This window comes from Somniosus microcephalus, chromosome 8 (assembly GCF_052327205.1).
Source record: "Somniosus microcephalus isolate GS21.2 chromosome 8, FLI_Smic_1.0, whole genome shotgun sequence".
Lineage (NCBI taxonomy): Eukaryota > Metazoa > Chordata > Chondrichthyes > Squaliformes > Somniosidae > Somniosus > Somniosus microcephalus.
In genome coordinates, this window is record NC_140994.1 from 247033079 (window position 1) to 247105167 (window position 72089).

At 46.3% G+C, this 72089-nt stretch overlaps 1 protein-coding gene across 1 annotated transcript; it reads right to left on the minus strand.

The window, feature by feature from the left end:
• Window positions 1-10462: 10462 nt before the first annotated feature.
• On the minus strand, window positions 10463-55351 carry LOC147114258 (palmitoyltransferase ZDHHC12-B-like). The gene is made up of 6 exons (XM_085994067.1): window positions 55212-55351; window positions 51817-51913; window positions 37278-37430; window positions 33756-33925; window positions 26108-26273; window positions 10463-10701 (listed from the first exon to the last, which is right to left on the minus strand). The coding sequence occupies exons 1-6, from the start codon at window positions 55337-55339 to the stop codon at window positions 10504-10506; spliced, it is 912 nt and encodes a 303-aa protein (XP_085850193.1). The 5' UTR covers window positions 55340-55351; the 3' UTR covers window positions 10463-10503.
• Window positions 55352-72089: the final 16738 nt, after the last annotated feature.

Consider the following 72089-nt stretch of genomic DNA (forward strand, 5'->3'; position numbering starts at 1 on the left):
TTTTTTATTATCTTTATCGCTGCCTGGCTCTTGAGCACTGGCCGCGCCCTGTGCGCTCCACCCTCTCTCTCTCTTTTTTTTTTCTTCCCGACGACGCTGCTCGGCCCCCTTGCAGAGCCGCTCGATCGAGCTCTAGCCCGCCGCAGTCCGGGAAGGGTCAGCGCACTACCTGTTACCAGCCCGATTTGCTGGAACACCTTGACTGGAGAACCAAGCCCAGCTCTCCACAGCTTCCCCTGTGATTCTCTGAACTCCGATGGATCACTGGGCGGTTGCCCACGGTCGATGCCCGTTTCTCTGGCTTCGACCTCCAAGAAGCTTCTTTTCAGGGATGGATCCCCGTGAGGTGATGCAGTACTGCAGGTGAGTTTGAACCTGCTCGTCGCCACTGTAGTGTCCGCGTATCAATAACACACGGACTGCAGGAGAACGGTAATAACAGGTGTTTACTGAACAGAGGGTATGCTGGAACTAACTGTACAAATTGCTACACGGTGTTATATACAGGTGTGGTCACTACTGGTACTGCAGTATACAGGGGCTGTAAAAGATAGTTCCTCTCTTAAAGGTACATACATTACAGTGTGTGTAGATGATGTGTGTGTGTGTAGATGATGGCCCAGAAATTTGGGTCTCCACGGGTGAGTACGCGCTGGGTACTCATCCGTAGGCCCAATGAAAGTGCTGGTTTCGTGCATACACTGCGCAGGTGCGGGAAACCGGAACTTCCATTCCCTTGAAAGAAGGGGTTGACAGGTTGAACGCGTGCGCCAGAGAGGCAGCGCGTGCGCATCGAACTTACATTTTTTTTGCAGTTTTCTCCAGGATTGTAAGTCTCCAGCAGTTACACTTTAAAAAAGCAGGTGCAAGGCCTGCTTTTAACAAGGTAAGTGGTGAATTAATTCAAATTAAAACATTTTTTCCACAGGTTTATTATTTTTAAATACTTTAAAGAAAGGTAAGTTTATTTTTAGCCCCGTTAGAAAATGTAATTAATTTTTTCAAAAATTTAAATTATTGTTTAAAATAGTTATTTCATATAATGTATAGTTATTTTAAAAATGTGATTTAAAAAAAAAAATATTTGAAGTTTTAGTTATGTTTTGGGGGTTATAGTATTTATAGGTTTGACAGCTCTTCCTGTCAAATTTATGAATGAAGTATTCCCTGCTACGATTAGCTCTCCATGGCCCACGTGATCCCAGAGGACGCATCGAACTAACTGCGTCCCTGGGATACGCGAGCACTGCGCGCCGGCCGTTGGAGCAGGCCCATGATCGGAATCCCACGCGGGCCCACTGCACAACGGCTGGGGCGCTAGGTAAGTGCAGGTCGGAAGCTTGCACCTGCGGGAAGCCTCCGACCCGAATTTCCGGGCCGAAGTATGTGTGTGTAGATGATATGTGTGTGCGTACAGATGATGTGAGTGTGTGTGTATATAGATGTGTGTGTGTGTATAGATGTGTGTGTGTGTGTGTGTGTGTGTAGATGTGAGTTTTTGTGTGTATAGATGTGTGTGTGTGTGTATAGATGTGTGTGTGTGTGTATAGATGATGTGTGTGTGTACAGATGATGTGAGTGTGTGTGTGTAGATGATGTGTGTGTGTATAGATGTGTGTGTGTGTGTGTGTGTGTAGATGTGAGTTTTTGTGTGTATAGACGTGTGTGTGTGTGTATAGATGATGTGTGTGTGTATAGATGATGTGTGTGTGTGTGTAGATGATGTGTGTGTGTACAGATGTGTGTATGTGTGCGTGTGTGTGTATAGATCGTGTGTGTGTGTATAGATGTGTGTGTGTGTGTATAGATGTGTGTGTATAGATGTGTGTGTGTGTGTGCGTGTGTGTGTTGATAGATGATGTGAGTGTGTGTGTGTATAGATGTGTGTGTGTGTAGATGTGAGTTTGTGTGTGTATAGATGTGTGTGTGTGTGTGTACAGATGATGAGTGTGTGTACAGATGATGAGTGTGTGTATAGATGATGTGTGTGTGTATAGATGATGTGTGTGTGTATAGATGTGTGTGTGCATGTATGTGTATAGATCATGCGTGTGTGTGTATAGATGTGTGTGTGTATAGATGTGTGTGTGTGTGTATAGATGAGTGTGTGTGTATAGATGTGTGTGTATGTGTGTGTGTGTATAGATGTGTGTGTGTGTGTATAGATGTGTGTGTATGTGTGTGTGTGTATAGATGATGTGTGTGTGTATAGATGTGTGTGTGTGCGTGTATAGGTGTGTGTGTGTGTGTATAGATGATGTGTGTGTGTACAGATGTGTGTTTGTGTGTGTGTGTATAGATGATGTGTGTGTGTATAGATGATGTGTGTGTATCGATGATGTGTGTGTATAGATGTGTGTGTGTGTGTGTGTGTAGATGTGAGTTTGTGTGTGTATAGATGTGTGTGTGCGTGTGTATAGATGTGAGTGTGTGTGTGTATAGATGTGTGTGTGTGTGTGTAGATGATATGTGTGTGTATAGATGTGTGTGTGTGTGTGCGTGTGTGTGTATAGATCATGCGTGTGTGTGTATAGATGTGTGTGTGTGTGTATAGATGAGTGTGTGTGTGTATAGATGTGTGTGTATGTGTGTGTGTGTATAGATGTGTGTGTGTGTATAGATGTGTGTGTGTGTATAGATGTGTGTGTATGTGTGTGTGTGTATAGATGATGTGTGTGTGTATAGATGTGTGTGTGTGTGTATATAGATGTGTGTGTGTGTGTATAGATGATGTATGTGTGTACAGATGTGTGTTTATGTGTGTGTGTGTATAGATGATGTGTGTGTGTACAGATGTGTGTGTATGTGTGTGTGTGTATAGATGATGTGTGTGTGTATAGATGTGTGTGTGTGTGTGTGTATAGATGATGTATGTGTGTACAGATGTGTGTTTATGTGTGTGTGTGTATAGATGATGTGTGTGTGTATAGATGATGTGTGTGTGTCTGTGTGTGTCTATGTCTTTGGATCCTAGAAGCACTTTGTAAAACTTAATTAAGCCACCTGACTGGTTTAAATTACAGTGTTTGATTTGGTTGCTTATCAGCGGGAATATTCCCTCATTTATGTTTTAGCAAATCTATATCGTTATGGTACTTATTTGAGCCAATCAGAAAAGCATGATACCTCATTCCTGTTCCCGTTGCAGACAGAGTGAAATCACCAGCCCATATGTTTAATGTGTGTTGCACCTCTCTAAACTGTCCTTACTGTGACAGGCGATGACAGTGGGGCTCACTTTCTATCTTCAGCACCTGGGCGGTAGTTTGGCGGAGCAGAATGCATGGCCTTTGTAGAAGCCTCCTGATTTAAAATCGGGCCCGTTCCACAATGGGCGGGTAGTCCGCTCCACCAGCTTACCACCAGGTGCTGAAGGTGAATATTACTCCCAGTCCGTCTGTAATTCAGTAGGCCAACCCTTGAATTAATGAAATCAGGAAATTTCTGCGGCACCCAAAGCCCCTTCGGCCTTATCCTGAGGATTGCCAATACTCCAGAGTGTCCAGGAAAGATTGCTTTCCAGGGCACTGCTGTGAACATCACCCAGGAGAAACATCATGAGGCAATTATAAAAAAGGGTGTTTTTTTTCAATTTATTTGAACACTTTTGTTTATTAGTTTTAGAAATATTGGAGATTGTGGGGAAAAAAAGGCTGTTTGACTGACAGTAGAGAACGATCCAATCAGGTAATGAAGAGTCTATTCACTTCCAGTGTGGGATGCTGGTGAGTTGCAAAGATGGACCTATCGGGCGACCAATGACGGGAAGGCGGGCGGTTGGAGGCGCGCGGTCATGTGATGAAAGCTCCAGGGATACGGCCAGAGTTGGCAACCCTAACTGTCCTTCACTTGCTAGCAGGCAATTCGGATTGTAACAATCAGCCTCTCCGTGTCCTGAGTTCATCACTTCCTTCCTGGTGCACAGATAGCGATGTATGTAAGATCAGAGAGGGATGTTCCTCTGTGGACACTTTAAGGAGTCCTTAGGACCATATAAGAAAGAACAAGTTCTTAAATCTGCTAGGTTTCCGGCCAATACATAGAAACATAGAAGATAGGAGCAGGAGTAGGCCATTAGGCCCCTCGAAACTGCTCCGCCATTCAATGAGGTCATGGCTGATCATTCAAATTCAGTACCCTGTCCCTGCCTTCTCCCCATATCCCTTGATCCCTTTAGCCTTAAGAAATATATCCAACTCCTTCTTGAATATATTTAATGAACTGGCCTCCACCACCCTCTGCGGCAGAGAATTCCACAGGTTCACCACTCTCTGGGTGAAGAAATTCCTCCTCATTTCAGTCCTAAATGGTTTACCCCTTATCCTTAGACTATGACCTCTGGTTCTGGACTCCCCGGCCATCGGGAACATCCTTCCTGCATCTGGTCTGTCCAGGCCTGACAGAATTTTATAGGTTTCAATGAGATCCCCTCTCAATCTTCTAAACTCCAGTGAGTATAAGCCCAATCGACACAATCTCTCCTCATACGTCATTCCTGCCATCCCAGGTATCAGCCTGGTGAATCTTCGCTGCACTCCCTCCATGGCAAGAACGTCCTTCCTCAGATAAGGCGACCAAAACTGCACACAATACTCAAGGTGCGGTCTCACCAAGGCCCTGTACAACTGCAGCAAGACATCCTTGTTCCTGAACTCGAACCCTCTTGCTACGAAGGCCAACATATCATTTGCCTTCTTAACCGCCTGCTGCACCTGCATGCTTACCTTCAGCGACTGGTGCACAAGAACACCCAGGTCTCTTTGCACTTCCCCTTCTCCCAATCCATTGCCATTCAAATAATAATCTGCCTTCCTGTTTTTGCCAGCAAAGTGGATAACCTCACATTTATCCACATTATAGTGCATTTGCCATGTTTCTGCCCAATCACCCAACCTGTCCAAATCATACTGGAGTTTCACGATATCCTCCTCACAGCATACCCTCCCACCCAGCTTTGTGTCGTCTGCAAATTTGGAGATACTACATCCAATTCCCTCCAGATCATTAATATATATTGTGAACAGCTGGGGTCCTAGGACCAATCCTTGCGGTACCCCACTAGTCACTGCCTGCCACTCGGAAAACGACCCATTTATTCCAACTCTTTGCTTTCTATCTGCCAACCAGTTCTCTATCCAAGTCAATACCTTGCCCCCAATCCCATGTGCCTTAATTTTGCACGCTAATCTCTTATGCGGGACCTTATCGAAAGCCTTCTGAAAGTCCAAATACACCACATCCACTGGTTCTCCCTTATCTATTTTACCAGTTACATCCTCAAAAAATTCCAGTAGATTAGTCAAGCACGATTTACCTTTTGTAAATCCATGCTGACTTTGTCCGATCCTGTCACTGCTTTCTAAGTGCTCTGCTATTACATCTTTTACAATGGACTCTAGCATTTTCCCCACTACCGATGTCAGGCTTACCGGTCTATAATTCCCCACTTTTTCTCTACCACCTTTTTTGAATAGTAGGTTAACATTAGCTACCCTCCAATCCATAGGTACTGTTCCAGAGTCTATCGAGTTCTGGAAGATGACCAGCAATACATCTACTATCTCCAGGGCCACTTCCTTAAGTACCCTAGGATGTAGATTATCAGGCCCATGGGATTTATTGGCCTTCAATCCCGTCAACTCCCCCAACACCATTTCCCTACAATACTGATTTCTTTCAGTTCCTCCCTCTCATTAGTCCCTATGTTCCCCGACATCTCTGGGAGGTTATTTGTGTCCTTCTTTGTGAAGACAGAACCAAAATATGTATTTAATTGGTCTGCCATTTCTTTGTTCCCCATTATAAATTCCCCTGATTCTGACTGTAAGGGACCTACGTTTGACTTCACCAATCTTTTTCTCTTCACATATCTATAAAAGCTTTTACAGTCAGTTTTTATGTTCCCTGCAAACTTACTTTCATAATCTATTTTCCCCTCTTAATTAATCCCTTTGTCCTCCTTTGCTGAATCCTAAACTGCTCCCAAACCTCAGGATTGCTGCTTTTTTTGGCCAATTTATATGTCTTCTCTTTGGATCTTATGTTATCCCTAATTTCCCTTGTTAGCCATGGTTGAGTCACCTTTTTTGATTTATTTTTATGCCAAACTGGGATAAACACAATCTGTAGTTCATCCATGCGATCTTTGAATGTTTGCCATTGCCTATCCACCGTCAACCCTTTGAGTGACATTACCCAATCAATCCTACCCAACAGACCCCTGGTTCTGGACTCCCCAGCCATCGGGAACATCCTTCCTGCATCTAGTCTGTCTAGTCCTGTTAGAATTTTATAAGTTTCAATGAGATCCCCTCTCATTCTTCTAAACTCCAGCGAGTATAAGCCCAATCGACCCAATCTCTCCTCATACGTCATTCCTGCCATCCCAGGTATCGGTCTGGTGAATCTTCGCTGCACTCCCTCCATGGCAAGAACATCCTTCCTCATAAAAGACTAAGGCATTGCAATGCTAGGGGTTCGGTTCTCCCTCTGCACGTCTTAGTTACGTTGCACAGCTGCCTGGGATGTGTCTGGTAGGAGCTTCCAGACTGGACCAAGAACCCCACCTGATGTGCCCCAGATAGGTCGAGCAGACGTAGGTCATGTTCTGGACCTTGTGAAAGTCCCGGCAGCCAATTATCCAACAAGATCCCAGATGGGGCAGTTTACTGTCACCCTTCTGCCTATTTTAATAGCAGACAACAGGTTTGGTTCATAAATAAAAACATAAAATGCTGGAAACACTCAGCAGACCAGGCAGCATCTGTGGAGAGAGAAACAGAGTTAACATTTCAGGTCGATGACTCTTCGTCAGAACTGGAAAACATTACAGGTCTTAAGCAAATACAGTGGCTGGGAAAGAGGAGGGGGCGGCAGCAAAGAACAAAAAGGAAGGTCTGTGATAGGATGGAAGGTAGGAGAGATTAAATGACAAAAGGGATGATGGTGCAAGGCAAAAGGAGATGGTAATGGAACATGTAAAGAAACAAAAGATGGGTCTAGAGGAGGTGTAAATGGAATGGCAGAATCATCAACAGCTGCTGTCCAAAAAAATAGGGGCCGAGGTTATGGTCTGAAATTGTTGAACGCAATGTTGAGTCCGGAAGGCTGTTTTGTGCTTAAGCGAAAGATGAGGTGCTGTTCCTCGAGCTTACATTGAGCCTCATTGGGGCAGTGTAAGAGGCTGAGGACGGAGAGATCAGAGTGGGAGTGGAGCGGAGAATTAAAGTGACAGGCGACCGGAAGCTCGGGATCAAGCTGCAGATGAATGGAGGTGTTCTGCAAGGCGCTCACCAGTGTACAGGAGACCGCATCGTGAGCAGTGAATACAGTATACTAAATTGCAAGAAGTACAAGTAAATCGCTGTTTCAACTAGAAGGAGTGTTTGGCGCCCTGGACAGTGGGAATGGAGGAGGTAAAAGGTCAGGTGTTGCATCTCCTGCACTTGCACGGGAAGGTGCCGCGGGAAGGGGAAGGGGTGTTGGGGGTGTTAGACAAGTGGACCAGGTTGTCGCAGAGGTAGCGGTCCCCTCGGAATGCTGAAAGGGAAGGGAGGGGACGGTGTGTTTGGTGGTGGGAACACGCTGGAGGTGGTGGAAATGGCGGAGGATGATCCGTTGAATGTGGAGGCTGGTGGGGTGAAAGTTGAGGACAAGGGGAACCCTATTGTGGTTCTGGGAGGGAGGGGAAGGGGTGAGAGCAGAAGTGCGGGAAATGGAACTGACATGGTCAAGGGCCGTGTCAACCACAGTAGAGGGGAATCCTCGGTTGTGGAAAAAGGAAGACATATCGGAAGCACTGGTGCGGAAGGTGGCATCGTCAGAACAAGTGTGAGGGAGACGGAGAAACTAGGAGAATGGAATAGAGTCCTTACAGGAAACGGGGAGAAAGGAAGTGTAGTCCAGGTAGCTGTGAGAGTCAGTGGACTTATAGTGGATACTGGTCGATAAAGTATCCCCTGAAATGGAGACAGAGAAGTTGAGGAAGGGAAGGGAAGAGTTGGAGGTGGATTAGGTGAAGGCGAGGGAAGGGTGGAAATTGGAAGCAAAGTTGACAAAATTTTCCAGTTTGTGGTGAGAGCAGGAAATGACACCGATACAGTCATCACAAGGGAGGGGACCTGAGTAGGACTGGAATAAAGAATAAAGAATGTTCCACATATCCCATGAAAAGGCAGGTATAGCTAGGACCCTTACAGGTTCCCATAGCAACTACTTTTATTTGGAGGAAGTGAGTGGAGCCAAAGGAGAAGTTGTTCAATATGAGAACAAGTTCAGCCAGGCGGAGGAGGGTGGTGGTGGATGGGGACTGGTTGAACCTCTGTTCAAGGAAGAAGCGGAGAGCCCACAGGCTATCCTGGTGGGGGATGGAGGTGTAGAGGGATTGAACGTCCATAGTGAAAAGGAGATGGTTAGGACCAGGAAACTGGAAACTGTTAAATTGGCGGAGGGCGTCAGAAGAGTTGCAGATGCAGGTAGGAAGAGACTGGACAAGGGGAGAGAAAGTTTTGGCTCTCTATCTTCATTCTGATCCGGCCTCTGGCTTCCCCCTCTCGGAGCAGCTGGCTGCCCCTCCAAGATCACACTGGCTCCAATGATCGGGCACCCACTGACACCGCTACAGACATGGGTGCTCAACTCTTAAATGATCCTGTCCTCAGGAGTGGGAGAAGATCAGCGCTTGATCAAAGTGGACAGAAGTTCTGCTCCATTGCACTTCTAATCGTGTGGAAAGACTTGTATTTATACAGCACCTGTCATGATCTCAGGCTGTCCCAAAGTGTTTTGCAGCCAATGGAGTGCTTTTCTTAAGTGTAATCACTATTGTAAGAAATCGTGGATTGAAAGAAATAATAGTCTGTTACGGGTTCCCTAGATCAGCAATTTGTCTAATTTGATGAAACAGAAGGATTCCAGTCACATCAGAAAAGGAGTTGTATAGAGAGCTGAATTACGAGGTCAGAACACAAAAGCAGGCCTTCAAGTGGGCCTGATAAGGGATGCAACAAGGAGCTGTAGGATGAACAAGCTGTCTACGAGAGGGCAACAAGACCTTTAGAACAGAGATAAGAAGGAAAATGACCTCATGAGGCTGGGAGGGGCTGTCAGAGGTAGTCTCTCCCTGGTAATTGGACAATGGGATGGGTAAAAATGATTGACACCAGGTATCCACCAGCCCATCAAAATAAGATATAAATACAGACGACCGTGAGCGGGAAACAGGCAGTTAGGGGCGAGGGCTTCCCCGACGTGGCTATGGTCTAACACCTTGGTCAAGTTTAGCCTCTGAGGTGGATCAAAGCTGGCTGACGGCCTAACACCTCCAAAAGTTCGAGGGATGACCCAACGGAAGTGACTGCAGGTCACAGACTGCAGGAATCCACCCAATCTGAGAGCACCGTACTGCCTCACCGTCCGTCTGTCTGTCCGGTCATTTCATTCCGTGCCAGGGCCGTAGATCGCCCTCATCTGTCATGGGTTGTACGTCTACTGTATTTATTTCAATCACTTGTAGTAGTATCTGATTATGCTTAAACTGTAGCTCGCTAATAAAAAGTCTTACAACTCCTAAGACCCTTTGGGTAATCTGTGTGTGACCTGTGATCCAAATCTTACACTATGGTAATGAAGGAAATGTGGCAGCCAATTTGCACACAGCAAGCTCTCATAAACAGCAATGTGATGATGACCAGATAATCTGTTTTTTTAGGTGTGGGATAACGAATAAATATTGATCAGGACAGCAGGGAGAACTCCCCTGCTCTTCTTTGAAATAGTGCCCTGAGATCTTTTGTGTCCACCTCAGAGGGCAGATGGAGCTTCGGTTTAACGTCTTATTGGAAAGACGGCACCTCAGACAGTGCAGCGCTCCCTCAGTACTGCACTGATTCTGTGCTCAAGGCTATGGAGTTGGGACTTGAACCGCACAACCTTCTGACTCAGAGGAGAGAGTGCTACCCACTGAGCCACAGCTGAGACTATACACGCAAAAGTATTTTTCTCCACTTAATTCTGCGCTGCACGCTTCAGGAGACAACCATAATGGAGGATATAAAGGATGTTAAGCCTTTTGATGATCATCATGAGTAGCAACACGAATCTCAGAAGCTAAGTCATAATGCCAAGTCTTGCTGTGCCTCTATCCCCACCCCATCTGGTTTAGGACTTGCCAACAAATAGACTAACCTATCCCTGTGCACAGTTCAACAGCTCCTCTCATAGAAGGAAGTGTAGTTTCCCGTGCAATCTTCATGAAAGAACTGAGGGAAAACATTATCCCACTCAAATGGTTCCATCTGTCATTCCTTTGACTGGACATTTTGTTTCTTCTGCAAGTTGTGTATACTACAAAACCACGGCTTGATTACCCAGATTGTTTCTTTGTATGTTGACCCACTTGTTACGATAAAGACGAAATGATTGAATCTTTCAAACCCCAGAGAATTGAGACTTAATGTGACAAAACAGCTAATTTTATTGAGGCAACGATCGGAATTTCAGCAGTTACACCAGGTCCTGTTGAAGGTGTTTCTGGGCCTCCTCGATGGGTAGGGGCTCGATGAAGTGGAAGTACTCCAGCAAACTGAGCTTCGTCTCTTGGTGGAAAGGGTTATAAATACGGCCGCATCTTCTCTGCAGATAGTCAAGTTCTCGGCAGTGTCGCACCTCATAGGCCGTCAGGTTCATCATTGCCAGGGTCAACTAGAGCAAAGAATCGACAGTAAGCACCTACTCTCTGAATCACCCGTTCATCACCAATCAAAGTCAACCAACATGGGCAAAAATGTTATTTGTGCCATCGATATGACAGACCGCAAACTCATTGGAATATATGAAGCCCAGCTTATTTTTAAGATTGGTGTGCGTGGAACAGGCTCGAAGAGCTGAATGATCTACTCCTGCTCTTCGGCAAAATAGATTGAGGTAGAGTTTCCGCTTTGGGCGCAATCGGCAATTCCGGTGCAAATTGCGTCCGTTTTTGAAAAGTGCTTGTTTCGCCCCCCCGCCCGCTTCCCGCGTTTCCGCTCAAACTCATTTGCATATCGCCGAGCGCAAAATCTGCCTTGAATCAGTGCAATCGGGCAGCGTTTTAAAATGTCATTTTTTGTTTTTTTTAAGTTTTGCTTTCAAAAATATTCCGTGATATGTTTAAGAGTAGCAACTTGGTGAAGTTTAATTAATGGAGAGGCAAATGGGTTTATCAGAAAAAATAAGTATTTTAAATCACAGTGTCAATCCACCACCCGTGTGCAATCCGATTTTAAATGACTGAAAATGATTTTTTTTAAATATACAAAACTATTATCTAGTTAGATTTGGGATACAGTAGTCAGTTCCTTAGTAAATTAAAAAAAATTGTTGAAAACCTGTCGAAATGTGCCTATTAGTTTCCTTACGTCCAAAAGATCCAGTTAAATTTTTTGGAGCCTCCTCAAAGGCCCAAATTAGCGGAAACACCCAATGGTGATTAATTCAGCCTGTGGGTATGGACAGTTTTGTGGGAGGGGCCGGCTTCCAGTGCGATGTTTTAAAAACGAGTGCAAAAAAGATGGCGGAAACTCGAGTTGCACTGAATGCAATTTGCGCCAAAAAAATCAGCGATCTTGTGCAACCGTTACGGCGATATCGGGGGAATTGTGCTGAAAAAACCAACACAAATTGAGCAGTGGCAGTGAGTTAGGGGAACATCATTTGCAAAATTGTTTCAAATAGGTCCTTCACAAGCAAAAGCAAAAAGCGGACATTAAACCCATTCCTCTGGATCGGGTCATAGCCCAAGTCTGACAGGGGGGTGAAAAAACTGTTTTATAAACACTCTGCATCAATCAATCCCTATATTTGAAATCTAAAATGGCACCATCCACTTCACAGCGTCTATTACACACTGCAGCCAAGGGCCGAAACGCTTTAGTGAGATAATCTAGGGTGAGGTATACACAGGGTGAGTTAACCAATGAGTCATCATGTGATACTCCATTTAACCAAACTCCTTCAAATGACATTAGTAGGCTGGAGCACAGCAAGTTCCCACTATCAGCAATGTGATAATGACCAGATAATCTTGTTTTTTTTTTAATGATGTTGGTTGAGGGATAACACTGGCCAGGACACCAGGGAGAACTACCCCGCTCATCTTCAAATAGTGCCATGGGATATTTTACATCCACCTGAGAGGGCAGACGGGGCATCCATCAGTACTGCACTGGCGTGACAGCCTAGATAAGCAGGCTGGAGCACTGCACAACCTTGGCAAACTAGCCGTTGTCACCTTCAAACCAGAAAGAAAGAAAGTCTTGCATTGATAAAGCATCTTTCCTGACCTCAGAATCTCCCAAGGTGCTTTACAGCCAATGAAGTACTATTTGCAAGTGTAGTCACTGTTGTAATGTAGGAAACATAGTAGCCAATTGGTGCACAGCAAGCTCCCACAAACAGCAATGAGATAATGACCAGATAATCTGTTTCGAGTGTTGTTTGGGGTGTGATAGAGCCACTGAGAGACTCTGAACAAGTGTACATAATTCCTTTTAACGATGTGTTAGCTACAGACTAAATCTGTACCATTGTATATACTGTTTGCATGTACAGGGCGCGAGCCCTTTAAGAGTGCGGGCAAACGCGATGACGTCATGCCGCCGATCACGTGATCACCCTAAACGCAGGAAGAACGTGATGACGTCATGACGCCATCCACGGGACCGCCCAGGCAGTCCTCGTGGAGCTTCCAGCCTGTTAAGACCTGTATACATAGTTCTCTTGCATCAATCTGTTTAAATTCGTTAGTTTGACATTAAAAACCTTTTTGATTGATTACCTGCGTCGAACTCAATCTCTGGATGGGAATTTGAACATTCCTACATTGGTGACCCTGACTTTTGTGAACAGTATTCGCAAAAGGAACACAGCATGGAGAACAACGCTGTCTCGTTGAAGCTGCTGCAGTTCTGGGAGCAACAGGCGACCTCCTGGTTTATCCAAGTTGAAGCCGAGTTCGCCCTGAGAGGCATCGTTGAGGATCAGACCAGATACTTCTACGTGGTCTCCACTCTCGATAGCTCCACCGCCTCGCAGATCGTCAGTCTTCTGGAAAACCCCCTGATGGACCGCAAGTATGAGACCCTCAAAGCGCGGTTGCTGCAGGTCTTCGGGCTCACGAAATCAGAGCGCGCCCGTCGACTGCTCGCTATGCCCGGGATCAGGGACTCCAAGCCTTCCGAGCTGATGAGCCACATGCTCACTCTCCTCGGCTCCGAACCACAATGCTTTCTCTTCAGAGAGTTATTCCTCAGCCAATTGCCGGAGCAGGTGCAAGCAGCCTTGGCCAGGTCCGAGGTCGAAGACTGTGCAGCGCTCGCTGCCGAGGCAGATAAAATATTCGCAGTTATGCAGCAGTACTGCGCTGCCACGAGGCACCCATCCCCCACAGATTCCGCCCCAGCTACTCGGCCTGCGGGGCTGTGCTTCTACCACGCCCGGTTTGGCGCGAAGGCGAGATGTTGCCGCCCTCCCTGCAGCTTCTCTCAAAAAAAAACAACAACTCCGTCCAATGAAGAGCGGGTCTTGTTAAGTCTGTGTGTTATATTGCGAATTACTACACAGACCACAAGAGTAAACTTTAACAGGACTTTACTAGTTGAAGGTCAGGGCGGATCTGCCCAATAAATCATTACACAGCACTTATATACCGGTGTGGTCACCGCCGGTATTACAGTATACAGCAGCCAAGATAAAGTAGTGCAACCCTTAAATAGTTCCCTTATAGGTGGACGGTTACATACAATAGTTCTCTTAAAGGTGGAACGGTTACATACACTACAATCCTCCCTTTTTAGCTTACAATATACCTATTCCCCATTAAACATAACATCATACATATATATCCAACTTTATGTAAAAACAGTTCACAGATTCAGTCTCTGCGGGAAACAGTTCACAGATTCAGTCTCTGCGGAAAACAGTTCACAGATTCAGTCTCTGTGGAGGCGCCTCCTGTGCTTCCTGACTCGGTCCGGATAACGCCTCGGTGGTGTAGTAGTTCTCGGTGGTGTAGTAGGTTCACGTTGCTGGGGTGACTCATCCAATAGTCCTTCACTGGACTTAACAGCTTGAACTTTCGTAACTTCAGAACCAGCCTTGCTGACTTCTAAAGGCTCGAGTACCTTGGGAAGTTTTCCTACTTCCAGACTGATTTGGCTCAGTTCAGAGGGACCACGTGCGTGACCTGGAAGGGGTGTTAATGGTTCAGATGAGTCATCATCTTCATCATCATGGGACAACTCACAAGAATATCCTAGATTGCTGTCCTCCTCAGTATCTACGTCCTCCAAATGGTTTATTATTTCTATTTTTGGAGCTTCAACTGTGAGTGTGGCTGCAGTCTGTGCATTACTTGATTTGCAGCTATATTCACCAGAGTCTTTGGGTGTGAGATTTGTAATGGTAAGTTCTATCACATTCTTATTTTGTTTAAATTTATAACGGTCAGAAGCTTCGATTAAGCTCTGGTCTTTGTACCATCTGACCATCTTGGGAGTAAGTGTAAACTCACAGCTCAAAGTAGCAGAATGCTTCTCTTCCACTGTAATGTTCTGTAGTTCTTTGACTACCTTTGACGGAGGCTCTTTAATAGTCAGCCTTGCCTCAGATTTTGATTTCCCTGCAATAAACTGCAGCAAGCCGGTCATCTTACAAGTTGTTTTTTTCAGAGTGAGACGATGAATAGTGCCACTATGCTCAATGTCCACATCTTCAGAAGCATGAAGAATTTCACCATTTAGTATCCATTTTGGAGACTTCACGTCAGCAACTGAAAGCACACACTCAAAAATGGCGTCACTTGGCGCTGACACTTCCACATCACATATGGGTTTAATGATAACAATTGATTGCTCTCCTACATATAACTTTGCTGTGCTTTGGTCATCTATGGCGTCGCACATGTAGTTGCCTTCATCTTCAAAAGCGACATTATTAATAACGAGCTTCCTGTACACATCTTCACTCACAATCTCATATTTATTATTGGGATGAATCTCTTTGTCTTTGTAATACCACTTGACAGCAGCATTTGACCTGGAAACCTTGCATTCGAAAATGACACGATGTTTCTCCATGTTAATCTTCTCTTTCAAGGGTTTCACAATTTTAACTGGCAATTCTTTAATTCGAAGCAAAGCTCTGGAAGTAGCGCTTCCAGCAACAAACTTGATCTCTGCAGCATCTTCAGGTTTTGCCTCTGCACCCAATTCCCTGAGTGGCTTATTACTGCTGACACTGCTCACAAAAGGGTACTCTTTCTTCTTAGCTTTCAACTGCTCGATGAATTTGACATATTCCCTTTCTTGCTCAGCTTTGATTCGTTTGGCCTCCTCGCGCAGACGGTTTGTGTGTTCCTGCTCCATTTTCTCAATCAGCTGCCTCAGCTGTCTTTCCAGATTCTCCCACTCTGTGTCAAAGAACTTTTTCTTTGTATTCATCTCTTGCTCAAAACGGTGAATCATTTGTTCCAATTGCTGTTGGAGTTTGAAATTGAGTTGAGTTCGAGCCAGGTGTTCCTCAGAAATGTGCATGTCTGTAGACTGGACAGACTCAGAATTCTCTGTCAAACTATGTTGTTGTTGTTCAGTGGAAATCTGTTCTGATACTTTGTTCTCTTCTGAAGCATTTATGCACTCCTTCGTTTTCCCATCATTAGTCTGCAAGTCCATTTTAGACTTGTCTTTTGCACATGGGCTGGTCTTACCATCATCGGTTCCCGAGTTTGAGCTGATTGTCTTCACCGAGTTCTCACTCTCTGCTTTGTCACTGTCACTGTTGCATATGCCCTCATCCAATATTCTGGACAATCGTGCAGGTTTGACATTTTTCTTTCCGGAATCTACCGTTATTGCTTTTAGGGAGTGCCAGTCCATATTTATTTTCCTGATCCACTCCCGTCCCAGAAGTGGTGGACCTCCCTCAGGTAGTACATATAAGTCCATTCCTTGGAGTTCTTTGCCCTTGTGTCTCACCTTGACTTTTATCTTTCCGATGGGGTATACTCTTTGCCCCGTGTATGTTTGCAATACTATCTTCGTATCCCGTAGGGGAATATGTGTGAATAACTTTTTGTAATCTTGTTTATTCATGACCGTCAACGCCGATCCGGTGTCCAAGTCCATCTTCACGTGGACTCCTGCTATCTGCAGTGCGACCCAGATAGTTTGTCGGTCAGCTTCCTTACTCACATTGTGAATTCTCAGACTACCCAGTTCCTTGCTGTTGGAGTCTGAATCCGAATTCTGTTCATCCGAACTCTTCTCAGCCACCTTGTGTACCTTGCTGTACTTTTCCTGCGGTGACTTTTTTTTTGTTGTTGCTGGTCTTCTTTCCTGACCGGCATACTTTAGCTATGTGACCAAGCTTGCCACATTTTCTACATTCCTGGTTTTTAAACCAGCATTGGTTCTGATCGTGTGTTGTCTTCCCACAACGATAACATTTCGTTGTACCTGAAGCCATTTGATCCACGCTGAGTACCGCTGCCTTCAGCTGCATTTCCGCAGTGCCTCTCGCTGCGGCTTCATGCGATGCTGCAATAAGGACAGCCTTATCAAGTGTAAGATCGTTCTCTTCGAGTAGTCGCTTTTGTGTTCCTTCCTTCGACAACCCACACACGAACTTGTCTCTCAGTGCCTCTGTCAGATTTTCCCCAAACTGACAGTATTTTGCTAGTCTACGCAGTTCAACCAAGTACTCCGCGTTGCTTTCCTCTTTCAGTTGCGTTCTCGCATAAAATTTAAACCGTTCCGCTAACATCAGCGGTGTGGGGTTCAAATGATCCTTCAGGACAGCAACAATATTAGCGAAAGTCTGATCCGCCGGTTTAGCTGGTGATAGAAGATGCTTCAATAGCCCGTATGTCTTTGCACCCATTGAGTTTAGTAAGGTTAGTGCTTTATCATCATTTGATATTTTATTTGCCTTACAATATATCTCTATGCGTTCTACATACGTGGCCCAATCTTCCACATCGGGATCGAAATCGTTGATGTTACCACGCTTAGGCATCTCCGCAATCTTTTTGAGAAACAACAACGAATTTTTTTTTTTTTCCTTTAACTTTTTTTTTCCAAAAATGGCGGTTTCCCGTGCTTGTCTTTTTCCCCGCCTACTTTCAAAATGGCGGTTTCCCGTGCTTGTCTTCTTCCCCGCCTACTTTCAAAATGGCGGTTTCCCGCTCTTGTCTTCTTCCCCGCCTCCGAAAATGGCGGTTTCCCGCGTTTGCCTTTCTCCCCCTCGGCTGTCGCTTGGTCTCGTTCTCCCTCGCTCGCTCGGTCTCGTTCTCCCTCGCTCGCTTGGTCTCCCTCGCTCTCCCGCTCGCTCGGGCTCTGTCTCTCCCACTCGCTTGGGCTCTGTCTCTCCCTCAGCGGTTTTCAATCGTGCCTCCCAGCCCCTCTCGCAGTCCGGTCCTTTCCTCCCCCGGCTGCGGCTGAGTTCTCCGCGTTTTTTTAAATTTTTTTATTACCTCCCGCGCCTTACGATCCCGGTCGCAGCGCCTCGCGGCCTCGGTAGTTGCCCGGCCTTTTTCACCGGTCGCGGTCGAGCTGTCTCTCGACGCTGTTGCGTCTCCCAGCCCGCTTGTAGCCCGGTCTCTCACACCGGCTGCGTTCCCGCTTGTAGCCCGGTCTCTCACACCGGCTGCGTTCCCGCTTGTAGCCCGGTCTCTCACACCGGCTGCGTTCCTGCACCGCGGCTTCCGTGCCCTACGCTGCCCCAGTCTCAGCGCCTCTGGCCCCGACTTCTGTCCGGCTCCTTTCCCCGGCCGTGGTCGAGTTCTCCGCCCTTATATCCTCCGTTTTTTTTTAAAATTTTCTCCCCTACTCACAGTCAACGTGGCCGACTTGCTTCTCGTCGCTGATCGGCTCACTCACCACCGTGATAGAAGGGACGATCACTGCCTATTGCTGATGGAAGGCTTCGTGTCAGAATTCTTCCTTCTTCCTTTGCTCTGCAGACTCGAGTCTTCTCTCAGCAGAATGACGAGGGCGGATGCCTCTTCTCGACGCCCATTAAACTGCCTTGGATGTATCTCTGCCGCAGGGTAAGATCGAACTCGTCGCCACTGTTAAGTCTGTGTGTTATATTGCGAATTACTACACATACCACAAGAGTAAACTTTAACAGGACTTTACTAGTTGAGGGTCAGGGCGGATCTGCCCAATAAATCATTACACAGCACTTATATACCGGTGTGGTCACCGCCGGTATTACAGTATACAGCAGCCAAGATAAAGTAGTGCAACCCTTAAATAGTTCCCTTAAAGGTGGACGGTTACATACAATAGTTCTCTTAAAGGTGGAATGGTTACATACACTACAGGTCTAACGAGTGCCCCGCGGCCGCGATGGCAGTCGGCAACGCAGGCAAGCTGCTCTTTATCACGGATACCCTCTCCGGTCGTCGGTTCCTCTGCGACACCAGAGCGCAATGCAGCGTCAGCTCTTGATGTACAGGCTGGGAGGCACGGCCTTCCCCTCGAAGCGGCTAATGGCGGCGCTATTCGGACCTTCGGCAGACGGCGGGTCCAGGTGTGCTTCGGCAGCCAGCGATTTGTTTGGGAATTTGTTACGGCCAAGGTTTCACACGCCATTCTCGGCGCGGATTTCCTGTTCGCCAATGGCCTCCTGGTCGATGTGCGGAACCGGCAGCTGATCAACGCGGCCACGTTTCACTCCATTCCTTGCCACCGTGGTACCACCATGTCGCGCGCCATCTCCTGCGCTTTCCCAACTCCGGATGAGTTCGCTCGCCTGCTAGGTGAATTTCCAGACCTGACCAGACCTACGTTCTCCTCTACGGCCACGAAACATGGTGTGGAACACCACATCACCACCACCGGCCCCCCGGTCCACGCGCGGGCCCGGCGCCTCGAACCCGACAAGCTGGCGGTCGCGAAGGCGGAGTTTGCAATGATGGAACGCCTGGTGATTATTCGCCGGTCGAATAGTCCCTGGTCTTCGCCTTTCCACATAGTACCAAAACCTGGCGGCGGATGGCGGCCATGCGGTGACTATCGGCGACTAAACGACGCCACCACTCCTGATCGATACCCGATCCCCCACATTCAGGATTTCTCTGCCCATTTGGCAGGAAACACCGTGTTTTCCAAGGTTGACCTTGTCCGAGGCTACCACCAGGTCCCGGTGCACCCGTAGGACGTTCAGAAGACCGCAGTCTTCACCCCATTCGGCCTTTTCGAATTTTTGAGGATGCCTTTTGGGTTGAAGAACGCCGCCCAGGCCTTCCAGCGCCTCATGGACTCCGTGCTGTGGGACCTCAAGTTCCTTTTCGTCTATTTAGACGATATCCTCGTTGCCAGTCATAATAAAGAGGAACACATCGCGCACCTACGCACCCTCTTTCGGCGCCTCAGCCAACACGGCCTGATTCTCAACCCGGCCAAATGTCAGTTTGCTCTGTCCCACATTGATTTCCTGGGACATCTCGTTACCTCGGAGGGAGCGGTGCCTTTGCAAGCGAAGGTAGAGGCGGTGACATCCTTTCCGCGCCCGCAGAACATCAAGGCCCTGCAGGAGTTCCTCAGAATGGTAAATTTTTACCACCGTTTCATGCCTAAGGCAGCTCTGCTCATGCAGCCCCTGTACGAGGCCCTCAAGGGCAAGTCTGGCAAGGATCCGGTAAGCTGGACAGTTGACATGGATCGGGCATTCACCGACACTAAGAGCGCCTTGGCCAATGCGACCATGCTGGCGCACCCGCTTCCAGGAGCCACCATCGCTCTCACCACCGACGCGTCAGGTTATGCAATCGGCGCTGTACAGGAGCAGTGGGTGAACGGGACGTGGCAGCCGTTGGCATTCGTCAGCCGTCAATTACGGCGCAATGAGCGGGCGTACAGTACTTTCGACAGGGAGTTACTAGCCCTTTTTCTGGCCATCCGCCATTTCCGATTCTTGTTGGAAGGACGCCCTTTCACTGCCTTCGTCGACCATAAGCCACTGACTTTTGCCATGGCCAAGACCGCCGAACCGTGGTCATCCCAGCAACAACGCCAGTTAACATATATCTCTGAATTTACTACGAATATTCAGCACGTGGCCGGTAAAGACAACCTGGTGGCAGACTGCCTCTCCCGCGCGACAGTGCATGCGGTCCAGCTGGGCATCGACTACGCCCTCATGGCAGCGGACCAAGCCTCAGACCCCGAAGTGCAGGCTTACCGCACCAACAACACTAGCCTCCAAGTGGCCGACGTCCGGTTTCATTCGGCTGGTGCCACGCTGCTTTGTGACGTCTCCGTTCGGGACCCTTGTCCTATCGTGCCGGTCGCCTGGCACCGCAAGGTGTTTGACGCTGTACATGGGTTGTCACACCCAGGTATGAAGGCTTCTCAGAAGCTAATGTCATCTAAGTTCGTTTGGCGGGGCATGCATAAAGATGTCCGCGACTGGGCCAACACCTGCGTGGTCTGCCAAAGGTCCAAGGTACAGCACCACGTCAGGGCTCCATTGACCACCTTTGCAGTTCCGGAGCGACGGTTTGACCACGTCAACGTGGACCTGGTAGGACCACTTCCACCTTCCCACGGTTTTACGCATCTCCTGACCATAGTAGATCGCAGCACCAGATGGCCAGAGGTGGTTCCCCTGTCATCTACTACTTCGGCGGACGTGGCCAGGGCATTCATCTCTTCCTGGGTCGCCTGTTTTGGGGTGCCTGATGACATCTCTTTGGACCGGGGACCGCAATTTTCCTCCGAGCTCTGGAATGCGGTAGCTCAGGGACTCGGGGTTAAATTGCACTGCACCACAGCCTACCACCCACAAGCGAACGGTCTGTGCGAACAGTTTCACAGATCGCTTAAAGCCGCACTGAGGGCCAGCCTCCAAGACGCCGGATGGGCAGACAAGCTGCCGTGGGTCCTGTTGGGCCTTCGCACGGCCCCCAAGGAAGATCTTCACTCTTCCGTGGCAGAGCTCCTTTATGGTCAGCCTCTGCGAGTGCCGGGGGATTTCCTGCCAGCACCAACAGAGCCATGGTCCGCCTCAAGCCAACTCATCAGCCACCAGGAAGCAGCCAGATGTTTCGCGCTGGTTCCACATCGCATCACGGGTTTCAGGGCTCTCACGTTCCAGCAGAGCTGAAAGATGCCGGCTACATGTTCATCTGGCACGATGCTCACTGGGATCTGCTCAAGGCCCCATACACTGGTCCTTTCCGCGTGATAGAGGCAGGAGACAAGACCTTCACCGTGGATGTCGGTGGCAAACCGGACCACATTTCGGTTGACCGTTTGAAACCAGCAAACCTGGAGCTTCACCAACCCGTCGAGACTGCACAGCAGCCAAGGCGAGGTCGACCGCCCACCGTTGTCACGCCAGAACAAGTGCAACCGCCCGCCAGACTGCCCGCCGCCCAACAGCTTCCACTTCGGGAATACAAGGCTCGTTCTGACAGGCTCGTCAGACCCCCTCACCGTTTGACTTTTTTCGTTAAAGACAATTGTGGGGGGGGCGCATGTGGCAGAGCCACTGAGAGACTCTGAACAAGTGTACATAATTCCTTTTAACAATGTGTTAGCTGCAGACTAAATCTGTACCATTGTATATACTGTTTGCATGTACAGGGCGCGGGCCCTTTAAGAGCGCGGGCAAACGCGATGACGTCATGCCGCCGATCACGTGATCACCCTAAACGCGGGAAGAACATGATGACATCATGACGCCATCCACGGGACCGCCCAGGCAGTCCTCGTGGAACTTCCAGCCAGTTAAGACCTGTATACATAGTTCTCTTGCATCAATCTGTTTAAACTCGTTAGTTTGACATTAAAAACCTTTTTGATTGATTGCCTGTGTCGAACTCAATCTCTGGATAGGAATTTGACCATTCCTACAGGGGATTAAATATTGACCAGGACACCTGAGAGAACGCCACTGCTAAGAACATAAGAACATAAGGATTAGGAGCAGGAGTAGGTCATGTGGACCCTCAAGCCTGCTCCACCATTCAATAAGATCACGGCTGATCTACGACCTCAACACCACTTTGCTGCGCTATCCCCATATCCCTTGATTCCCCTAGAGTTCAAAAATCTATCTATCTCAACCTTGAATATACTCAACGACTGAGCATCCACAGCCCTTTGGGGCAGAGAATTCCAAAGATTCACAACCCTCTGAGTGAAGAAGTTCCTCCTCGTCTCAGTCTTAAAAGGTCGACCCCTTATCCTGAGTCTTTGCCCCCTAGTTCTGGACTCTCCAGCCATGGGAAACAATCTCTCAGCGTCTATCCTGTCAATCCCCCTCAGGATCTTATCTGTTTCAATGAGATCTCCTCTCATTCTTCTAAATTCCAAAGAGTACAAGCCTAATCTGCTCAATCTCTCCTCAGAAGACAACCCTCTCATCCCAGGGATTAGTCTAGTGAACCTTTGTTGCACCGCCTCTAAAGCAAATATATCCTTCCTTAGATAAGGAAACCAAAACTGTGCACAGTACTCCAGGTGTGGCCTCATCAAAGCCCTGTACAATTGTAGCAAGAAGTCCTTACTCTTGTACTCGAACCCCCTAGTAATAAAGGCCAACATGCCATTTGCCTTCCTAATTGCTTGCTGTACCTGCATGCTAACTCTCTGTGTTTCCTATACAAGGACACCTAAATCTCTCTGAACACCAACATTTAATAGTTTCTCACCATTTAAAAAATATTCTTTCTACCAGAGTGAATAACCTCACATTTCCCCACATTATACTCCATCTGCCACCTTACTGCCCACTCACTTAACCTGTCTATATCCCTTTGCAGGCTCTTTGTGTTTTCCTCACAGCTTACTTTCCCACCTAGATTTGTATCATCAGCAAATTTAGATACATTACACTCTGTCCCTTCATCTAAGTCATTAATATAGATTGTAAATAGCTGAGGCCCAAGCACTAATCCTTGTGGCACCCCACTAGTTACAGCCTGCCAATCTGAAAATGACCTGTTTATCCCAACTCGCTGCTTTCTGTCCATTAACCAATCCTTTATCCATGCTAATACATTACCTCCAATCCTAGGAGCCCTTATCTTGTGTAACAACTTTTTATGTGGCACTTATCGAATGTCTTTTGGCAATCCAAATATCCTACATCCACTGGTTCCCTGTTATCTACCCTGCTAGTTACATTCTCAAAATACTCTAATAAATTAGTCAAACACAATTTCCCTTTCATAAAATCATGTTGACTCTGCCTAATCATATTATGATTTTCTAAGTGCCCTGTTACCACTTCCTTAATAATGGATTCCAGCATTTTCCTGATGACTGATGTCAGGATAACTGGCCTGTAGTTCCCTGTTTTCTCTCTCCCTCCTTTCTTGAATAGCAGTGTTACATTAGCTACCTACCAATCCATTGGGGCCTTTCCAGAATCGAGGGAATTTTGGATGATCACAACCAATGCATCCACTATCTCTGCAGCCACCTCTTTTAGAACCCAAGGATGCAGTCCATCAGTTCCAGGGGATTTAGTGGCTTTTAGTCCCATTAATTTCCCAAATACTTTTTCTCTACTGATATTAATTACTTTAGTTTCCTCACTCTCATTAGCCCCTTGATTCCCCACTATCTTTTATATAGATTTGGAAGGAGAAATTCGGATGGTTAGCACGTCCTGTTATTGCCTCTGGAGGGCGATAATGGGACGCTAATGACTTAGCGACCGGGCATGGCAAGATGAATGACTCCCGCTAATTTGGCTGAGAGGTTTGTGGCGGCGGTAATTTTGCGCCACGATCCCCTGCACCCAGGGATCGTGGTGTCATTGCCGTGCGCATCGTCCCGGTAGCACCCCGGACCCGAGCTTCGGTTCTGCCCCCTGCAGCATCGCCGGGCGAAAACACCGACAGCTGCAGGGGTCCTTGTTCGGTAGGGCAGGAGCTTCGGAGGTGCAAGTTAAAGGGGATGTTGGCGCGGGTAGGAGAAAAATTTTAACAACGCCTCAAGTGATTTTTTTGGATTGCTCCTGGGCCGTGATCGATCAGCCTGGCACTCTGCTGATCGGGCTAGATCGCGGCCGTCATCAGGGACCAGCTAACTGGTCCCAATGCAGAGCCTGCAGTGATGGCCCTTCCCTTTAAGGTAAGCTGGTGTGAAGGGATGATTACTAGTCCTAGCCCTTTTCGGGCTACCCCAGATCAAGCGTACTCCCCAGATGTTCACCTTCAACTAAAGTTAGAGGTAGCCGAATTCTATAAGATGCTTAACTGGGTCTAAAGGTCCAGGCTATCTCTCTCTAAAGGAAAGGAATGACTTGAAGGTGTTACCATCCTCCAGATAGCACTTTTAATAAGTTTAACTAGACTGTAACCTTCCGGATATTATGAGGGTCCGGAAACCCCCTCCCAGAATTCTGCAACTCCTCACAAAAGAGTGTACAGAGATTGAGTTTGCGAGTTTGATACAGAAATACTATTTGAGACAATTCTAAAAATATATAGATTTATTAAAGAACTGGCTTGCAGCTAACAGCTGGTGATTCAATCACAACTTTAACAGTTCAAAATATAAATAGCTTCCATGTCTTATTCTCAGAGATCCTTATTCTCAAATCTTAACTTCGTTACATTTTTACATTTCTTATTATTTCTAATCCAGGATATCCACCAAAATCAAATAAAAGTGCCTTTTGATCCCCGAGACTCAAAGAGTTAAAAACTTACAGAGCCTGCCTCTGAAGTTGAGAATCGCTTGCCCCTTCCAGCGACTCCTGACTTCCTATCTGAAAGTTCCATATTTTAAACTCTTTTTGCAGTGGTATATCCTTTGAAGTTTTCTGCTGATGTAAGCTAATTATCGCTAGTCATTCTTTCTGTTGACTTCTTTCCAATCTTACTGTCAGTTCAGCTGTTAACTTGCAGAATCCTGTCTCTACCTTTAGGTGTTCAAATTTTATCATAAAAAATGGTTATAACAGATGTATCTATTTGATGCCATACTTATGAAGGACTTCAATTCAATTCTTAAACCACCTTAGCTGGTTGAAAGCAGACTTAGTGTCTCCTAACTGTTCCAAGTTCAATTGCTTGGTGCCTCTATTGAAGTCATATTTACAAAGTCTTCTCTTTGTACCTTTTACAATAGGTAAATCAAAAACACTTCAACTAGGGTGTTCTATGCATTGCTTAGCTACTTCACTTGGTTGTCTCCTGTCTTTCATTTGATATTACTTTTACAAAGGCACATATTCCTTTAATCTTTCTGTATTTCTGTTCGAAGTGTTAGTTTATAACACTTTAAACTGGGTAATGGTATTGTGTCTCTCCCAAACTACAGACATTCTGGAAGCAACTCTTTGCTTCTTCAGTAGGGCCATTGTTTTAGTATTAACAACCAATCCCCACTTCAAAAGCTTGTATGGTGTTTACAGCTTTGTTTTAACATTTCATCTTATCTCTGAAGCCTGTATTTCTGTTTACAGCTTGTGTCATTGAGGTTTTTAGATTTTTAACCGCAGTTTGTCATGTTTTAATAAAATCAGAATTCTGTTCATAGGATGGTGTATCTTTCTGAATATGACTATTCCTTTACAGCCTGCGTCCTTTAGCGCTCCAGGAAGGAAGTGGAGCATTTGATTTAGCACTCCACTTCCTTCCTGGAGCGCAAACACTGAATTTTGAAAAGGCTGGGAATCATTAGCACCTGGCGCTACGTTTCCCAGCTTTCAGAAGTTAGCGCCCCAAACGGGGCGATAATGAATTTCCCCCCCTTTGTGCCTTCTACTCTGAAGACAGATACAAAATATTTATTTAAGTTCACTGCCATTTCCTTGTTCTCCAGTATAAGTTCTCCTATCTCAGCCTCTAAGGGGCCAATGCTTGCTTTTGCTCCTCTCTTCCCAGTGCCCTGGGATACTCTACATTCACCTGAGAGGGCAGATGGGGGCCTTGGTTTAAAGTCTCATCTGAAAGGGGGCACCTCTGACATTGCAGCAGTGCAAAGGTGCTATATAAATGCAAGTTATTTATTTCTGTTACTGGTGAAGTAGGAAGCGTTAATCCCATTTCCCAAAGATCCTAATCTTAGGGCATGAATGAAGTTCCTCAACATTGTTTACTCACCGTGAAGCACACTTGCAGAGACACAGCAACTGCACTCGACAGTAGAACAAGAAAAGCAACAAAGATTAACAGGTGGAATCCAAATCTTCGGAACCATGCTGCTCCAATAAAAGCTGCCATCCAGCAATTCAGAGCAAGCAGAACCAGAAAGAGGAAATAGGCAACTCTAGGGAGGAAGAAAACGAGTTGATTATATTTTTTCATTAATTGGTCAATTTTGTGCTCATGAAAGTGAAGGATATTACTGCCTTCAGGCACCTAGTGTCAGCAGCAAGTCAGGCCAGGCATAGCGCAGCTAAGTTGGGCCGAATGGTCTGTTTCTGTGCCGTATACCCTATATCCAATGTAAGTAAAGCTCCCCCTACTCTGTCCGAACAAAGAGCCAGGCCAAAGGGAAGGTCATTGAATAAGCAGCTAAGTTGAGCCAAGAATGATGCCCTGAGGAACTCCTGCAGCAATGTCCTGAGGCTGTGATAATTGGCCACGACCATCTTTCTGTTTGCCTCTTGTGTATCCCCCAATTCCTTCACTCCACCGTCAGCAGCAGTTCCTCCAGTTCTCTAGGCCCTACACTCTGGAATTCCCTCACTAAACCTCTCCTCTCTATCTCACTCTCCTTCCTTAAAACCCGTCTCTTTCACCAAGCTTTTATTCACACCCTCCTAATATCCTCTTCTTTGGGTCAGCGTCTATTTTCTTCCAATTACGCCTCTGTGAAGCACCTTGGAATAGTTTTCTATGTTATAAGTGTGATCTAAACACAAGTTGTTGTTGTGGTGAGTTATGGTTCCAGCCCTACAACCCTCCGAGATCTCTGCATTACTCCAATTCTGGCCCCTTGTGTATCCCCAATTTTCATCGCTCCACCATTGGCGGCCGTGCCTTCAGCTGGCTAGGCTCTAAGCTCTGGAATTCCCTCCCAAACCTCTCATCATCTCTACCACTCTTTCCTCCTTTAAGATGCTCCTTAGAACCTCTCTCTTTGACCAAGCTTTTGGTCACCTGTCCTAATATCCCCTTATATGGCTCGCTGTGAAATTTTGATTGATAACGCTCCTGTGAAGCGCCTTGGGATATTTTAGTATGTTAATAGGTTCTGATAATTGCACCTGGGATGTTTTGCTACATTAAAGGCGCTATATAAATGCAAGTTGTTGTTGATTTATTTTATCCATTTAGCAGGCCTTCCCATTCCTTCATGAATATTTAAAATAAAGTGCTAAGACTCTCCAAGTAGTTCACTCGTCCTTCGCTAAGACTTCATACTTTAAGTATTATATAATTCTATTGAAATGGATTCATCTTAAAAGCTGAAATCATAGTTCTCCTGAAAAATAACTCTCTGTCCCTTTCTGTTGTGCTGGATAGAAGTAGAATTCAAAAGTACAAAGTGCTCTGAATATATTTTTAAATTTATGTATGATTTGCCCATAATACTTGAGCATACTTCAACGTGTGAAGATGAAATGGACGTCTTCAATTATGCAGAGATTCTCGTCGTTGGTTTTTCACAGTGTTGGCCCGCAGACCCCACACTGCCGTACAGAGGTAAGGGCTTGCTTTGAAACTTGCAGCGTTTTCTATTGAACCTGACACAGCTTGGGAGTGATACAGGAGAAAGTGATTTATTGTGCTTTCTGAATCTACGAGCGAAATGTGGTGAATTTCTACGTCATATTGAGGAATTTCACATGTAAATTATGATCTGCGGAACCTTCCAGCAGAGATCAGGCTAGGTCAGTGACCCCTCCCACACTCCCTTAATCTGGTTTCTGATCCATGTGTGCTCATATAGTCAAAATCTATCTCTCTGTCTATCTGTCTGTCTGTCTATCTGTCTGTCTGTCTGTCTATCTATCTGTTTGTCAATTTATCTATCTATCTGTCTGTCTGTCTGTCAATCTATCTATCTGTCTGTCTGTCTGTCTGTCTATCTATCTGTCTATCTGTCTGTCTGTCTGTCTATCTATCTATCTGTCTGTCTGTCTATCTTTTTTTAAATTCATTGATGGGATGTGGGCGTCGCTGGCTGGCTAGGCCTGCATTTAGTGCCCATCCCTAATTGCCCTTGAGAAGATGGTGGTGAGCTGCATTCTTGAACCGCTGCAGTCCATATGGTGTAGTTACACCCACAATGCTGTTAGGAAGGGAGTTCCAGGATTTTGGCCCAGCAACAGTGAAGGAACAGCGATACAGGTTCAAGTCAGGATGGTGTGTGGCTTGGAGGGGAACTTGTAGGTGGTGATGTTCCCATACGTCTGCTGCCCTTGTCCTTCTAAGTGGTAGAGGTCGCGGGTTTGGAAGGTGCTGTTGAAGGAGCTTTGGCGAGTTGCTGCAGTGCATCTTGTAGATGGTACACACTGCAGCCACAGTGCGCCGGTGGTGGAGGGAGTGAATGTTGAAGGTGGATGGAGTGCCAATCAAGCGGGCTGCTTTATCGTGAATGGTATCAAGCTTCTTGAGTGTTGTTGGAGCTGCATGCATCCAGGCAAGTGGAGAGTATTCCATCACACTCCTGACTTGTGCCTTGTAGATGGTGGAAAGGCTTTGGGGAGTCAGGAGGTGAGACACTCACCGCAGAATTCCCTGCCTCTGGCCTGCGCTTGTAGCCACAGTAATTATATGGCTGGTCCAGTTCAGTTTCTGATCAATGGTAACCACCAGGATGTTGATAGTGGGGGATTCAGCGATGGTAATGCCATTGAATGTCAAGGGGAGATGGTTAGAGTCTCGCTTGTTGGAGATGGTCATTGCCTGGCACTTGTGTGGTGCGAATGTTACTTGCCACTTGTCAGCCCAAGTCTGAATGTTGTCCAGGTCTTGCTGCATATGGACACGGACTGCGTCAGTATCTGACGAGTCTCGAATGGTGCTGAACAGTGTGCAATCATCAGCGAACACCCCCACTTCTGACCTTATGCTGGAGGGAAGGTCATTGATGAAACAGCTGAAGGTGGTTGGGCCTAGGACACTGCCCTGAGTGATGTCATGTGATTGGGATGAATGACCTCGAACAACCACAGCCAACTTCCTTTGTGCTAGGTATGATTCCAACCAATGGAGAGTTTTCCCCTTGATTCCCATTGACTTCAGTTTTGCTAGGGCTCCTTGATGCCACACTCGATCAAATGCTGCCTTGATGTCAAGGGCAGTCACTCTCACCTCACCTCTTGAGTTCAGCTCTTTTGTCCATGTTTGGACCAAGGCTGTAATGAGGTCAGGAGCTGAGTGGCCCTGGCGGAACCCAAACTGGGCGTCAGTTAGCAGGTTATTGCTGAGTAAGTGCCGCTTGATAGCACTGTCGATGACACCTTCCATCACTTTGCTGATGATTGAGAGTAGACTGATGGGACGGTAATTGGCCGGGTCGGATTTGTCCTGCTTTTTGTCGACAGGACATACTTGGGCAATTTTCCACATTGCCGGGCAGATGCCAGTGTTGTAGCTGTACTGGAACAGCTTGGCTAGGGGCGCAGCTAGTTCTGGAGCACAAGTCTTCAGTACTATTGCCGGAATGTTGTCAGGGCCCATAGCCTTTGCAGTATCCAGTATCTTCAGCCATTTCTTGACATCACGTGGAGTGAATTGAATGGGCTGAAGACTGGCATCTGTGATGCTGGGGACCTCAGGAGGAGGCCGAGATGGATCATCCACTCGGCACTTCTGGCTGAAGATAGTTGCAAATGCTTCAGCCTTGTCTTTTGCACTCACGTGCTGGGCTCCACCATCATTGAGGATGGGGATATTTTTGGAGCCTCCTCCTCCTGTTAACTGTTTAATTGTCCACCACCACTCACGACTGGATGTGGCAGGACTGCAGAGCTTTGATTTGATCTGATGGTTGTGAGATCGCTTAGCTCTGTCTATCGCATGTTGCTTCCGTTGTTTGGCATGCAAGTAGTCCTGTGTTGTAGCCTCACTAGGTTGACACCTCATTTTTCGGTATGCCTGGTGATGTTCCCGGCATGCTCTCCTGCACTCTTCGTTAAACCAGGGTTGATCTCCCGGCTTGATGGTAATGGTAGAGTGAGGGATATGCCGGGCCATGAGGTTACAGATTGTGGTTGAATATAATTCTGCTGCTGCTGATGGCCCACAGCGCCTCATGGATGCCCAGTTTTGAGTTGCCAGATCTGTTCGAAATCTGTCCCATTTAGCACGGTGTAGTGCCACACAACACGGTGGAGGGTATCCTCAACATGAAGACGGGACTTTGTCTCCACAAGGACTGTGCGGTGGTCACTTCCACCAATGCTGTCATGGACAGATGCATCTGCAACAGGTAGATTGGTGAGGACGAGATCAAGTAGGTTTTTCCCTCACCACTTGTCGCAGACCCAGTCTGGCAGCTTTGTCCTTTAGGACTCGGCCAGCTCGGTCAGTTGTGGTGCTACCGAGCCACTCTTGGTGATGGACATTGAAGTCCCCCACCCAGAGGACATTTTGTGCTTCTTCCATTTGGTGTTTAACATGAAGGAGTACTGATTCATCAGCTGAGGGAGGATGGTAGGTGGTAATTAGCAGGAGGTTTCCTTGCCCATGTTTGACTTGATGTCATGAGACCGCATGGGGTCCTGAGTCAATGTTGAGGACTCCCAGGGCTACTCCCTCCCGACTGTATACCACGGTGCCACCACCTCTGGTGGGTCTGTCCTGCCGTTGGGACAGGACATACCCAGGGATGGTGATGGTGGTGTATGGGACGTTGGTTGTAAGGTATGATTCGGTAATTATGACTATGTCAGGCTGTTGCTTGACCAGTCTGTGGGACAGCTCTCCCAATTTTGACACAAGCCCCCAGATGTTGGTAAGGAGGACTTTGCAGGGTCGACAGGGCTGGGTTTGCCGTTGTCGTTGTCGTTTCAGGTGCCGAGGTCGATACCGGGTGGTCCGTCCGGTTTTATTCTTATTCGTAGCGGTTGTTTACAACTGAGTGGCTTGCTAGGCCATTTCAGAGGGCATTAAGAGTCAACCACATTGCTGTGGGTCTGGAGTCACATATCGGCCAGACCAGGTAAGGACAGCAGATTTCCTTCCCTAAAGGGCATTAGTGAACCAGATGGGTTTTTGCAACAATCGACAATCAACAATGGTATCATGGTCACCATTACTAAGACTAACATTTAATTCCAGAATTAAATTGAATTGAATTTAAATTCCACCAGCTGCCGTGGTGGGATTTGAACCCATATCCTCAGAGCATTTGACTGAGCTTCTGGCTTACATAGTCTAGTGACATAACCACTACGCCACCGCCTCCCCATTCTATCTATCTATCAATCTATCTATATTCATTTATCCATTAACGTATCTATTGTCTGTCTGTCTATCTAACTTGCTACGTAGCTGGCATTCCATATTTGGGCATCACCATTCTGTGACACACAGTCACGCCTGCAGCTGCAGACTTCTACCACTAGTCGGAGCTTCATGAGGTCCAGAAGCGGCAGATCCCCATATCGATACCCACAGCTTCACCAATGCACTCTGAGGGGAAATTTGCTTTCTCCTGTCTTTCCACAGACAAAACAGAATATCCACGAGTATTTAAAAAAAAACACACAGAAACACATTTGGCAATATTTCTCGGGCTCATTAATCATGATGTATATATCTCTGTCCCCTTGACAGCACTGCATGGGCAATTTGAGTGATTGTGATAGAAGTTTAAAACATGGGATTAATTGAACTGCTAATTCTTGGCATTAATGCTATTTATTTGTGATACAATTTAGCACCATGGCTGTTACCAACCTAGTTACACATAGGCATATGTATAAACACATGTGCAAACATATATACACGCACACACATACAAACTCTTAGGCCGCGATTTCGCCAACCGTTCCGAGTCCGGTGCGACTGGTGTGGTGGTGGCTTCAAACCTCGCTCCAGTCTTCATCCCGTCTCCTCCAAGTGATTTTGCCCTGATTGGGCTTCTTAAGCCTGCTCTGCGAGGTGCCAAGCCAATTAAAAGGAAGCTGGTCTGATGACGTCATCTGATGATGCGTCATCAGCCGGTTTCCTTAAAGGGACCACGGCCACATTCATTTTGACAGTTCTGCGGTCAGTGTTCTACAGCATTGAGGTGCTGCAAACACTGACAAGCACTGCACAAAGGTGCACGGCTGCACCCAGGCTTTCCCATGACTCCCTCCATATGCTCATGGAGGGAGTCACAGCACACAGGGAGGTTCTCTTCCCTTCCAATGGGTGGAAGAGACCTCCGCAGGACACCAACACAGCCTGGTTACACAGTGCACAGGAGGGCACAAGCAGGGATGTTGTCAGGATGACCAGGCTGCAGTGGCACAAACGTTTCAATGATCTCAGTAGATCACAAAACGTTACTGCAAAGCCACACTCAACCTCATCCTGCTCTGCCACTCATCACATCCCCATCACTCAGCCTTCCCTACCCTACTCCTGCACATCCTTACTCACACCAACTTACCTTGCACCTCCACCCATCCCTCTCTATCTACATTATCACTTCCCCATCTCACTAGCCACCCCTCACACTCTCCCTCATCCTTGTCCAATCATTCAAACTAACAACACACAAGGGTAGGCACTTGTGTGCTTTAGTCAATGTTTGTGTAAGCATTGAAAGCTTTATTTTCCTTCTTGGACAGATTTGTGTGCACCTCTGGAAGTGTCTTAGTGAGTTTCAGTGAATGGTGAGATATAACTCCGCCCCCCCCCACCCCCAGTTGTGATTAGTGTGAAAGGAATGGCTTGGGCATTGTAGGGATGCTTTATGGTGTTGGTGTGGGGTGGTGCCAACCCGGCGCATCATGTGGCAGTCAGGGTGTACAGCGTCAAGTGAAGTAAATCTGGCCATGGTGAGGCCATCGCTGGCCTCCCGGGCAACAATGTTATCAGGTGCTGATGCCCTGTGTCCTGTGCAGCATCAGGTGTTTGCGGAGAAGGTTGGTGTTGTTGTTGGTGCTGCTGGTGTGCCTGGTGATGCTGGTGTTGGGGCTGATCGTGGTGGGATCCTGAGGACCAAGGTGAGATTTTTTCAAGGGCACCGATGTTGCTGGAATAGATGGCAGCTGAAGTTGAGATGTCAGAAGCGATCTGTCAATGGTGAGAGAGCTTGCTCCAAGGAGGTGACAGTGGATACAGAGTTTACTCCAAACACTTCCAAACTGCATACAGCTCAAAAGTGTCTTCAAAATCCTGAAGGCTCAAGCTTCTGACATTGGAAAGTGAACAGCTGTGAAATGGTAGCTTTTATACCACTTTTGCAGCTGCCACCTATTCACAGCAATGGAGAGACATAGAGAACCCAACACACTTACCTGACATGATACCCGAGCGATGGGAGCCTCATGGAAAAGTTGGAAAAATGGCTAGATGGTGGTAAAATGCTGTTCAACTACCTTTAAAAACCCTCTTAATTATCTCAATTGGCTGACATGCCGCTTAGTGCCGGGTCTGGAAAGCGCAGGCAGACCCCGGCACTTGGGAAACTGACACGGAGGCGGGTTCAGAGCGGGATCCCGACCGCCAATCAAAATTTTAGATTTTGACAGCGGACCCGCCTCCGAACCCGCCCTCTGAGCGCCGGCAAAATTCCGGCCATAGCGATAGATGGGCCAGAGGGGGCAGTGACGGGACTTTGTTTCAGGCTAGTTCTAACCTGTTTTTGTATCCAACGGCGTTGTAAATGAAAGGGCAGTAGTGATCAAAGTGTGCCACACAGCGATTTGTAACAGAACAGTGCTCAGATCGAAGTGGTCGGAGGAGCTGACAGGAGTGACACAGGTTCTTTGCCACCAGTCGGTCTGAATCCAGTTTATTCTCAATGACCTGAAACACAAGCAGAATCAGGCCGTCAGATATCGATATGCTGCGCTGGCAGAATTATAACCTCACCCGCCCTCCCCTCCTCTCCTGAAGGCATTGACTCATACTGAAACATGGTTCCCCTCCATTATCTTGCCCAAATGACCATTAGTGAAGGTTGGCAAACTACCCGTTGGATGTGGCCAATCTCATCCTGACCAGATGCCCACACTTGTGCAGGCAACACTGGAAAGCAATCTGGGACGAGAAGCTTCTCCAGTCCCCCACCCCCCTACTCCATATAAAGACTCTGAGGCCTGCTTGCTGCCAACCTGACTGAGATCAGCAAAGATCTACTGGGGACTGAACCTAGGAACCCTCCTCATCCATATGGGCCAATTCCATCCCCAGGCAATGCATCTGCTCAGCTATAATGGGAGTTCCCAATTTGCTTTTTAATTAAATGGATACGAGGTCTTTTGATGCTGGTAGCAATTTCCGTGCTAAACACTGGCCCTAATCTGTCAAAAACTATGTCAAAGAGTGTAAAATTGTGATTGGACGTGAAATTCTCAGAGCCAGGATCAGGTTGGAGAGGGGAAATGAATCTGTGGCTGAATGAACAGAGATTTCTGTTACGTGCTTGCAGCATTATTTCAAATACTGCCAGTGATAGCTTTCTCCTGTCTGTCAACTGGTCTTAATCCTTTATTCTTTGTGAATTTCAAACCGCTGTTCCAAGTTAATGGAATTTCAGCAGATAGTTCCAATATCTTGGTCTTACTATATTGCTTCTTTTGAAGGGAGATGCTTTTTCTCCCTCGCCCACTTGGAGTTGTCACAGATAAAGTGAGACTTGTTTGTTTTAAGTTACTGTGTGCTGTTCTCAATGACCCACTTATCAATATTGTGTCAGTATCATCATTCAAGATACAAGAATCACCCAGGCTGATTAGCAAAAGAAATTCATTATATTTCATACCAGAATCTAAACTAAAATAGATAGAGGCCCCGAAAATCTGCAGCCATTCTGATTGCTGGAATGGCTGGAAACTAGGCCATGACCAAGATTCGCTGGGTCCCAACCATGTGCTGATATTTTGGCAATGGCCTGTTGGGGGCGGTGCCTCTATCTGCCTCCATGTCGGAGTTCCCACATCCTGAGCCTCCATTGGAGCCCAGTGTGGCCAGTCGACGGAGAAATCCTTGGCTGACAGGGGTAGAAGTGGATCTCTTCCTTGCGGAGGTCAAATTCTAGATCAAGATTTGGATCCTGAAGAGGAGGGAACTTTCTTTAAAAATTACTTTTCAATGTGGCACCCTTGCCTGGGGCCTGTTTCTGAAGGGGGGATGGCCTGACACCCCACCATAACCTGGACACCTGTGCTGGAGTTTCCAGCTTGTTTTATATGACAGACGACCAAGATACGCCCTAGTGGAATGGGTGTCCGCCATTGGGCTCATTCAAATGCACAGTAGATAGATTTCTTTCAGAAAATAACATCCTGGGATACAATACATGAGTAATTTGAGTCTTGACATGTGGTAAGTGTAGCATGCTTGGGAGGGACAGGTAACCTTTGGCCTCTGGCTTCCCAAAACTTTCCAGCACTGGGGTTTTCCTCGCCTCATGTCTGGGTCTGTTGCAAACTCATTGATAGAGGTTGACTGCCATTATCGTTGCACCATGTGACGGTAGAAGGATGGTAGAAGGCAAACTAGTTGGACCTTGGTCTTTCTTCGTCCAGCATTTTTATGTTCCTATTTAATTAGGAAACCTGCCCCCAGAGCCCAGAAACGTGACTCAGGTGAGCAGCAGAGGTTGCTGGCAGATGCTCTCCTGCTGTTACTGTCAGGAACTCCACAGGCCTGTGGGTTTTCAGGGCCATGATCCTGAGGCTTGGCTGCATTTTTATATATCCTTCCAAAGTGGGATCTAATGCCACTTCACAGAAGGTTTGGCCTTTGGAAAGTCTTATTGGGCCAGAATTTGCTGTCAACATAACAGCAAGACTGATGGCGCACACCATTATTTATGGGTAAATGGTTCGGCAACTTCAGGAGAGGAGCAGATGCGTGGTTAAATGGGAATATGAAAGACTGCTGTGGAGTTGCACCACTCCGCCGTTAGCTTCACAGCGAGGGCATCTCACCCTCAGCTTCCCTGTTTCTTTTTAGGGATTTGCTGTATTTGCTCATTACTTGCCCGTTAAACTCGCTACAGAAAGTTAGGTCGTTTCATTTCAAGTGTAAGTACCCTTTTAATGATGTGATAAATATTAATGACCGCCAATTAACCTCTCTGGCACCGAAAATTAAATATTACAAGTGTGGAGTCTCATTCCTTCACATTTTTTTTTAATTTGTGGGTTGGGGGAGATTTTAAAAATGACAAATATTAAATTTAGTTTTTATTTTCTTACTTTTCCTTTCTGCCTCTTTTTTCTCTCTCTCTCTTAATCCAATCTCTCTTTATTTCTCTTTCTGTACCTGATTTGACATTGAATTCACCCCCTTTAATTCACCCTCCTTCTCAGTCCTTCCTGTGTTTATTTCCCAATCCTTAAATCTCATTGGCCATGGGCATGCCCTGTTGGTTACTCTGTTCACTCAGGTCCTAGATGCCCTGCTTCCCTTGCTACTCTGTAATTAGCTCACACTTTCAGCAACTTAGGGAGTAAACATTTTTTGAAGAACATAAGAAATAGGAGCAAGAGTAGGCCATTTGGCCCCTTGAGCCTGCTCTGCCATTCAATAAGATCATGGCTGATCTTCTACCTCAAGTCTACTTTCCTGCACTATCCCCATATCCCTTGGTTCCCTTAATATCCAATAATCTATCGATCTCTGTCTTGAATATACTCAACGGCCGAGCCTCCACAGCCCTCTGGGGTAGAGAATTCCAAAGATTCCCCACCCTCTGAGTGAAGAACTTTCTCCTCATCTCAGTCCTAAATGGCTGACCCCTTATTTTGAGACTGTGACCCCTGGTTCTAGACGCCCCAGCCAGGGGAAACATCTTCCCTGCATCTGCCCTGTCAAGCCCTGTAAGAATTTTGTATGTTTCAATGAGATCACCTCTCATTCTTCTAAACGCTCGAGAATATAGGCCTAGTCTACTCAATCTCTCCTCATAGGTCACTCCCCCCATCCCAATCCAGGTCGCTGAAGGGTGCAAGAACAAGAGTAACCAACGGCAGACGCCATTAGATGCCCTGCTACATCAAAATCTGGCCCATTCAATTTAAGTATTGGAGTAACTTTCATCTTATTTAACCCTAACGTTCTGCCTGGCCTCCTTCTTATCCTAATTATTCAGTCTGAAGAGTTTGGTCACTCTTGCTTTTGTTGAAGTTGGCTGGAAGGTCTCTCTCACCTGCCTCATGACATGGTTATACCGGTCTGTGTATCGCACCAGGTTGCCTGGGTCTGATAGTGAGGCATTCAGGTAGTAAAACCACATGGCAAGGTTACTGAGAATAAAGAGTGTGTGATAGCCCAAGTGTTCCTTCCAGCCCATCGACGCAGCCTGCAAAAAAAAATAATTAACAGCTGGTCAGCACCGAAAATGATATAGCTTAAACTTGAGTGGGAGGAGTCAGTGCAGACCAGTGAGGCAATTAGTGCTCCTGTGAAAAGTACCTCACATTCTTTCTGGCTTTGTACATAGAAACAGGCCATTAGAAACATAGAAGATAGGAGCAGGAGTAGGCCATTCGGCCCTTCGAGCCTGCTCCGCCATTCAATGAGATCATGGCTGATCATCCAAATTCAGTACCCTGTCCCTGCCTTCTCCCCATATCCCTTGATCCCTTTAGCCTTAAGAAATATATCCAACTCTTTCTTGAATATATTTAATGAACTGGCCTCCACCGCCCTCTGTGGCAGAGAATTCCACAGGTTCACCACTCTCTGGGTGAAGAAATTCCTCCTCATTTCAGTCCTAAATGGCTTACCCCTTATCCTTAGACTATGACCCCTGGTTCTGGACTCCCCGGCCATCAGAAACATCCTTCCTGCACCATCAGATCCACACAAGCCTCCTCCTACCCTTCTTCATTTAACTCCATCAACATATCCCTCTCGTCCTTTCTTCTTCATGCGTTTATCTGGCTTCCTCTAAGATGCATCTATGCTATTCGCCTCAGCCACTCACTGTGGTAGTGAGTTCCACATTCTAACTGCTGAGTAAAGACGTTTCTCTTGAATCCCCGATTAGATTTATTAGTGACTATCTTGCTAAGCCACTTCAGAGGGCAATTAAGCGTCAACTACATTGGTGAGGGACTGAAGCCACAGGTAGGCTAGACCGGATAAGGACTGCAGGTTTCATTCGTGAACCAGTTGGGGTTTTATGGCTATCTGACAGCTTCATGGTCACTTTTACTGATGCCAGGTTTTTAATTTCCAGTTTTTTTCATAAAACTCAATTCAAATTCTCAAATTGTCATGGTGGGATTTGTACTCACACTCCCTAGATTAATAGTCCAGTAAGATAATCACTGCAGTGCTGCACTCTCCGTGAAGGTCTATGCCACGAGCTTGAATTCATTAACTCGATCCTGGTATCGCCCTAACTTTGTAGACAGTATTTGTTAATAAGAACCAAATTTAGGTAGAATAATTCATAGTGTTTGACTAAAGTCTAATCTGTTAGGAGAAATTGGACAACAAGGGGCATGATTTAACGAATCAATCAGCTGACTTGCTGCTACAGTTTTTTTAGAAAAGTGTTGTCTCTCGATGGTTTCAAAGTGATTCCAATTAATGAACCTTGTTCTCTATAAATTGCAAGGTGTATATTTTTCAATATTTTTGCACAGTTGTGTGTCCTGAGGTTAAACTAACAGCAATAATCTTCTGACTGGTTTTAAAGTAATACCTTTTCCCTACCATATTCACTTCATTTGGCAGATTAAACTCACAGAATCATAGAAGGAGACCATTCAGCCCATCGTGTCAGTGCTGGAAACTCTGATAATATTTTTGCAGGTCACAACAATTAACATATTTATATACAAGGAAATAGAAATAGAAATATGAAGCACTACTGGTAAAATACTAGAAAGAACAATATAATATACATGGGCAGATTTTACTGTTTAAAAGGTTTTCTTTGATATAAAAAGAGATTAAATGCTTGAACTGCAAATTCCATCTGTTTTTGTCATCTTCTGGTACTGGGGTCATGTGATACAGATAATGAACCCAGACACAGAGAATGGAGTGGAGTGTTCAGTCTAGAAACCAGAGATATGAGTAAGATATGATTGAACTGAAGCAAGCATTCTCTTTTAAACCTCCAGACTCGACTATTCCAATGCACTCCTGGCCGTCCTCCCACCTTCCACCCTCCGTAAACGGGAGCTCCTCCAAAACTCTGCTGCCTATATCCTGGCTCGCAGCAAATCCCGTTCACCCATCACCCTGTGCTCGCTGACCTGCGTTGGCTCCCGGTCCGGCAACACCACGACTTGAGAACTCTCATCTTTGTCTTCAAATCCCTCCATGGCTTTGCCCCTCCCTATCTCTGTAACCTCCTCCAGCCCTACAACCCTTCGGGAACTCCGCGTTCCTCCAATTCTGGTCTCTTGTGCATCCCCGAATTCCTTCGCTCCACCATTGGCGGCCGTGCCTTCAGCTGCCTCGGCCCTGAGCTCTGGAATTCCCTCCCTAAACCTCTCCGACTCTCTACCTCCCTCTCCTCCTTTAAGACGCTCCTTAAAACCTACCTCTTTGACTAAACTTTTGGTCACCTGTCCTAACATCTCCTTATGTGTCTCGGTGTCCCATTTAGTCTGATAATCACCCCTGTGAAGAGCCGTGGGACGTCTAACTACATTAAAGGTGCTATATAAATGCACAAAAGGTCATCGGCCTGAAACGTTAACTCTGTTTCTCTCTCCACAGATGCTGCCTGACCTGCTGAGTATTTCCAGCATTTTCTGTCTATATAAATACAAGTTGTTGTTAATTTTTCTGAAGTCAGATTATCTGGTGAACTTCAAGATATTACATTCAAATGTCATCTACAATATATAAAATAAAAAAACAGCAAGCATGTGTGGAGTCTGACAAGAATCCAACGCCTCAATCTGCAGGAAACTAGAATGGTGTCGACTAAGATGCAAACCTCATCAACAAGTTTTCAGACAAACAAGTCAGTTAGCTGAGATGCGGTCTGAAATTGACAATGGGCCCGCCATTAGCTCCTTCAGATTATAGGAAACATCTGTTATTTACATTGATGCCGACATTAGCAATTTAAATCAGTGACCAAATTGATTCAAGTTCAAAAGATGCCATCTGCTCATTTAATAAAACAAATGAAATCGGGCAAAATTCCAAAACTGCGATACTCAGCAAGAGCAACCTGGTTCCCATCCACACCATGTTGTTCAATGGAATATGAATGGAACGCTAAAAAGAATTTTAAAAAGTCTTGCTTGTCACTTTAAGGCTAATTGTCGTATTTCATGCTGCTAGTAGGGAGCACTTGCTCACCAAGAGTAGATATAGGGAATTCTGCTGTTTGCTGCATATGTTTTTTTCTGACAGGTGTCAGCCTTGGCTCAGTGGTAAAACTCTCACCTCCCAGTCGGAGGCCGTGGGTTCAAGAGCACATGCTCTAGGCTGATACTTTGGAGCAGTACTGAAGGGGTGAGGCACTGTCAAAGGTGCTGTGCTCAAAAGAGTTAGTTAAACCAAGGCCCCTTCCACCCTCTCAGATAACTGTAAAAGATTTCATAGCAACATTTGAAGACAAACAGCAACATTCTCCTGCTGGCCTTCGACTGCCACCAATCTCCAACAGATGCTCTGGTTATTTATCTCATTGCTGTTTTGGGATTTTGCTGTGTGCAAATTCGTTTTTGCCTATAATACAACGGTGCGTAAGTACTTCGTTGCCTGCAAAGCACTTGGAGATGGCCTGAGGACACAAAAGGGTGCTATATATTTATGCAAGTTCTTTCTTTCTTAACCTCTTTCAAAAGGTTGGAAAATTGAGGGCTGCAAATGACCAAATTTCCAATATACGATCTCAGGCGGAAAAGCTCCCCACCAGCAATGCAATATCAGAAACTTAACCCTTTGTGTAAACTTTGGGTGACTAGTAATCGAATTCCTCAGACTCTCATCGAGTCATAGGCCTAGAAATTCAGTGCCCTTAGCGCCGATTTTGCGGCGCTAGAGGGCCTAGCGCTGCAATTGGCGCCGGCGCCGAAATTGCCTGGGGCCCTTCCGCCGCGGTAGACCGGTAGCGCTGCGCCGGCACCGATGACGTCATCGGTGTGCGCAGCATCCCGGTTGCCATGCCGACGGGCCCCAGCGCCGAAATTCAGTTGCGGCCGCCTCGCCCGTGGCAGCCGCAAGTAAGACTCTGGCAACAGAGTCTTACATGACTTTGCGCCGGCGCATTAAAGGCACCGCGGCGGCCGGCTGCTTTCCCGCCGGCCGCCTGGCCGCAGCTCCCTCCCCGGACTTCCCCCCCCCCCCCCCCCGGAACAGAAGCAAGCCCGGCACTTGTCCGAGGTGCCGGGCTCATTTTTAAAAAGATTTTCGCGGGCCGCGGCCGGGTGCAGGCAGCTCCTCCTTAAGGGAAGGAGGAGGCCTGCACTTCCCGAACCTGCCGCACCGCAGCGGGCGCCGCAGCGCCGGAATAGCGCCGATATTCAGCGCGTAGCGCCAGTTTTCAGGCGCAAACATCTCTCAGCAGCGCCGGCAGCCGTTTGGGCGCAGAATTGGTGAATTTTGGGCCCGACCAGCGCGACTTAGCTCCGGCACTAACTTCCGGCGCTAAAGCCCTGGCTGCGCCAAAACTCAATTTCTAGGCCATAGAGTCATAGAGTTTTACAGCACAGAAAGAGGCCCTTCGGCCCATCGTGTCTGCGCCGCCCATCCATCCCTGTCCAGTCTAATCCCATTTTCCAGCATTTGGTCCATAGCCTTGTATGCAATGGCATTTCAAGTGCTCATCCAAATGCTTCTTGAATGTTGTGAGGGTTCCAGCCTCTACCACCATTTCAGGCATTGAGTTCCACATTCCAACCACCCTCTGGGTGAAAAAGTTCCTCCTCAAATCCCCTCTAAATCTCCTGCCCCTTACCCTGAATCTATGCCCCCTTGTTATTGACCCCCCCACTAAGGGGAAAAGTTCCTCTTTATCTACCCTATCTATGCCCCTCATCATTTTGTACACCTCAATCAGGTCCCCCCTCAGCCTTCTTTGCTCCAAGGAAAACAACCCCAGCCTGTCCAGCCTCTCTTCATAGCTGAGGCGCTCCATCCCAGGTAACATCCTGGTGAATCTTCTCTGCACTCTGTCTCAGAAATCTAACTATTGATTCATCAGCTTATCCTTCTCCCAACTGAATAATTTGTTCCTTACCTAATAAATAATTCAGAAAAGATGAGGTATGAAATGTTACCTCAAGGTATTAGTCAGTAAAACTTTAGTAAAACTGAATTCGATTGCTTGTCTTGTGTTTGCCCTTGCTTATTTTGAAGATTATTAATCCAATTAATTAAATTCAAGATTGTTCAGTAGAATGAAGTTCATCACAATATTTAGCGTGATGATTTCTTGGTGTGATCTTTCTACTTGCACTAAAGATTAAAAATCTGCCTGTCGTAGATGCATCTGTCCATGACAGCATTAGTAGCAGCGACCAACGCACAATCCTTGTGGAGACGTAGTCCTGTCTTCACACTGAGGACCCCCTGCAGCATGTTCTCTGGTACTACTGACATGCCAAATGGGATAGATTCAGAACAGAGCTAGCAGCTCAAAAATTGGGCATCCATGAGGCGCTGTGGGCCATCAGCAGCAGCAGAATTGTATTCCACCACAATCTGTAACCTCATGGCCAGGCATATCCCTCACTCTACCATTACCATCAAGCCAGGCGACCAACCCTGGTTCAATGAGGAGTGCAGAAGTGCATGCCAGGAGCAGCACCAGGCGTACAGGAGCAAGGATGTCTTACTACAGTTATACAGGGCCTTGGTGAGACCACACCTGGAGTACTGTGTGCAGTTTTGGTCTCCTTACCTAAGAAAGGATATACTTGCCATAGAGGGTGATGTGCCTCAATAAATCCGAGACTCGATGTTAGCGAAACAAAACAAGGCTTTTATTGACTTAGAAGGTAACACACAGGAGAGAGGTATCTTCCATCCAGAGCTCTGCCGTACTGGATGTGCTGCAGGCTGGGCCAGCTTACATAGGGGCCAGGTATGGGCGGAGCCCTACACATAGTACAATACAATGGGCCAGGTATGGGCGGAGCCCTACACATAGTACAATACAATGGTGAGGAAACGGAACAGAGGTAAGGGAAATGAAACTGAAACCAACCACAGTCACAGGCAGTGATGAATGGAATATTTCATCACAGAGGGAATGCAGCGAAGGTTCACCAGAATGATTCCTGGGATGGCAGGACTGTCGTATGAGGAGAGATTGGGTCGACTAGGCCTGTATTCACTAGAGTTTAGAAGAATGAGAGGGGATCTCATTGAAACGTATAAAATTCTGACAGGGCTAGACAGACTGGATATAGGGAGGGTGTTTCCCCTGGCTGGGGCCTCTAGAACGAGGGGTCACAGTCTCAGGATACGGAGTAGGACATTTAGGATTGAGATGAGGAGCAATTTCTTCACTCAGAGGGTGGTGAACCTGTGGAATTCTCTACTACAGAAGGCTGTGGAGGCCAAGTCACTGAATATATTTAAGAAGGAGATAGATAAATTTCTAGACGCAAAAGGCATGAAGGAGTATGGGGAGAGAGTGGGAATATGGTATTGAGATAGAGGATCAGCCATGATCATATTGAATGGTGGAGCAGGCTCGAAGGGCCGAATGGCCTACTCCTGCTCCTATGTTTCTATGTTTCTATGGGCAGGATTTTCATTGAGCTGTGGAGGCGGGATTGGAGGCGTGTGGGGGGTTAAAATCACGAAATCGGGGGGGCACGAACCCATCCCGCCCCCAACCCGCCTCCATGCCAGTTTCAAAGGAGGCGGGTACCCGACCTGCGCTGGGACCCACCTCCCCGAGGCGGGAAGGGGATTAGTGCCAATTAACTGCCTGTTAACAGATAGTTAACAGGCAGTTTTTAGCCTAATCCCTATATTTATTGGTGAAGTGTAGGATTCCCGATGGCTCCAAACTACGCCAAGTTAGCGAGGCGGGCCGTCAGGATGAAGGGCTTGGTGGGGTCGAGATGTCCAGTGTTCAGGTGAGTGGTGGGTGCATGAGTGCAGAGGTAAGTGTTTTTGTGTGTGTAAAGTGTTTAAATAAGTTTTACTTACATAGACTTGCCTTTGCAGCCTTCCTTCCTTCAGGTCTCGGGAGTCCCTCATCTCACTGGCACAGAAAGCAGAATGGCTGCGATCTGTCAAAATCTGCAGCATTCAGCTTTCTGTCTGGAGAGATCTCTAAATCATCCTGAGAGGAAGGAATTAACTTGGAGCACAGATTGTCAGTGTTTGACAGCTTCAAACAGCTGTGAAACGCTGATATTTCATGTCCAAAGCTCTTGACAGATGAAATGTCAGTCTGTGATGCCACCTGTTGCCGGCTGGCCCTTAATTGGCCTGCTGAGCCTGCTGGGCGGGCTCAACAAGGTCAATCAAGTGAAAATCGCGTGGGTTGGCCACAACTCGATGGAGGCGGGACTACAACCCGAACGTTGTAGTCCTGCCTCCTACACGCCTCCTCAATGAAAATCCAGCCCTATGTTTCTATACCTAAAAATGAGGCACCAACCTGGGGAAGCTGCAACACAAGACTACATGCATGCTATACAGCGGAAACAGCATACTATAGACAGAGCTAAGCAATCCCAAAATCAATGGATTAAATCAAAGCTCTGCAGTCCTGTTACATGAATGGTGGTGGCCAATGACACCAGGAGGAGGCTCTATGAATATCCCCAAACTCAATGATGGCAGAGCCCAGCATGCAAGTGCAAAAGACAAGGCTGAAGCGTTTGCAACCATCTTCAGCCAGAAGTGCCAAGTGGATGATCCATATCAGCCTCCTCCTGAAGTCCCCACCATCACAGAAGCCAGTCTTTAGCCAATTCGATTCACTCCACATGATATCAAGAAACAGCTAAGTGCACTGGATACAGCAAAGGCTGTTAGCCCTGACAACATCCCGGCAGTCGTGCTGAAGACTTGTGCTCCAGAACTGGCCGCACCTCAAGCCAAACTGTTCCGGTACAGCTACAACACTGGCATCTACCGACAATATGGAAAACTGCCCAGGTGTGACCTTTCCACAAAAAGCAGGACAAATCCAACCCGGCCAATTACCGCCCCGTCAGTCTACTCTCAATCATCAGCAAAGTGATGGAAAGTGTCGTCGACAGTGCTATCAAGCGGCACTTACTCACCAATAACCTGCTCACCGATGCTCAGTTTGGGTTCCGCCAAGACCATTCGGCTCCTGACCTCATTACAGCCTTGGTCCAAACATGGACAAAGGAGCTGAATTCCAGAGGTGAGGTGAGATTGACTGACCTTGACATCAAGGCAGCATTTGACCGAGTCTGGCATCAAGGAGCCCTAGTAAAATTGAAGTCAATGGGAATCAGGGGGAAAACACTCCACTGGCTGGAGTCATACCTAGCACAAAGGAAGACGGTTGTTGTTGTTGGAGGTCAATCATCTTAGCAGGAGTTCCTCAGGGCAGTGTCCGAGGCCCAACCATCTTCAATTGTTTCATCAATGACCTTCCCTCCATCATAAGGTCAGAAGTGGGTAGGTTCGCTGATGATTGCACAGTGTCCAGTGCCATTCACAACTCCTCAGATAATGAAGCAGTCCATGCCCGCATACAGCAAGACCTGGATGACATTCAGACTTGGGCTGACAAGTGGCAGGTAACATTCGTGCCACACCAATGCCAGGCAATGACTATCTCCAACAAGCAAGATTCTAACCATCGCCCCTTGATGGCATTACCATCGCCGAATACCCCACCATCAACATCCTGGGGTTACCATTGACCTGAAACTTAACTGGACCAGCCACATAAATACTGTGGCAAAAAGAACGGCTCAGAGGCTAGGTATTCTGTGGCGTGTGTCTCACCTCCTGACTCCCCAAAGCCTCTCCACCATCTACAAGGCAGATGTCAGGAGTGTGATGAAATACTCTCCACTTGCCTCGATGACTGCAGCTCCAACAACACTCAGGAAGCTCGACACCATCCAGGACAAAGCAGCCTTCTTGATTGGCACTTCATCCACCTTAAACATTCACTCCCTCCACCACTGGCGCATCGTGGCTGCAGTGTGTAACATCTACAAGATGCACTGCAGCAACTTGCCAAGGTTTCTTCAGTAACACCTCCCAAACCCATGACCTATACCACCTAGAAGGACAAGAGCAGCAGGTGCAAGTTCCCCTGCAAGTCACACACCATCCTGACTTGGAAATATATTGCCGTTCCTCCATCGTTGCTGAGTCAAAATCCTGGAACTCCCTTCCTAACAGCACTGTAGAAGTACCTTCACCACATGGACTGCAGCGGTTCAAGAAGGCGGCTCACCACCATCTTCTCAAGGGCAATTAGGGATGGGCACTAAATTCTCGCCTTCCCAGCGACGCCCACATCCCAGGAACAAATAAGAAAAAGTTACATTTCACCTCTTACTTTTTATAAATTCCAACCAAGACTTGAATGCTGCTCCCATATCTGGGCAAAAAGAAAAAAAAGACTTGCATTTATATAGCACCTTTCACAACCTCAGGACATCCCAAGTGTTTCACAGCCAATGAAGTATTTTCGGAGTGTAGTCACTGTTGTTGTGTTGGAAATGTGGCAGCCAATTTGCACAATGTAATGATGGCCAGATCATTTGTTTTACGTGATGCTGATTGAGGGATAAATATTGGCCAGGAGACCATGGATAACCTCGCTGCTCTTCTTCAAAATAATGCCACGGAATCTTTTATGTCCTCCTGAGAAAACAGACAGGGCCATGGTTTAACATCTCATCTGAAAGACGGCACTCTCCGATATTGCAGCACTCCCTCAGTACTGCATTGGACTATCAGCCTAGATTTTTGTGCTTAAGTCTCCAGAGTGGGATTTGAACCCACAACCTTCTAACTCAGTGTCAAGAGTGCTGCCAACTGAGCCATGGCTGACACGGGAAGATTCTTCTAATACCTTGCTTGCATTCCTGGATAAGACACAAGAAATATAAACAGAAAATGCCAGGAATACTCAGCAGGTCAGGCCGCATCTATGTAGCGAGAAACAGAGTTAACGTTTCAGATCAATTATCTTTCGTCTGAACCGGTCATCGACAAGGAAGAGTTTCCTTTCTGATAGATGTTGTGCTCCCACCTTTAACTTTCAACAGTTGTCTCTCCACCACAACCTTTCCTGTCTTTCTCTATCTCCTCAACAATGCTATGAACAGTGCACCTCTGAATGTTCCTCTCCTGTTCTTTCCAAATTATGAGTACACTATCCTACATGCTCTTTTTCATCCTTACATCCCTCCTCTGTTGAAATCAAGAGTCATTCCTTAGCCACATCTTTGGATACTAAAGGAATCAAGGGATATGGTGATCGAGCGGGAAGCTGGAGATGATGTCGAAGACCAGCTATGTTCTTACTGAATGGTGTAGCAGGTTCGAAGGGCTGAGTGGCCTACTCCTGCTCCTATTTCCTGTGTTCCTTGGTTCTCCTGTCCTAACCAATCCATTCCTAGGACCTCAAAACTGTTGTTCCTTTATCTATAAATTTTCAACTTTTTAAACCCAAGCTTCATGTCACCTAATCACTGTTTTCTGATTTGCCTTGATTTTTGTTTTACTCTTTTCAACCTTGTTGCTCTTCTGCACTATGGGTCATAGAAACATAGAAGATAGGAGCAGGAGTAGGCCATTCGGCCCCTCGAGCCTGCTCCGCCATTCAATGAAATCATGGCTGATCATCCAAATTCAGTACCCTGTCCCTGCCTTCTCCCCATATCCCTTGATCCCTTTAGCTTTAAGAAATATATCCAACTCCTTCTTGAATATATTTAATGAATTGGCCTGCACTGCCTTCTGTGGTAGAGAAATCCACAGGTTCAACACTCTCTGGGTGAAGAAACTCCTCCTCATCTCTGTCCTAAATGGCTTACCCCTTATCCTTAGATTGTGACACCTGGTTCTGGACTCCCCGGCCTTGCAGTCAGAATCAGGGGAATTTATAATGGGGAACAAAGAAATGGCAGACCAATTAAATACATGCTTTGGCTTTGTCACAAATAACCTCCCAAAGATGTCGGGGAACATAGGCTCTAATGAAAGGGAGGAACTGATAGAAATCAGTATTTGTAGGGAAATGGTGTTAGGGAAATTGATGGGATTGAGGGCCGATAAATCCCCAGGGCCTGATAATCTACATCCTAGGGTACTTAAGGAAGTGGCCCTAGAAATAATAGATGCATTGCTGGTCATCTTCCAAAATTCAGTAGATTCTGGAACAGTACCCATGGATTGGCAGGTAGCTAATGTTACCCCACTGTTCAAAAAGGGTGGTAGAGAGAAAACAGGGAATTATAGACCGGTAAGCCTGACATCGGTAGTGGGGAAAATGCTAGAGTCCATTATAAAGGATGTAATAGCAGAGCACTTGGAAAAAAGTGACCGGATCGGACAAAGTCAACATGGCTTTGCAAAAGGTCAATCGTGCTTGACTAATCTACTGGAATTTTTTGAGGATGTAACTGGTAAAATAGATAAGGGAGAACCAGTGGATGTGGTGTATTTGGATTTTCAAAAGGCTTTCGATAAGGTCCCGCATAAGAGATTAGCGTGTAATTTTAAGGCACATGGGATTGGGGGCAAGGTATTGACTTGGATAGAGAACTGGTTGGCAGACAGAAAGCAAAGAGTTGGAATAAACGGTTCTTTTTCCGAGTGGCAGGCAGTGACTAGTGGGGTACCGCAGGGATCGGTCCTTGGACCCCAGCTATTCACAATATATATTAATGATCTGGACAAGGGAACTAGATGTAATATCTCCAAGTTTGCAGACGACACAAAGCTGTGTGGGCGTGTGTGCTGTGAGGAGGATGCCGAGAAACTCCAGTATGATTTGGACAGGTTGGGTGATTGGGCAGAAGCATGGCAGATGCAATATAACATGGATAAATGCGAGGTTATCCACTTTGGTGTCAAAAACAGGAAGGCAGATTATTATCTGAATGGCAATAGATTGGGAGAAGGGGAAGTGCAATAAGACCTGGGCGTCCTTGTTCACCAGTCACTGACATTAAGCATGCAGGTGCAGCAGGCGGTTAAGAAGGCAAATGGTATGTTGGCCTTCATAGCGAGAGGGTTTGAGTACAGGAACAAGGATGTCTTGCTGCAGTTGTACAGGGCCTTGGTGAGGCCACATCTTGAGTATTGTGTGCAGTTTTGGTCGCCTTATCTGAGGAAGGATGTTCTTGCCATGGAAGGAGTTCAGCGAAGATTCACCAGGCTGATACCTGGTATGGCAGGAATGACGTATGAGGAGAGATTGGGTTGATTGGGCTTATATTCGCTGGAGTTTAGAAGAATGAGAGGGGATCTCATCGAAACTTATAAAATTCTAACAGGACTAGACAGACTAGATGCTGGAAGGATGTTCCCGATGTTCGGGGAGTCCAGAACCAGGGGTCACAGTCTAAGGATAAGGGGTAAGCCATTTAAGACAGAGATGAGGAGGAATTTCTTCATCCAGAGAGTGGAGAACCTATGGAATTCTCTTCCAAAGATGGCAGTAGAGGCCAATTCATTAAATATATTCAAGAAGGAGTTGGATATATTTCTTAAGGCTAAAGGGATCAAGGGATATGGAGAGAAGGCAGGAACAGGTACTGAATTTGGATGATCAGCCATGATCTCATTGAATGGCGGAGCAGGCTCGAGGGGCCGAATGGCCTGCTCCTGCTCCTATCTTCTATGTTTCTATGTTTCAATGTTTCTATTGAGAACATCCTTCCTGCATCCAGTCTGTCCAGTCCTGTTAGAATTTTATAAGTTTCAATGAGATCCCCTCTCATTCTTCTAAACTCCAGCGAGTATAAGCCCAATCGACCCAATCACTCCTCATACGTCATTCCTGCCATCCCAGATATCAGTCTGGTGAATCTTCACTGCACTCCCTCCATGGCAAGAACATCCTTCCTTAGGTAAGGCGACCAAAACTGCACACAATACTCAAGGTGTGGTCTCACCAAGGCCCTGTACAAATGCAGCAAGACATCCTTCTTCTTGTACTCGAACCCTCTCGCTACGAAGGCCAACAGACCATTTGCCTTCTTAACCGCCTGCTGCACCTGCATGCTTACCTTCAGCGACTGGTGCACAAGGACACCCAGGTCTCATTGCACTTCCCCTTCTCCCAATCTATTGCCGTTCAAATAATAATCTGCCTTCCTGTTTTTGCCACCAAAGTGGATAACCTCACATTTATCCACATTATACTGCATCTGCCATGCTTCTGCCCAATCACCCAACCTGTCCAAATCATACTAGAGTTTCTCGGAATCCTCCTCACAGCACACATGCCCAACCAGCTTTGTGTCGTCTGCAAACTTGGGAGATATTACATCTAGTTCCCTCGTCTAGATCATTTATATATATTGTGAATAGCTGGGGTCCTAGGACAGGTCCCTGCAGTACCCCACTAGTCACTGCCTGCCACTCGGAAAAAGAGCCGTTTATTCCAACTCTTTGCTTCCTGTCTGCCAACCAGTTCTTTATCCAAGTCAGTACCTTGCCCGCAATCTCATGTGCCTTAACTTTACATGCTAATCTCTTATGCGGGACCTTATCAAAAGCCTTCTGAAAGTCCAAATACACCACATCCACTGGTTCTCCCTTATCTAATCTACCAGTTACATCCTCAAAAAATTCCTGTAGATTAGTCAAGCACGATTAACCTTTTGTAAATCCATGTTGACATCGTCCGATCCTGTCACTGTTTTCCAAGTGCTCTGTTATTACATCTTTTATAATGGATTCTAGCATTTTCCCCACTCCCAATGTCAGGCTTGCCGGTCTTTTATTCCCCATTTTCTCTCAACCACCTTTTTTGAATAGTGGGGTAACATTAGCTACCCTCCAATCCATGGGAACTGTTCCAGAGTCTATCGAATTTTGGAAGATGACCAGCAATGCATCTACTATTTCTAGGGCCACTTCCTTAATACCCTAGGATGTAGATTATCAGGCCCTGGGGATTTATCAGACTTCAATCCCGTCAATTTCCCTAACACCATTTCCCTACAAATACTGATTTCTTTCAGTTCCTCCCTCTCATTAGACGCTATGTTCCCCGACATCTCTGGGAGGTTATTTGTGTCCTCCTTTGTGAAGACAGAACCAAAGTATGTATTTAATTGGTCTACCATTTCTTTGTTCCCCATTATAAATTCCCCTGATTCTGACTGCAAGGGACCTACGCTTGACTTCACCAATCTTTTTCTCTTCACTTATCTATAAAAGCTTTTACAGTCAGTTTTTATGTTCCCTGCAAGCTTACTCTCATACTCTATTTTCCCCCTCTTAATTAAACCTTTTTTTCTCCTTTGCTGAATCCTAAGCTGCTCCCAATCCTCAGCTTTAATGCATTTTTTGGTCAATTTATATGTCTTCTCCTTGGATCTTATGCTATACCTAATTTCCCTTGTTAGCCACGGTTGAGTCACCTTTTTTGATTTGTTTTTATGCCAAACAGGGATGAACAAATTTTGTAGTTCATCCATGCGATCTTTGAATGTTTGCCATTGCCTATTCACCGTCAACCCTTTGAGTAACATTTGCCAATCAATCCTACCCAACTCATGCCTCATACCATCATAGTCCCAGCCCTTCACCCAGGCTTTTCAGTAAGTGATTGCATTACTTACCATGAAGGTGTACATAGGGTATCCCCATCCCACAACCATCAGAACGTAGATGAATATTGCAATTCTACTCTTCTTCTGTGAACTATAGACAAAATCCCTTAAAAAAAAGAGAAAAATATAACTTGTAGTGAAAACCTTTTGAGTGGAGCGCATGTGAAGGCACTACTGCACTGTGTTACAAATCCTGCTCCATGCTACTCTGGGAGGAGCTAGTTTTTCAGGGATATGAAGTAGTCAGCCAGTTCTTCCCTTAAGGCAAGATACTTCAAACATCCAATGAGAATTAATGGTCTGTAGGACCAGGTGACAGGCACCATCAAGACCATATAAATTAGGAGCAATTGTTTTAGCTCCTGTTTTAGTTGACTTGTAGGACTTGCTGCTATAGCATTCCTACCCATGTTTGTGTGTGTGTGTACACTATCATTGCTGAATTCCCCACCATCAGTATTCTGGGCGTCACCAAGGACCAGAAAATCAGCCGGATCAGCTGCATAAATGCTGTGCCGACTAGAGCAGTCTGGGTATTCTGTGGCGAGTGTCTCACCTCCTGACTCCCCAAAGCCTCTCCACCACCTACAAGGCACAAGTCAGAAGTGAGATGGAATACTCTCCACTTGCCTGGATTGGTGCAGCTGCAACAACACGCAAGAAACTCAACATCCAGGACAAAGCAGACTGTCTGATCGGCACACCATCCACCACCTTAAACATCCACTCCCTCCACCACCCGTGTACCGTGGCTGCTGTGTGTACCATCCACAGGATGCAATGCAGCATGTCTTCAAGGCTTCTTTGGCGGCACCTCCCAAACCCGCGACCTCCATCACCTAAAAAGACAAGGGCAGCAGGTGGATGCGGACACCACCACCTCCAAGTTCTCCTCCAAGTCACACACCATCCTGACTTGGATATATATCGCCGTTTGTTCATTGTCGCTGGGACAAAATCCTGGAACTCCCTACCTAACAGCAGTGTAGGAATACCTTCAGCACACGGACTGCAGTGGTCCAAGAAGGCTCATCCTCACGGGCAACTATGGATGGGCAATAAATTTCGGCCTTACCAGCGTCACCCATATTCCAAGAACGAATATTTAAAAAGATGAATAAAGGCAAAATCTTTTTTCCTGCATTGCCTGCCACTAACTTTTGTTCTGATAGAAGGAAGTTTAGTTAACATCTACAGCTATCACGCATAATATCCTTTGAAAACCTTCTCAAAACCCAACTTTTTGACAAAGCGTTTGCATACATGCCAACCGACAAAACTCAGAAAAGCTGATGATCAACTTCAAAAAAAGCAGACGCAGTCCGCAAAAAGCTGGCCACTCAGGAACCAACATACAACTCAAAAGCAGCCTTAGACACTGACCTATGCGCAAGGCCGCTGCTTCAAGGTGACAGAATAAATTAACTTCCTCTTTATTACATTGGATATCAAGATTTTTATTCGTGCTCTGGGATCAATTGCCGCAAGTCAATTTGTTTTGCTGGGAAAAAAATAAGAAGCATATGTGGAATCTCATTTGCTGACAGGAGGTTTGAAGCACTTGAGGTCAGAATGAAACATCCTCTGATGTGGATGCATCTCCAGCAAGCAATAGGAACGGGTTCCCAGCAGCCCACTCAAGGTCACCATGCAGATCACCAAGATGGAGCAGCATGCACTGAACACGTGCTTAATGTGCTTACCAAGGCGGATAGATGAAGCTAAGATACAGATCAGCCATGATCTAATTCAATGGCAGAACAGGCTCGAGGGGCTGAATGGCCTCCTCCTGTTCCTGTGTTCCTACCTTACTCAAGTCACTGTAAACCCATTACTCTCAGTAACCAAATTTGGGCAACTCTAACCTTTAAGTCTCATACAACATACCATACTGCAGTAGAGAATCAGATGGTATGCCTGTTCCATAAAGGGACGCAATACACTTGGGTAGCATTTCTGCCAATCTCCCACCAAAGTTACGACAGAAGTTTGGGAGAACCTCTGGTCAAATTCTGGGCATAAATCTGTATATTGATTATTACAATTCAACTCACAGCTTGGGCAGCAGATGCTAGATAGTGATGTGCCTATTAATGATATCTGCTTGTACAACCTGACCATGCACCATTTAGTTAACCCAAACGCTGTGTAGAGACCACCACACCTCAGCCTTCTGCAAGTGTTTTTTTAATTCTCCAATTTCATGTAAAGAGCCACTGAGCCCACTTTGCAGGACACAGAAATCGGCCACTATGAATGGCTATTTTACTGCACCATATATGACATAGAAACATAGAAGATAGGAGCAGGAGTAGGCCATTCGGCCCCTTGAGCCTGTTCCGCCATTTAATGCGATCATGGCTTATCATCCAAATTCAGTACCCTGCCCCTGCTTTCTCCCCATATCCCTTGATCCCCTTAGCCTTAAGAAATATATCTAACTCCTTCTTGAATTTATTTAATGAATTGGCCTCAACTGCCTTCTGTGGTAGAGAATTCCACAGGTTCACCACTCTCTGGGTGAAGAAATTCCTCCTCATCTCAGTCCTAAATGGCTTACCCCTTATCCTTAGACTGTGATCCCTGGTTCTGGACTCCCCTGCCATCGGGAACATCCTTCCTGCATCTAGTCTGTCTAGTCCTGTTAGAATTTTATAAGTTACAATGAGATTCCCTCTCATTCTTCTAAACGCTAGCGAATATAAGACTAATCGACCTAATCTCTCTTAATACGTCATTCCTGCCATCCGAGGTATCAGTCTGGTGAATCTTCGCTGCACCCCCTCCATGGCAAGAACATCCTTCCTCAGATAAGGCGACCAAAACTGCACACAATACTCAAGGTGTGATCTCACCAAGGCCCTGTACAACTGCAGCAAGACACCCTTGCTCCTGTACTCGAATCCTCTCGCTATGAAGGCCAGCATACCATTTGCCTTCTTAACCGCCTGCTGCACCTGCATGCTTACCTTCAGCGACTGGTGCACAAGGACACCCAGGTCTCGTTGCACTTCCCCTTTTCCCAATCTATTGCCGTTTAGATAATAATCTGCCTTCCTGTTTTTGCCACCATAGTGGATAACCTCGCCTTTATCCACATTATACTGCATCTGCCATGCATCTGCCCAATCACCCAACCTGTACAAATTGTACTGGAGCTTCTCTGCATCCTCCTCACAGCATACCCTCCCACCCAGCTTTGTGACACTAAATAGTATAGATTTGTGATTGGCACAAGGGAAGCAGATCGTTTTTGCTGTAAATTACAGTGCAACTGTGCGCAAAGTTACCCATAGTTTTACAAAATAAGTTGTGACAGTCATAGTTTTTTTTCGCAACACATTGGCTGTGCTATTATCATTCATCAGTACCAAGCAAGCCCGAACACAAATAGCGGAACCAACCATATCATCAGAAGCAGGTAGCTGAATTTACTCGAGGGTAAATCTGCATGAGGGAAAAGATCATCATCTGTCTCAGTACTTGGGAATATATCTGCTTCTCGCTGATCCCGTTCTCTCAGTAATTCCATGTCCAGCTCACAAAAGTCCTACAGAGCATAAAGATAAACAGTTTCAGTTAGAAACCTGTCGCCAACTGATAGAAGGATTGGTATACTAGTGTCTTTTCGCCACTGGGAGCTGGTATACAAAGGAGTGGAAGTTATATAATCTCCGATTAGACCTCATTTAGAGTATTGCGTTCACTTCTGGACACTGCACCCCAGGAAGGGTATATTGGTCATGGAGGGGTGCAGCGCAGATTCACCAGAATGATACTGGGGCTAAAAAGGTTAAATTATGAGGGCAGGTTGCATAGCCTAGGCTTGTATTCCCTTGAGTGCAGAAGGTTAAGGGGTGATCTGATTGAGTTTAAGATGATTAAAGGATTTGATCGGGTAGATCGAGAGAGAAACTATTTCCCCTGGTGGGAGAGCCCAGAACAAGGGCGCATAAACTTAAAATTAGAGCTAGGCCGTTCAGGGGTGATGTCAGGAAGCACTTCTTCACACAAAGGGTAGTGGAAATGTGGAACTCTCTCCCCCAAAAGAACTGTTGAGGCTGAGGATCAATTGAAAATTTTAAAACTGAGATTGAGAGGTGTTTGTTAATCAAGGGTATTGAGGGTTATGGAACCAAGGTGGCCAATGCAGTCAAGATACAGATCGGCCATGATCTAACTGAATGGAGGAACAGGAGTAAGGGGTTGAATGGACTATTTCTGTTCCTATGATCCACTGAGACCAGATTCCCGCCTAGCCACCCTAGTGAAAAGCAAAGGGCAGGACTTTCATTCAGGAGTCGGGTTGGAGGCGGGACTGCAACTTTCGGGGTTGTAGTCCCGCCTCCATCGAGATGTGGCCAATCCACACGATTTTAACTTGATTGACCTTGTTGAGCCCGCCTAGCGGGCTCAGCAGGCCAATTAAGGGCCACCCGGCAACAAGTGACATCACAAACTGAAATTTCATCTGTCAAGAGGTTTTGACAGATGAAATATCAGTGTTTGAAAGCTGTTTGAAGCTGTCAAACACTGATAGTCTTACTTCTAACCTGAGTCCTTCTCCACAGACTCAGTTAGAAATCTCTCCTGCACAGAAAGCTGAAGGCTGTCACTTTTGACAGTTCGCAGCCATTCTGATTTCTGTGTCGGTGAGATGACGGACTCCCGGGACCTAAAGGAAGGAAGGCTGAAAAGGTAAGAAAAGGTCATTTAAACTTCTTTAATCACTTTAGACACACCAAACACACTTACCTTTGCACTCATGCACACATCACTCACCTGAACACCGATATCTCGACCCCTCCAAGTTCCTCAACCCGATGGCCCGCCTCCTCTAACTTGGCGTGGTTTGGAGCCATCGGGAATCCCACACTTCAACCTTTAAAATAGGGATTAGGCTAAAAACTGCCTGTTAACTACCTGTTAACAGGCAGTTAATTGGCACTAATCCCTTCCCGCCTCGGGTAGGCGGGTGCCAGTGCGAGGCGTGTACCCGCCTCCTTTGAAACTGGCATGGAGGCGGGGTTGTGTGCGGGATTGGGTCGGGACCCCTGATCTCGGGATTTTAACCCCCCACACACCTCCAATCCCGACTCCACGGCCCAATGAAAATCCTGCCCAAAGTGTTTGGAGTCGATTTTCAAATTGCTGCCTGGGTGTTAAACTGACGTGGTGAATCAGCCGCCCCACTATGTAAACTGTTCGATTTTCACTTCTAATGGTCTGAGTGGAAATGATAAGCAGGCGGTTTCTACAATGACTGTTTGAACTGCACCACTGGTTATACAGCTGCGCAGCAAGTTGAAAGTCTACCCTTTTTTATATAGCTTAGCTTCTCTTCAAGATTATTTTGTCAAAGTGCGACTTTTCAATTTTTCTGGTTCTGCTCAGATGACAATGGGTTAAGGACTGAATCGCCGTTCTAATTGGCCAGTGAAGGACTGAACTTTTGCTCAAGAATGACCAGTTCTGGGCTAAGGAATGAGGTGTAGCTCCAAATTAGCATCTCGGAGGCCGGTCTCCATACTTTCACATCAGCCACTTGTTAACCCAGCTTGTCACTGATGCCAGGTGAGGTAGTGTTACCACATGTCACACACTGCTGGCTCTCTCTAGGAGCTTTGCAGCAGGCTGACAGAAACAATGCTTTTCATAACTGGCTGGCGTCTTTGCCCCTTAAGTTACTGCCAGGAGTAGCAACACTTCTGGATGCTGTCTTTGGAGAAATCACAAGACAGGATCCAAATCCAGCCTGCACATTATGGAAGAAGTTACATCCTTTTAGTGATGCTTAAAGGTCCTAAGCCTGACCGCCCTCCCTAAGCGGGAGATTCAGAACCGCGGCAGAGACCCAATGCTTCCTTTTATCCCAGAAGAAGTCGATGACCTTCTTCTGTATCTTGGTGACAAATGCAGGGGAAGGTATCAAAGTGACCAACCGATACCACAGCATAGTGGCCACCAGATGATTTAGGAACTGCACTCGATCCCTGTAGGACAGCACTCAGCCAGAAATGCTGAGAATGAGGTCCTGCAGCATCAATGAACCTCCCCTTTAAGAACTAGAAAAAGCCTGTGGCATTCATGACTTGCGATTAGATTGCACCTGATATTGGTCCACCCTTTGAGTGTAACGCTAATGAGCTTGGGCTTAAAGACTTGAATTAGCACTCCAATCATTTCTTTGAGCAGTGAGAATGAATTTTGCGTGCAGTCTAAAGCATTAGCACCTGGTGCTAATTCTCCAACTTTTCTAATGATACCGCCCATTCCTGGGCTATAATGAATTTCCAGCCCTCGAAGTCCAAAAGATGAAAGCAACTTGGGATATCTTGAGGATCTGATAAGTTGCTCTACAAATGCAAGATCTGTCTTTCTCCTCTGAAGTAACAGTCTTACCTTTTAGAATGTTGCCACATCTCAGAAGCCTACAGATGTCATTGCACAGTGAAAGCGTCACCTATGCATTAGCCAGATATTCATTCCATTGCTCAAGATAGTAGACTGTTTTATTTATTTCTTTTTGAGACTCTCCCCAACGACAGACCAAATTGGAGTTTTTGGGAGTTGCATACACGTTGTCAACTACACGCCTTTGCGTAACGTGTACCTGTCTGTGTGAAAATGCCAATTTAGCGCTAAATAGTGTTGAATGATGGGCAGTTTGTAGTCACACAACACCAGGTTATAGTCCAACAGTTTTATTTGAAATCACAAGCTTTTGGAGCGCTGCTCCTTCATCAGGTGAAGTGACTATAACCTGGTGCTGTGTGACTTCTTACATTTGTCCACCCCAGTCCAACACCGGCATCTCCACACGGTGGGCAGTTTGGTGATGAGGAATTACATCCAATATCACTTTGGTCCATGGCAGCAATCACCCAATTAGCCTGGTTGGATTCAATCCCATACTGAAGTGGGGAACGATGGTGTTATTACTTCCTTAACTCTTCCCATGATTTGTCTTATTACATTAGCAGCCAGGATTCCCGACACTACTCAATTACCAATAAGACACCAGCTGTAAGTGAAGTCTTTGCCAAGTCTTTACTCATGGAGAAGTGATGGGAAGAAAGTAGTCTCTGTATAGCATCAAAGTGGCGGATGACAGTTAAAGCCATATTTCTTTAAGAATTGCCTCTCTTCTTTGAACGCCTCTTTGTGCCCCTTGCTTGTTCCAGCCTGTATCAAATGTGATCAAAACAAGTTGAATGTCGATTTAATGAGAGAGATTTGTTATCTATATGGAGCAGGGGTAGGTGAACATCACAGTCAATATATCTCGACAGAGTTATTGACCTGATCGTCTCAGCATTAGAGATAATGCACCATTTTTCTCCCTGCAGTTCAATTCTGTCAATACATGACTGCTATGATTCTGTAGCTACTTGTCTCTTTGGTGAAGAATTAAGCACTCTGGTGTCGTCGCACACCCACCAGCTCATTGATGAGCACTGGAAACAAAGTGGTGCCAATCACACGTCACTGTGCAACTGTTGTGATGAAAAGATGAAGCTCCATTTATCATGACCAGTAATTTGCATCCTCTGAGACAGTTGCATATCCAATTCGGCAGCTCACCAGGTAACCTATAAATTGATCATAAATTTAGCCGGAGGTGACTGACAAGGCTGACAAGCAAAAAGTGGATTAAAAAAAAACAATTCTCAGGAAATGAGGGCAGCATTTAATGCCCCGTCCCTCGTTGCCCTCGAGAAGGTGTTGGTGAGCTGCAGTCCCGGGTGGTGAAGGTGCTCCCATAGTGCTGTTAACTAGGGAGTTCCAGGATTTTGACCCAGTGACGGCGAAGGAACGACGATATATGTCGAAGTCAGGATGGTGTGTGACTTCGATGGGAACTTGGAAGTGATGGCACTCTCAAGCACCTACTGCCCTGCTGCCTTTTATCCCTTTAGTCCTATAAGAATCTTTTCACAGTGGTTGTTGATAATCGATTCTAAAGAATATTAACCCTTTAGTGAACTGATCAGGGGCTTGCAGTAATGGGCTGTCATTCTGACAACCCTCTGAGCAGCTGGAAAAGACAAAGTTATACCCATGAAGGTTTTATAGATTTGACTTGCTTGTGTTCAATGTCATGGAACTGAATTGGCGGCTAAAGCAGCCTTTTGGAGCTGGTTTATCAGCTAATTAGCAATCAGGGAGAGGAACGGCTTTGCTTGTAGAGTGTGGCAGCTCTGTAAATACATTCAAACAGTGGATTACTTTTTGTCCATGTCTCTCGGGCTACCAAAAACACACATTAAAAACCTTTCCCGGCTCCAACAACAACACGGTAGGTGCGTAAAGACAGATTGAGGTCAATTTTATGATTCGGGGCTCACGGTTCAGCACAGCGTGTGGTTGGAACACTAAGTCATAGAGTTCACCTCATTAGTTTTCAAAAATATGGGGAGTTCAGATGTAGAGGTCAGCTCCTGCATGAGGAGTGCTAAATGGTAATGATTACTCCATTGACCAGAGGACATCTCCATGAGCGCATTTACATTGTTGCAAACATACAGCAAGAAACCCTCCCCCCATCCAAGATGTCAGAGATATCTTGGTCCTGATTCAACTGGGGCTGTGGAGTCAAAGGGGAAAAAAAGGTAAGATTCTAACAGAGATAGAAATAAGCTAAAATAAGTGACCAAAGAATTAGTATGAGGACACAGTAGGATAAAAGTTAAAGCAGTGTAAAGAGAAGGTGGAGAGAAAAGAAGACAAGGATTGAGGAACAGTAAAAATAATGGAGTTGAATTTCTCCCGATCATCCACTAGAGGGGGTTTCCCTGGATCTTCCACTGAACTTATGGTGGACAATTGGGAGAAACCATCGTGGGAATTCTACCCCGTTGGTTTTTTTAAAACTTTTTACATGAAACTGAAACTTTGAAACAAATATTAGGTTTTTAGTGCCTCAGTGAGCTTATCCAGTGAGCAGCTGACCAGGAAGATCCCAGGTTCAATTCGCTAAATGTGTCCAACTGTGCTAAAGTAGCCTTTCTCAGGGGGTATGGAAGCAAAGTGGTTATGTTACTGCACTAGTAATCCAGAGGCCTGGACTAATGATCCGGAGACAAGAGCTCAAAATCCCACCATGGCAGCTGGGGAAATTTAAATTCAGTTAATCAAAATAAATCTGGAATAGAAAAGCCAGTATCAATAATGGTGAACATGAAACTGCCAGATTGTTGTAAAAATCTATCTGGTTCACTAATGTCCTTTAGGGAAGGAAATCTACCGCCCTTGTCTGGTCTGGCCTATATGTGACTCCAGACCCACAGCAATGTGGTTGAATCTTAACTGCCCGCTGAAATGGCCTAGTGAGCTACTCACCACCACCTTCTCAAGGGCAATTAGGGATGGACAATAAATGCTGGCTTTGCCAGCGATGCCCACATCTCATGAACAAATAAAAAAAAAGGCAAAACAGCACTTAGGGGCATCAACACCCAATGGATTAAGGGGCGGTGGAGGATGGAAAACCCATATCTGATTCCTGTCCAAGAGCCCCTGCTGGAGGGCGCAAGTGTAGATAACGGCTGAGAACAGGATTGGGCTCGGCTTTGATCCCTCCTGTTCCGTAACATCGCCACTCACTGTCCAGGGCTTACACATGAAGAATGTTCATTTGGAGGAGGGGACCAGGAGGTGACCTTGATGAGGTCCATAAAGATGACCAGAAGATGCCCAAAAGCACCGTTGGGATGTTTTATTATGTTAAAGGCGCTATATAAATGCAAGTTGTTATTGTTGTTGACCTGATGTCAACCTGACAAGGAACGGAGAGCAAGTTGGTGAGAAAAAAATTCTAACATTAATAGTACAGTAACAGATCCACTCCTACCTTCTGACTTGCAATACAACTGCAATATTCTGTGATTTTTCAGCAGCGCAGAGTGTGAGCTGCAATCTCAAAACAGTCAAAAGTGGCAGAGAGAAAATGGGAAGAAGCAGCGATGACAGGGTCAGGGGTTTTAAAGTGTTTAATCTGTTTGATTTTGTAAGTTATAACTGACCTTGGTAACATTCAATCACAGAAAAGATTATTGCAACACAAGGCAACTGAGCGACACTGAAATTCACAAACCGGTGAGAATCAACTCTTAGAAAAAAATCCAAAATTTTCATTCTAAAAATGATGCTGAAAGGGTAATAAACCCTGGGTCATCCTCAACCAGCTCCCAATATTACCAGCTTGCATTACAGCCTCTAGCATAATGCTGAGTTCTGAATTGTTTATAATCTCTTAATCTGTAGCTGATTTATTGTGCATCAGGCTGGCTGGCCATACCCCAAATCGGGCAGGTGTAGACTTTAAATACAGTCTCAGGGAAATTCTGGGGCTGAATCCGTGGCCTCATTTCACTAAATTTCCTCGGGCTCCCACCCGAGCCTGGCCAGATCCACTGTCTGGCCGGTAATTCGGGTGGCAGGAGGTCGCAGCCAGGGATCCATGGGAACAATCTCTGGTAGTCAGGTAAGTGGTGAGGGTGGGAGGAATGGCGGGTGGGGGGGGAGGGTGGGGGAGGTGGAGGATGGGGGGAAACCAAGGGCAAGGAAGGCCCAAGGTTTCCGTGTGAGGTCCAGAGACCTTTACTGGCCCACAGTCCACCTCCTGGCAGGTTTGGCCTGGTAGGGAAGCCGCCACTGTTCCCTCGCTCAGGCCTCTGGTTAAAATTCCAGTCGGGAGCCAATGTGCGTATTTAAAGAAGGACCCCGTTGCCACCCTGCGGGTGTTCTGCTTGCCTGCTCAAAAAAGCAGGTTAATATCGGCACCCAGCAGGAGGGCAGCGGGGTCACAGTGGGTATGTTGCTGCCCTTATGTTAACTTCCCTCCCCACCGCCTGGTTTAGATCGTAAGAGTGTAAGAACATAAGAAATAGGGCCCTTCAAGCCTGCTCCGCCATCCAATAAGATCATGGCTGATCTTCTACCTCAACTCCACCTTCCTGCACTATCCCAATATCCCTTGATTCCCTTAATATTCAAAAATCTATCGATCTCTTTCTTGAATTTACTCAACGACTGAGTCTCCACAGCCCTCTGGGGTAGAAAATTCCAAAGATTCACAACCCTCTGAGCGAAGAAATTTCTCTTCATCTCTGTCCTAAATGGCTGACCCCTTATTCTGAGACTGTGACCCCTGGTTCTAGACTCCCCAGCCAGGGGAAACATACTCCCAGCATCTACCCTGTCAATCCCCTTCAACATTTTATACGTCCATCAGATGGGTGAGTTAAAAAGAAGGCCAGTGTTTCTTTCAACAGAAAACTCACAATTGACCAGGTCTGGCTGTTGCCTTGGTGGTTGTGCATCCAAACCATATTCCTCTGGAACTTCTGCTGTCTGCCAGTCTTGATTGGTTTCGACAGCAGCTTGATCAATCCATCCTGTTCCTTGTGCTTTCCTCTTTTAGCCCGCAGCATGATTTTCTGGGATTCAGCAGAATTCCCCCTTGGCATGCCCATTCCTCCAGATCGTCCAGGCATCTCCAGAGCTTTTCCGAAGCTGTTTCCCCACTCGTGGAGGATACACAAGTGGCAATATCATCAGCAAGTTGTGAGCAAGCCCCCAAGTCTGTATTCAGGTGTTGGAATGTCATGCGGCATAAATGAGGAACAGAACCCGAGAGTTCTGGGGAGCCCCTGTCATGGGCCAAAACCTGGTGGAGTTATCTGTGCCCACTCTGCCCTCAACTGGGCACTCTGGGGATGTCGATCTGGGAGATGGCCTATTCCAATCCAGCATGCCAAATCATGTCAAAAGCCTTTTCAGTGCCCAGGAGCACCACAAATGTACATCCTTCAAATCAAATCCTTCCATGGCCTGAATTGTTTTTCAGTTGATCCGTCCGTCCCTATCTCTGTAACCTCCTCCAGCCCTACAACCCTCAGGGATCTCGGCGCTCCTCCAATTCTGGCCTCTTGTGCATCCCCAATTTTCATTGCCCCACCATTGGCAGCAGTGCCTTCAGCTGCCTAGGCCTGAGGCTCTGGAATTCCCTCCCTAAACCTCTCCGCCTCTCTACCTTTCTCTCTCCTCCTTTAAGATGCTCCTTGAAACCTACCACTTTGACCAAGCCTTTGGTCATCTGTCCACTATCTCTTTATGTGCCTCGGTGTCAAATTCTGTTTTGGTAACACTCCTGTCAGGCGCCTTGGGACACTTTACTATGTTAAAGGCGCTCTATAAATGCAAGTTATTGTTCTTCGTCTTTTTGCTAAAGGCACCGAGAATGTGTTCTTAAAGCCGCAGCAAGTCGTCACTGGGACCTCTCCCTCTCCTGAACCCTGCTTTGCTGCATTGAAGAATTCAGTGCTCTTGAACTAATGTTGGAGGCAGATGGTGATGTTGCTGTCATAGACAATGATAGGCTTGGTGTTCTGGGAGGATGAGATTCGAAGGGCTGAAGGACCTTCTTCATCTGAAACTATCTTGCCCTTTGGGGGATCATTTTATGGGTCTGAGCTACGAACACACATCAGAAATTCAGATAGGCAGTGACCATGAGTTGTCAACCATTTTATCCCTTCTGGTTTCTTCATTTTATTCAGTAGCGCACCCCCCCCACCAGCATTTTCCACATTACCCATCCTTTCTGCTACATATTGTGCATACCAGTAATAAATAATAAGTGATTCACTTTCTCTGAACTAATATTTAGATTAATATGCGAGGTGATGCAGGCAAAATCTGCACCAGTCATTAAATCCTATCCAATTAAAAACCCTGGCACTCATTTACAAGTTTAAAAAGAAAATCAATCTAGACTAATTTACTATCTCTCTAGTGTAGTTGGCAACTTCACAATTCAAGTGTGACTCCTCACACATATTCCTGCCATTAATCAAGTTGTCTTTCCTTAATTTGTTTGTTTCTCGGCAGAGCACATGATAGCTAACTGCCTGTGAAACTCCCCCAGTGAAGGTGAAGGGACGTGGACAGCTATTGCCTGCGATCTCTTTATGATGAGTTCAGTAGCGCTGCTGCTGAAACGCTGAGGGTCCGTTTTGGAAAATGGTGCCTCATTGGTTCAAATGGCTGGTGTTTATCTGGCCTGCTGTTTTCCTGCCATTCCACGCTATTAGTTCCCTTCTCCTGCCACTTTGATTCCACGGCTGTCAACCGTCCTCTTGGCCTTTGTCAGCTGAGCCGATTTTCATGTGTGAGCGAAGACGGGCTATTCAACTCTGGAAGACATCGCAGTCGAGCCTGATCCTGTTCCCACCTGACATGCACACACACACGCTGGGGTCAAATTTTGGTGAGGGACGCAAAATGGACAGCTAGAACCCGACCTCGTTAGCTTGCTGCCTCACGGGTTTGGTTAAAATTACCCCCTATTTCTTATCCACCCTACTATATCAGATTAACATTCGAAAGACGGCACCTCTGACAGTGCAGCACTTCCTCAGTGCTGCGCCGGATGCGTCAGCCTGGATTTTGTGTTCAAGTTTCTGGAGTGGGACTTGAACCTGCAACTCTCTGACTTCAAAGGGGAGAGTGGTACCCACTGAACCATGGCTAAAGGGCCAATGGGGCCTCAGAATCTCAGCCGCAGTGTAAATTTATAATTTGCACCTTTGCTTCTGTTGCTCTATCTTTGAAGAATTAAAAAAAGCACATTTTCTGGCCCGTGCAGGCAAACTAAATTATTCAGCTTGCCACTGGCCAGAAAAGACGGTAGCTTCTGCATCAGTCGGCAAAGTTTATATTGCCACGGGAGGCACAGCAGCCTCTGGAGGTAGTCGTAAAACGAATATCTGTGTGGGCCTCACTACCTCCAGAAGCAACAGAATCATAGAATGTTTCAGCACAGCAGGAGACTATTCAGCCTATCCAGCACATGTTCTCAGAAAGAGCGAGCCATTTCAACGCATTCCTTTGCCCTTTCACTATACCCTAATGCAGGGCTTCCTTCAGCAACAATCCTGTAAGGTAAATGAGGCATTAGATGTATAGAACACTTAAAAATCACACATGGTGCATAAGCTACTTTCCCAGTGAGCTTAAAAGGTGTCAAATCAGCTATACTAGAACAGGTGGTTCATAGAAACATAGAAACATAGAAGATAGGAGCAGGAGTAGGCCATTCTGCCCCTCGAGCCTGCTCCGCCATTCAATGAGATCATGGCTGATCATCCAAATTCAGTACCCTGTCCCTGCCTTCTCCCCATATCCCTTGATCCCTTTAGCCTTAAGAAATATATCCAACTCCTTCTTGAATATATTTAATGAATTGGCCTCTACTGCCTTCTTTGGTAGAGAATTCCACAGGTTCACCACTCTCTGGGTGAAGAAATTCCTCCTCATCTCTGTCCTAAATGGCCTACCCCTTATCCTTAGACTGTGACCCCTGGTTCTGGACTCCCCGACCATCGGGAACATCCTTCTTGCATCTAGTCTGTCTAGTCCTGTTAGAATTTTACAAGTTTCGATGAGATCCCCTCTCATTCTTCTAAACTCCAGTGAGTACAAGCCCAATCGACCCAATCTCTCCTCATACGTCATTCCTGCCATCCCAGGTATCAGGTACCATAAGGTTGGAGTTATATTGCGCTCAGCATAAATTCAAACTGGTGCTAAACTGCCTTCTGAAGGGGGCCTCGCGCCACACGCTCACTATTCTTCTCACCGCCAATTTTGCCTTGAAGCGAAAGTGACAGTATAACTGTATCTTAAGTTAACAAGCAACTTGGCACAAGTTACGACAGCCCTCCTCACAAGAAAAATCGCTCCAAACTCATTATCACCAGTCGTCCAATCCATTTGCTACAAGTCTTTGCGAGGTCCTCAATGTGCGCCTTCTGAGTCAGTTCTCCAACATCAGAACTTTGCGACTGTGAAATGAGGATTGCTAAGTGAGGATAATCAACTTCGATTCGCACATGTGTGAATGTGTGTCCTCTGTGCTGGGACATTGCCAATTGTGCCCATGGGACTTAAAGCGGTTCTGAACAAGCAGAATATGTTGGCAAATAACGCGGCATCATTGCTTATCATATCACTGCCAACATTGTTCTATTTTACACTGTGTCTTACAAAATAATCTTCCATGGCCAGCCGGGATGCGAGTTGATTCTATCACGCCCACAGCTGAATGATAGACTCCGAGATCTCCTGTGCTGTACGTGCGATAATTAGGACATTATCTTCGGATTCGTTGTTCAGTACATTTAGAACCAAAAAGTTGATGATGTCATTAGGATCCGTTCAAACGTGATTGTGAGGCCAATTGTGACACAATTCCATGATACTTTTTAGAATTAAAGTTTAGAATTTACAAAATTACATTGGGTTGCACAGTATTTACAGCACAGAAACAGGCCATTTGGCCCAACTGGCCCCTGTCGATGTGTATGCTCCACACGAGCCTCCTCCCATCCTATGTGGGAGGGAAGGAGGGGAGTTATCCTCGGTGACCTGGCCAATACTTATCCCTCAACCAACATCACTAAAAAAAAACAGATTATCTGGTCATTATCACATTGCTGTTTAAGGGAGCTTGCTGTGCGCAAATTGGCTGCCGCATTTCCCACATTACAACAGCGACTCCACTTCAAAAGTCCTTCATTGGCTGTAAAGCGCTTTGAGACGTCCGGTGGTCGTGAAAGGCGCTATATAAATGCAAGTCTTTCTTTTCTTTCTTTACAACTAATCACACATCGACATATCTTTCTATTCCTTTCTCCTGCATGTGTTTATCTAGCTTCCCCTTTAATGGCCCAGAAATTGGGATTGGGGGCTTCCCGCGAGTGCAAGCCCCCGACCTGCACTTACCTAGCGCGCCGGCCGTTGAGCTGTGGGCCCGCGTGGGATTCCGATCCTGGGCCTCCTCCAACTGCCGGCGCGCAGTGCTTGCATATCCCAGGGGCACAGTTCGTTCGATGCGTCCCCTGGGATCACGTGGGCCATGGAGAGCCATTGGCAGCAGGAAATGCTTCATTCATAAAATTGACAGGAAGAGCTGTCAAAACTATAAATACTGTAAGCCCCAAAGCATCACTAAAACTTCAAATAAATTTTAAAAAAATATCACATTTTAAAAATAACTATAAATTACATAAAATAACTATTTTAAACAATAATTTAAATTTTTGAAAAAATTAATTACATTTTCTAACAGGGCTAAAAATAAACTTACCTTTCTTTAAAGTATTTAAAAATAATAAACCTGTGGAAAAAATGTTTTAATTTTAATTAATTCACCACTTACCTTGTCAAAAGCAAGCCTTGCGCCTGCTTTTTACATGTCTAACTTCTGGAGACTTACCCTCCCGGAGAAACCTGGGAAAAAAACGTAAGTTCCATGCGCACGCGCTGCCTCTCCAGTGCACGCGTTCGACCTGTGAACCCCTTCCTTTAAGGGAACGGAAGTTCTGGTTTCCCGCGCATGCGCAATGCATGCACGAAACCGCGCTTCCGTTGGGCCTACGGGTGAGTACCCCGCGCGTACTCACCCGTGGAGACCCGAATTTCTGGGCCAATATATCTATGCTAGTCGCCTCAACTGCTCCTTGTGGCAGTGAGGTCCACATTCTAACCACTCTCTGGGTAAATAAGTTTCTCCTGAATTGCCTATTGGATTATTATTGACTGTCTTATGTCACCTAAGTCTGTTCACCCCCTGAAGTGGAAACATCTTCTCTACGTCCACCCGATCAAACCCTTTCATAATCTCTACTTCAGTGAGATTCAAAAGAGAGGGAAAGAAATCTGCAAATGCTGAAAATCCGAGATGAAATCAATTGTCTAGTAAAGAATCCTATCCTAAATGTTACCTCATTCTTTCAGTTCAAATGCTGGCGGTGACCTCCGCAGAAGCCTTCTCTTTGGTTGTGCTTTTGAGCCCCCTTTAACCCTCTGCATTATTTTCCTTTTCCCCTTTTGCTCAGCACCCACTATTTTGTCCTACTTAATGTAAAGCAAATGAGATATCTTGCTGCACGTGAGGAGTACTATGTAACAGCAGATTGTTGTTATCTGACTCACTGGGTACTTACGGCAATATTTATTATTCATTTCACAGAAATTACAGAGCAGAGGGAGTGGCGTTTCAGTCCATCGTACCCATGTCAATGGTAGCTCTCCAAATTGAGTTACCTACTCTAATCCCACATGTTTTAAATTTGTTTTTGGATGTGGGCGTCGCTGGCAAGGCCAGCATTTATTGCCCATCCCTAATTGCCCTCGAGAAGGTGGTGGTGAGCCGCCTTCTTGAACCGCTGCAGTCCGTGTGGTGAGGGTACTCCCACAGTGCTGTTAGGGAGGGAGTTCCAGGATTTTGACCCAGCGACGATGAAGGAACGGCGATGTATTTCCACGTCAGGAAGGTGTGCAACTTGGAGGGGAACTTGCATGTGTTGGTGTTCCCATGCGCCTGCAGCCCTTGTCTTTCTAGGTGGTAGAGTTTGCGGGTTTGGGAGGTGCTGCCGAAGAAGCCTTGGTGAGTTGCTGCAGTGCATCTTTCTTTCTTTTTCTTTATCTATAATCCTGAATTCCGATCTCTGTAATATCTTGAATGGGGATAGAGAGCCTTTTGCCGAACTTCTGAATTCATGAGTGCACTGCATTGGCTCCTCACAACGTCAAGGAGGAGATGATTCTACGAAGGATGCTTCCTCTCTGACTGTGCCTGAGTCGCAGTTTTTGAACGTATAAGGCATGGAAGGAGGAACGTTGTAGGCAAGTAGGAAAGTGTCACAGATTCATCTTATAATAAGTAAACAACCCCAGTCCTTAAAAGGGCAACGTCACGGTGTGAGGGAGTTTTCAAGTAGGACCAATTGCTGGAATAGCCAGGAAGGAAAATCATCGCAAGTCCATGCTGCAATGGATCACAGAAAGTGGAGATAAAAGACACTAAAACAGTCACCCCAGATATAGACGGGAGCACAATAATGTCACACTTGCCACCAAGCAAGTGCTTGGTCTCCTCTCTAAAGACATTCTAATAGAATATTTTACCTCAACAGCATTGCCCCTTTAAAGAATGCCATCAATTAATGATTCATATTTTCATTCAAGTCTCGCTGTTTGAGAATAATTTAGACTGCTTCACATTAATAGAAACAGCTTAAGCTTCTAGCTTATTAGAGTGCTCGTTGATTAAAGGTATAAGTGATGCACAGACTGTACCTGGAGTTAGGAAAGGTCCAAGAGCTAGGAAAACCTTCCTACAGGCTGTCTACTCAGCCGCCTCTCCCCGCCCCTCCGCCCCCCACCTCCACACGTGCGTTCCCCCCCGCCAACACCCAGCTAGCTCTGACAGACAGGCTCCATCACCTCATCATCCTTCTAAACTCCCATAGGTACCACAAGCTGCCTAACCTGCTCCTCATTCCCCCTTCCCCTCCCCTCCCCACGTGACCCAAGCCTCAAGTCAAGAGATGACCCCAGTCTTGTCAATGAATAATACTAACCAGATGTACAGAATTGTAAAATACTCTTAGCTAATGTACATGGACAAATGTAAGAAGTCACACAACACCAGGTTATAGTCCAACAGCTTTATTTGAAATCACAAGCTTTCGGAGCGCTGCTCCTTCTTCAGCTTTATGGAAACATAGAAACATAGAAGATAGGAGCAGGAGTAGGCCATTCAGCCCCTTGAGCCTGCTCCGCCATTTCATGAGATTATGGCTGATCATCCAAATTCAGTACCCGGTCCCTGCCTTCTCCCCATATCCCTTGATGCCTTTAGCCTTAAGAAATATATCTAACTCCTTCTTTAATATATTTAATGAATTGGCCAGGCACTTGCAATGAAGTGTTTACTGTGACCTGGTCACATTTTGTACTAAATTATTATAAAAATGATCATGGAATCGTAGAATCAGACAGCACAGAAGAAGGCCATTCGCCCCATCATGCCTGTGCCGGCTCTTTGAATGAACTATCCAACGAGTCCTGTTCCCCTGGCCTTTCCCTATAGCCCGGCAAATTTTTCCCCTTCAAGTATTTATCTAATTCCCTTTTGAAAGTTATTATTGAACCCACTTCCTCCACCCTATTAAACCGTATATACGGGGTTTGTCTGTGCCAGTGATTGCTTTTTGGACAAGCTTAGTGACTTGTATGAAACAGTGAGAGAGCAGGACTGATGTGCACTGCACATGTGCACTGTAGACTTGCTCAATGAATGAGCTATCAACGGCAGCATGCCCACGCATATAAGTCGGCAAATTCAGTTTCCAACACTATGGGAAACCATGGTAACTGATGATGGACTCCCCAGAATGCGGGCCATTTAAATCTGCTGATGTGACTGCTAACTCCTGGTCCAAGACAAAGGCAAACATCTCTGATTGTCTTTCCCTCCCTCAGTGGGTGGGAGTTGTTGTTAGAATTTTTCCGAACTGATTGTCCATATTTACAATTAAAACAGCAGGTTCAAATCCAGAGAGTCACCCCAGCAAATAATGCCACATTTTAATTCATAAATAATTCATTAAAAGACCGCCTTCCTAATCCGTTCCTGACTCAAAGATATCTCAAGCTGAGAGATAGAGTGAAAGTGAAAAGGTGTTTGATTAAGAAAAGTGTTTCCATTCTCTGATCACAGACACTTATTTATTCTTGTCCTTAGGAGAATTTTGAAACCAGGCTTCAGATCTGCTGTTTCCTGCTTCTCTCGCGGGTTCTGTAATCAATAGTGAAAATCTCATTTGCAGTGTTTCCTGCAACTCAGTGATGGCACTGAATGCCAGAACCAGACAGCGTGGTTCTTAAAGGTACTGGATTTATGCTTGGTGATGCACTGAGAACCCTCGCTAGAGGGCCACGGCCCTGATCGCGAGACTTCCGTCAAGGTTGAAGAAGACATCAATAAGGAAGTGGCGAATAGTTGACACCAAGCATATGTTTTGCAGCCTACAGATTATAAAGGGGAGGGCAGACTAAAAGAGGTAAATGGAGTTAGGTCACAGATCAGCCATGATGTTATTGAATGGCGGAGCAGCCTCGAGGGGTTAAATGGTCTACTCCTGTTCCTATGTTGCTATATAAGGAGTCACAGAACTTTGAGGCCCTAGGAGAGAATGAGTTAGAGTAGGAGGCAGCGCAATGTGCCTTAATTTGAACACAGTGAGGTTACAGGAAGGAGGAAGAAATCTGTAGAATATCATATTGGAGCGCACAAGGAACAAGGTGTAGGAAGAAAATGAAGAATGCCTTTCCTGGATATGTTTCCCCAGCAAGATATGCGTCTGCGATCGAATCACTGGTACTGACCCAGCCTGAATACAGCTCAACCAGGAATGAACAGGCTGGGG

Bases quoted from the DNA above. Each gene is read 5' to 3' on its own strand.
- LOC147114258 (XM_085994067.1), bottom strand. From the start codon at position 55,339: ATGGAATTACTGAGAGAACGGGATCAGCGAGAAGCAGATATATTCCCA. The intron at 37,431-51,816 runs GTAAGTAATGCA...TTTTTTTTGCAG, and splicing joins ACCCTATGTACACCTTCATG to GCTGCGTCGATGGGCTGGAA. The intron at 10,702-26,107 runs GTGAGTAAACAA...TCTTTGCTCTAG, and splicing joins CTCTGCAAGTGTGCTTCACG to TTGACCCTGGCAATGATGAA.